At 37.7% G+C, this 60,948-nt stretch overlaps 4 protein-coding genes and 3 long non-coding RNA genes across 18 annotated transcripts in view; 2 read left to right on the top strand and 5 right to left on the bottom strand.

The window, feature by feature from the left end:
- Window positions 1–1,764, top strand: part of LOC114276980 (disease resistance protein RGA2) — a 4,389-nt gene extending 2,625 nt beyond the window's left edge. The window contains 3 exon segments of the mRNA XM_028218812.2: window positions 1–513; window positions 515–1,308; window positions 1,417–1,764. The exon segment at window positions 1–513 is cut by the window's left edge and continues 2,625 nt beyond it. Coding sequence (XP_028074613.2) covers window positions 1–513; window positions 515–1,080 — 1,079 coding nt within the window. The 3' untranslated portion in view covers window positions 1,081–1,308; window positions 1,417–1,764.
- Window positions 1,765–2,229: 465 nt separating this feature from the next.
- On the bottom strand, window positions 2,230–7,113 carry LOC114276982 (uncharacterized). Its single transcript, XR_014329575.1, has 3 exons — window positions 6,773–7,113; window positions 3,067–3,203; window positions 2,230–2,659 (listed from the first exon to the last, which is right to left on the bottom strand). It is a non-coding gene; the product is annotated as an uncharacterized LOC114276982 (long non-coding RNA).
- Window positions 7,114–16,357: 9,244 nt separating this feature from the next.
- Window positions 16,358–21,153, bottom strand: LOC145791451 (uncharacterized). The gene is made up of 8 exons (XM_082871803.1): window positions 21,073–21,153; window positions 20,897–20,974; window positions 18,772–18,891; window positions 18,311–18,421; window positions 17,791–17,979; window positions 17,608–17,691; window positions 16,898–16,957; window positions 16,358–16,758 (listed from the first exon to the last, which is right to left on the bottom strand). Exons 1-8 carry the CDS (start codon window positions 21,151–21,153, stop codon window positions 16,720–16,722), a joined length of 762 nt encoding a protein of 253 aa, XP_082727929.1. The 3' UTR covers window positions 16,358–16,719.
- Window positions 21,154–29,038: 7,885 nt separating this feature from the next.
- LOC145790663 (uncharacterized) lies at window positions 29,039–31,589 on the bottom strand. Its single transcript, XM_082869021.1, has 3 exons — window positions 31,478–31,589; window positions 30,807–31,389; window positions 29,039–30,697 (listed from the first exon to the last, which is right to left on the bottom strand). Exons 1-3 carry the CDS (start codon window positions 31,541–31,543, stop codon window positions 29,724–29,726), a joined length of 1,623 nt encoding a protein of 540 aa, XP_082725147.1. The 5' UTR covers window positions 31,544–31,589; the 3' UTR covers window positions 29,039–29,723.
- Window positions 31,590–33,219: 1,630 nt separating this feature from the next.
- On the bottom strand, window positions 33,220–36,009 carry LOC145790665 (uncharacterized). Of its 2 annotated transcripts, XR_014329577.1 has the most exons (3): window positions 34,561–36,009; window positions 33,947–34,320; window positions 33,220–33,461 (listed from the first exon to the last, which is right to left on the bottom strand). It is a non-coding gene; the product is annotated as an uncharacterized LOC145790665 (long non-coding RNA). The 2 variants fall into 2 exon arrangements; XR_014329576.1 differs by lacking the exon at window positions 33,220–33,461 and having other exon boundaries at window positions 33,874–34,320.
- A 4,328-nt stretch (window positions 36,010–40,337) lies between these two features.
- LOC145790666 (uncharacterized) lies at window positions 40,338–49,749 on the top strand. 11 transcript variants are annotated; one of them, XR_014329579.1, is made up of 6 exons: window positions 40,338–40,491; window positions 43,621–43,685; window positions 44,612–44,709; window positions 44,817–44,875; window positions 44,986–45,063; window positions 49,439–49,749. It is a non-coding gene; the product is annotated as an uncharacterized LOC145790666 (long non-coding RNA). The 11 variants fall into 11 exon arrangements; XR_014329580.1 differs by having other exon boundaries at window positions 43,621–43,671; XR_014329588.1 differs by lacking the exon at window positions 49,439–49,749 and adding an exon at window positions 46,989–47,268 and having other exon boundaries at window positions 43,621–43,671; window positions 44,824–44,875; window positions 45,017–45,063.
- A 4,952-nt stretch (window positions 49,750–54,701) lies between these two features.
- LOC114276943 (UPF0481 protein At3g47200) lies at window positions 54,702–56,087 on the bottom strand. The gene has a single exon (XM_028218776.2). It carries the CDS (start codon window positions 56,085–56,087, stop codon window positions 54,702–54,704), a length of 1,386 nt encoding a protein of 461 aa, XP_028074577.2.
- Between the last annotated feature and the right edge of the window lie 4,861 nt (window positions 56,088–60,948).

A 60,948-nucleotide genomic window follows, 5' to 3' on the forward strand; every position in this document is an offset into this window, starting at 1 on the left:
AAGAAAACATACCAAAGAATGTTGAAGATGTTCTTGAGAGTCTCCAACCTAATTCGAATCTGAAGAAGTTGAGCATAAATTTCTTCCAAGGTGCAAAGTTTCCCAACTGGATGTGGGGTTTGGTTCTTAAAAATCTGGTTGAGATCTCTTTAATAGATTGTGAAAGGTGTGAACATCTTCCTCCTCTTGGCAAACTACAATCCCTAAAAATTCTCAATATCAGTCGCATGGGTTCTCTTAAGTACTTCGACCATGGGGATTATGGAGATGGGGAAAGTTCATTTCCTACATTGAAGACTCTCGAGTTCTATGATATGCCAAGCTTGGAGGAATGGGCAACAGTGGATAGAGGAGAAATTTTCCCCTGCCTAGAGGAGTTGGTGATATCTTTATGCCCCAAATTGACTAAATTGCCTTTTCTAACAGCACTTAAGATTTTGAGAATTGAGGTAGGCAATAAAATGATATTCAGGTCAGCGATTAATCTTACTGGGATTACCAATTTTAGGATAAATGTCTAATTTGAAGATTCTTCCAGATGGACTGCTTCAAAATCTTAAGGCCTTGGAGATCTTAGAGTTATGGTCCATGTACAAGCTGAAGACCCTGTCAAATCAACTGGATTACCTAAACTCTCTCCAGAAACTGTTTATACGCCATTGTAAAAGTCTTACGTCCCTTCCAGTGCAAGGGTTGCAAGGCTTGACTTCCCTTACATCCTTTCAAATTTTCCGCTGTGATAAACTAATATCTTTGTCGGATGGAATGCGATATCTGACAGGACTTCGGTTCTTGAGAATCAATAGATGTCCAGAGATACAATCTTTTCCAGAGGGTATGCAACATTTGAATGCTCTGCAAGATTTGTGTATAGACAAATGCAGCGAATTATTTTTTCTACCAAATTGGCTAGGAGGCCTCCGATCATTATCATGTCCACATTTGGAGAATGTCGGATGGGCTGCAGGATCAGAATACTCTGAAACGGCTGTCAATTGGAGAATGTCCACATTTGGAGCGCCGGTGCAAGAAACAGACTGGGGAGGATTGGCTGAAGATAGCTCATGTTCCTCTGATTGAGATCAATTTTGAAGAAGTACAATCCTTGGATTGTTAATGCACTATTTTGAAGCTGAGATTCACATCCAACAGCGTTTGCAGAAAGCTGATTTGAGGAAGTGTGACAACATAGTCCCAAGTTAATGCAGATTTGAAGACTCGAGTTTTTGATGGAGCGTGCTTGAAGAATTTTGTGGCTGGCCTCAATGGGTTTGCACACTTGTTGAATAATACATCATAGTTTTCAAGGTTCGTTTTCTTTTTCTTGAATAACATCATAGTCAGAATTGAATTTAATTAAGTTGTGAAATTAGAAAATCACTAAATTTTGATTTTTTTCATTTATGTCTTGTATAGGTTGAAGAAATTTGAAATTGTATTTCATCGCAGAGCGGCATGGGTACGAACGCTCTCATTTCTCTAATCACGCTGAAAAGCTTTTGTGTTATTAGATCATAGATGGCTGTGAAGAATTGCAATAATTGATTGTTTAGTTTTCTTTGATTTTATATTTCCAAGCACAGGATGGGGTTTTAGATGGTAGATATTGTGGATTGATTTGTTCCCGGTTGCTTCTAGTTTCATCGTTCTTCTTTGAGGGATATGATTTCCATTTATTTGCTCATTTTTATCGGTTTAGAGCCTTTTAAATGGATATTATTTATTTTTATTTAATTTTTTATCTAAATTTCTTTGGGTTCACCATTGTATGTTTGGTTTGTTTAATCTTAAGTTTGTTTCATGTCTTTGTGCTTCAAAAGATTGTACCCAAGAATAGCGCATCAACAGGTTGGTACTTAGAGCATCTCTAACTTTTTACCTCCTTTTTTTTTTTCATCAAATTTGTTCAATATTTTAGATCAAAAGTTTAATTTGATATAGCTTGGCACAAATCAAAATTTTGATCAAATATTTTTAAAAATACCTAACCTATCACGAAAACCTATCTTTTAATCAATTCAAGTGAAAAAAACTAATTTCCAAACCTTCATCTTTTAACAAATTGTTTAAAAGTAAAAAAACAGTTGTTAGAAATTTGATGAAAATTTGAATGAAATTTAATACCACCCAAACAAGCCGACCCAGTACAAATGCTTTGAGATGTAAAGAAAGTGGAGATAGTTTGCTTAGGGGTCTAAAGTGTTTGTTTGGTCTGTCAACAAGTGAAAGTTGGAACTACCAAACGTGGCCTAAACCACTCAAAAAGTATTTTCTAAATTCATTAAAATTATTTATGTTTTTCACATTAGGCTAACAGTTATCGATCATTTAACTATACCAGTTGGACCCCACGCGCTATGTGTCGCATTATCATTGATGAAAATAATAAAGAAAAGATGCAGTGTTTTTTTTCTTTTTTTTTCTTTTTTTTCTTTTTTGAGAAATTCTCCAATGCAAATACATAATATTTCTTCTTTTCATAACCACATCTTATATTTCACGAAATTGTAAACCAGCAAATAGATTGGCCCCCTGATTTCAAATGAAACTCTGTGGGTTAACCGGTTGGAAGGATTGCTTTATGTTTCTCTTTTTTTCTTCTCTCTCTACCACTCCTTCCAAAGATGGAACTGGGAACAAATCCACCTTTGAGTTTTCTCTGCAAAGTTAATTGGAAAATAACATTAGTAATTTGCATGGGCACAAATGATGTAGTGAGAGTAAAAATGTATAAAGACATCGTGAGAGTGAAAATGTATAAAGATTTGATTAGTTATGTTTAAGAGTGATTATTCAGTATTCTCGGAGTATGGATACGTGCTACTCCATAAGGTTTTAATTAGTAGAGAGGGGTAGGGACCCACAATTTATGTTAGGAATAGGAAAACAACATGAGGCTAAATAATTAGTGATTGTGTTTCGAAATTATTGAATAATTTCCCTATGTTTAAGCAGTTGGAAGGTTATCCAAACACAAATTAGAATAGAAGCTGTGGAATTTGCCTAATAATACTATTTTTTAAGTGAAGAAGTGAATGAGATTAGACTATCATTTGTTCTTCATACCTAGATAGTGTAGGATTTGCATAGGTGGTGGAATGAGATAAGATGGTTGCTGCTAGTGGTGCCTGGTGAGTTGGGTATGCTAGCTAAAATGCTACATGGCCTCTGTTCTGTGTTGATACAGGTTGTATCTTGCGTGGCTATAATGGAAGAAAATAAGAGGGGTAAAAGCGTGAACAAACAGAGAGCAAAATGGCAAACATAAACAAAGAATGAATCTGAAGCAGTAACTAAGGACATATGAGAGCCCATGAAAACCGCTTAAATCAAATCAAAAACATCAACAATCTAACAAAGCAACGAGAAATTAATCAATATATATTATACTTTCATCTATTGTTCCATTATCTTCACTCAATTTTCTCAACAACCAAAATGATTAGATAAGTAGGGTTCCATTTACACTTATCAACTAACCATTGGCACATTGACAATTAGAGTGTCTTCCTTGCAAAGCCTCATCTTCACTAATCCGTTGTTTTGAGAAGTTGGTTAAAAGTTGACTTTTCGTTTTTTTTGAAAAAAAAGTATAAAAAAGTAGAGAGATGATGTGATCCAAAATAGGTTAAAAGTTGGCTTTGGCTTTTAGCCATCTCCCAAAAGAGTTAGCTTCACCTTTGTAATCAATTCTATATATGTCACTAAATCCATTTCTGAACTGCGCACCAAAGTCTGAAGAAAATGCAAAATCAAAGCAAAAACACAACAAAATCTGAAGGAAATGCAAATCAAATGAAGAACATAAGGGTGGAAATTGTGACCAAGGAGATTCCAAATGGAAAAAAATACCAAATCAGAGCAAAATGCATAGCAAGAGAGAGATGCTTGAGAGTGAGACATTCAAATGACGAGAAGGTGAGAAGAGATCAAATACCCAATTTTTAAAAACATGCCATAAATATTAACAAAACACTTCTATATTCATAAATTACTAATACAGTATTGCCATGGGGAACACTGCAATTCTACAAACAACCAAAAATCAAATTCACAAGAAAAAACACCTCAACAAATATTATCTACCATATGAACATGTAAAACTTTGAATGAGAATATGCTACAAGCACTTCATCTTCTGATGCTTGTGGAAAATCATTGTTTAGTTGGCTGCAAGGTTGGCTATAATACCTTTGCCGGATAAGTATAATATCATATATATGTTGCCATTGCAGGTTAGAAAATTACAAGCTTCTTGATAATAAGGCTCCAATGAAAGAACAAATTAATCAATAAATAAAAATAATTCTTTGCAAAGTTCAAATTAAAGAACACTGGCTCTTTTTGGGTTGGTTTGGAAAGTGGGTTGGCTTTTTGGCTTTTTAAGCCTAGGGCTAAAAGGCCTCATTTGGGAAGGGCTTTTCGGATTTTTTGACTTTTTGTAAGAGAAAGAATGTAATGATTATAGGTTGGATGTAATATTTTGTCTTATTGGGCTAAAAAGTCTATTTTGTTTTTTTGTGACTAAAATAGCCTCAAACCCAACCCAATCACTCTTGTTGTCCATGTTTTTTGAGCAACATTGTAATAAAGCACAAATCTTTTTGGATGTTTGGAACTTTTACAGAGCAGAGTTTCTGCTATTTTTTGGCATACAACTCCACAATTATTGACCCATGATATTTCATTGCCCTTTCATTTTATCAGAAATATATCCATATATCAATAGGAAACAACCATAAACCAGCAAGTAGCAACAGGAACAACCAATTGGCTGAATTGGAAATAAAGAAAAGCAAAAAAGCATTGGAAAAAAAGGAATGTGAATAAATTTTTTTGGGGGGGAAAATGCTACAATGTGCACTTGTACATTGTAAGAAAAGTTAACGATTTTTATGGTTAAAGTTCAAATTTTTGTGAAAGAATAATAAGACATGAAAAGTAACAACCCCACCAAACCCTCAATGAAATTGGGAACTTTGGTTGACTTGAATTAGAGAAATGGGTATGCAAAAAAACAGAGATTGCTAACCAAGCAAGGGTTCTGAGTACTAAATCCAAAAGGGTTACAATCTTTTCATCAGACCAACCATTTGTATACCAATCAAAACAGTTCAACAAACTAAGAACCAGGTTAAAAAGTGAAAGACCCAGACAACACAATAGAGTTTGTTTGTAGTAAAATATTCTAGTTTTTCTAGTACTGTGTTTTGAGAACAAATAACAAAAGCAAAGGAATACAAAAACAAACCAGGAATACAAAAACAAACCAGCAGCAAAGAACAAATAACAAAAATGAAGGAATACAAAAATAAATTACAGCAAATAAATTATAAGAGATTTCATTTCTAGTTTACTGGTTATGTTAATAACAGCAAGAAAAATAAATTATATAGGGAACCAAGAGTAAATTTTCAAATAAAAATATAAAAAATAAAAACTATCAACAAACAATCATTTCTAATGTCCCCCAATTCAAAATTCCAGTTATCCAAACCACCGTCATCTCACAAGCAAACTAAAACTCCAAGTCACTCAGAGATTTGGAACTATTTCATTAGCTTATTTGAATTGAAATATTCTGTTGAGAGAAATAAGAGTTCATCAATTGGACAGTTGAAGTTTAATTGATTAAGATATTCAACATGCAGCATGATAAAGTGCAAATAATACATCTAATCTAAGCAAATAATAGAATCCAGGAAAACATAAATTCGCTTTAGATATTGACCATAGGTGTTCATGAACATTAGATTTAGAGACCAATCTAGATACTCTGATTGGCCTACAAATTGGTTGTTTGTTAGTATACATGCATCATAGGTTGGCAGTTAGAATTTACTAACCTCATGTTTGTATGGTCATTTACATTACAATATTTGTGAAAGTACCTCCACGTGTGTTGACACATGCACACAAACTCGCGAATTAGTCACCTTTGAAGTTTGTTGTGGTATTGGCATTTGTCTAGTTATATAATTTTTAGCTTCTCAACTTACTTTCAGTTCTAATTAAAATCCTTCTCTTAATCTGGGGACAAGCCTAAGCAACCAATTGAAGGCCGTCTTCTTGATGCTATAAAGGGTTAGTGTTGTTAACTATGTCCTAGTCACATTATATATATTTATTTCTTAAAGAAAAAAAAAACAAATGAATTTAATTATAAACACCAAATTGTAAAACCCACTTAATTTCTATTCCCCTGATCTTAAAACCCACAGAATTTTCAGAATACACCATCTACTAAATGTAATCAAACATTGATTTCTGGAAAATTAAGCAGATTATCGGTTTAGCCTAAAGTCAATGGAGCAATCCAACATTGCAATATATCTGTTGCGTTCGTGGTCCAAGACAAGACGTGAGCATGTTCCAATTTCGTTTTACAAAATAGGAACAAAGTTACAACCACTTCGTTTTGACCATTTGAGCCACTTTTGAGCCACAAAATTTGAGCTACGAGACATTTTCCAATAATCAAACACTTGGTGAGCATGTTCCAATTGTTTCTGATGAATTTCTCACTTGAACATAGAATCAAACACTTGGTGGGCAGAAATATTAACAAATGTAAAAAAAGAACTTCATCCCAAAACACAAATTCATGAACAGTTTAATTTCAACAAGAAGAAATTAAATTCAATATAGGCACTAACCAAGCTCATAAACAGATATCTAAAAAAAAAAAAATTCAATGAAGCAAACATATGACAATGGAAGAAAGAATTGGATTTCACAGCAACTGACAAATGGAAATTGAAGAATGTCATACCTTTTCTGTTTCAAGGAGGGTGAATTGGCCCTTTCAACTGGGTTAGACACACTGGTGTTAGACACAGATTTTCCTGCTTTTATAGATAGTTATAGATAATGCACAACAAAAATTCTAAACGCGCATAAGCTAGGTCCCGTTTGGTAGAATTGTCATTTTCAAGTTTTCTGTTTGCAAAAAAAAAACGTAACAAAACTTGTTTGATATAAAAATAAATAAAATATGTTTGATGAGTTGCAGAAGATAGTGGTTAACAGGGGAGGGTAGATAGATGTAGGCCGAAGTGTCCTGAAGTGACTAGAGCTCGATGACAATTGGCCGATGGTGGTGGATAAGGGAGGAGAGAGTAAAAAACTTGTTTCAAAAACAATTAAAAATTTCTTTATTTTTAATAAAAAATTTCAAAAATTTAGAATCAATTTCACTATCTTAAAAGAAAAAAGATATATTATAAATATAACCTTTTAAGTTTATTTAAGATACAAATTATTTCTTGTGGTTTTAACAATTACATCACAACTTTTAAAGTTTTTAATTTCATAATAAATGTCCCATTTTTCAAATTAATCATCAGGTTAATTAATTATTTTTAATGATGTCAAAAATTTATTTCAATTAATAATTTAATAATTTTATTATTATATAAGAGAACAGTTAACAATTTTATTTTATTAATTAATTCTGTTAAACAAAAAAAATCTGATAAAAAAAATTAATATTTTAATCAAATGTGTAATTTGCCCAAAACAAAAATAACATAAGAAAATCTATTTCAGGGACTGTCAGTCAAGAGGATGTTAGTAATATCTCCGTTAGCTTTGGAAGTTCATTTGGTCCTTAAAGGTTCCCCCGAAAATCCGTAATTTCTGGTGGCGAGTCTGTTGCAACAGATTAGCAACAAAAGAAAAACTATTTCGGCGGAAGTGTGCTCCCTCTCCTAACTGTACGGTATGTCAAGATAGTGCTGAATCCATTGAGCATATTCTTTTCCATTGCGATTGGGTGAGAGCCGTGTGGTTTGGATGTAATTTGGGACTCCGAATTGGGCACGATCCGATTGTTTCAGCTCTCTAGTGGACGGTGTCTCTGATGCAATCTTGCTCTCAGGTGCTTGACAAAACAGAGATGGTGAGTAGAGTGGCCATTGTTGGTTGGTGTATCTGGAAAAGTAGATGTAAGAAATAAGAGAGTGATATTAAGAGAGCAAGAGAAACTCTTGTATATTGAATATCTGAAGGTGTAAGAAGGGACTCCATTTATAGGAGTTGTGTGATACAACATTATGATGAAAATGGAGCATAAAATAAAATAAAGTAGCCGAAAGCAGCCGAAAGTGAGGCACTGCTCTGGCATCCTATAACTATGTATGATTAATATATGCATTACATTAGTATAATATATACATGTTAATATAATATAATATTATGATACATACATATTAATATAATACATTAACAGCCCCCTCAAACTCAAGGAGGACAAACATCAACCAACTGGAGTTTGGAGACAAGGTCAACGAAGCGGCCAGGAGAATGAGCTTTGGTGAAGATATCAGCAGGTTGATCAACAGAAGAAATCGGATGGAGATGGACTGTACCACGAGCGACGTGTTGACGAATAAAATGGCAGTCAATCTCAATGTGCTTGGTGCGATCATGAAAAACATCATTGTGAGCAATTTGAAGAGCACTGTGATTGTCACAAAAGAGGTCAGTAGCACCAGAGGGGGTAACACCCATGTCAGTGAGGAGCCAACGAAGCCAGAGAAGTTCTTGAGTAGCATTAGCAAGAGCACGGTATTCGGCCTCGGTACTGGAACGAGCAGTAAGAGATTGTTTCTTGCTGCGCCAAGAAATAAGAGAATCACCCAGAAAAAAGCAGAACCCAGTAGTAGAGCGCCGATCAGTAGGATCGCCAGCCCAATCAGCATCTGAGAAAGCACGAAGCTGAAGAGATGAGCGGGCGGAATAATGAAGACCATGAAACAGGGTGCCTTTGCGATACCGAAGGATACGAAACAAGGCAGCATAATGAGGGGTACGAGGAGCTGACATAAACTGGCTGACAATATGAACGGCATACGCAATATCAGGACGAGTAACTGTGAGATAGACAAGACTGGCAACCAGCTGACGATAGAGTGTAGCATCAGAGAGAAGAGTGCCATCAGGAGGTGTAAGACGACTCTGAGGTTCCAGGGGAGTAGAGGCAGTCTTGCAATCCGTAAGACCAGCACGTGCAAGAAGATCAGAGGTATACTTAGCCTGAGAGAGAAAAGAACCCGTAGAATCATGGAAGATTTCAAGACCTAAGAAAAAGCTGAGAGGACCAATATCTTTTATCTCGAAATGATGGCTAAGAAACTGTTTAAGGCGAAGAATACCATCGATATCATCACCGGTGATAATCATGTCATCTACATAAAGTAAAAACAGGGTGGTCCCTTGAGCTGTTTTTCGGATAAAAAGAGTAATATCATAAGAGCTGGAGGTGAAACCACATTTCTGAATAGTGGAGCTGAACTTGGCAAACCAAGCACGGGGAGCTTGTTTGAGACCATATAAAGCACGCCGAAGTTTGCAGACTTGATGCGGGAGATAAGCAGACCCAGGGGGAGGTTGCATGTAGACCTCCTCGAGAAGAACATCATTAAGAAAAGCATTTTTCACGTCCAGTTGATAAAGATCCCATTGGCGAGCGGTAGCAACAGCAATCAAGCTGCGAACAGAGATGAGACGAGCAACAGGAGCAAAGGTCTCCTCATAATCAATACCATATTCTTGATTGAAGCCTTTTGCAACAAGGCGGGCTTTGTAACGCTCAATAGATCCATCAGAACAAGTCTTGATTTTGTATACCCATTTGCAGCCAATGGCAGTCTTGCCAGGAGGAAGATCAACAATGTCCCAAGTATGAGTTTTGTCTAAAGCCTGCAATTCATCAGTCATGGCTTGCTGCCAAAGAGGATTAGAGCGAGCCTCACGATAGGAGGTCGGTTCATAAGTAGAAAAAGCAGTAGAACCAACAATAAAGTCACGAAGACGAGTAGAAGGTTGGGGTTACCCGATGTGGTCGAGCAGAGGGAGGAGGAGCCAGAGGAAGAGACTCAGCAGGAGAGGAGGATCCCGATGGAGCAAGAGCAAGACCATCAGAGGGAGCAGGTGCAGGGGACAAACCGGTAGGCAAGGCGATCTTGAGAGAGGTTGGCAGGGGCGGTGGAGCAAACGAATCAGAAAACTCGAGAGAGGGTGGCAAGGGTGGTGGAGAAAGGTCATCAGAAAAAAGATCTGTGGAAGGGTCAGTAAAAAAAAAGAGAGGGTAAGGGAACGGACAAACGGAAGGGAGAGAGAGAGGAAAACATTTTGTGTTCCCAAAAGACCACATGACGAGAGATACGAAGTCGTTGGGAGAGAGGATCCTAACAACGATACCCCTTATGTTCAATACCATACCCCAAGAAGCAACAAAGGCGGGAACGAGGTTCAAGTTTGGTACGTTCATGAGGTTGGAGAAGAACAAAACAGGCAGAGCCAAAGACTCTAAGGTTGGTGTAGGGAGGACGGGTGCCATGCAGACGCTCATAAGGAGTGTGATTCTGAATGACAGGGGTAGGGATACAATTGATAGTGTAAGCAGCAGTGAGAGCTGCCTCTCCCAAAAAATGTTCCGGACAAGAGGAAGACAAAAGAAGAGCGCGAGTAGTGTCGAGAATATGCCGATGTTTCCGTTCAGCACGTCTATTTTGTTGAGACGTGCCGGGACAGGATCGATGAGGTTGAGTACCATGACTCTGAAGAAAAGAAAGAAAGTCAAAATCTTTATATTCCATGGCATTGTCGGAACGAAAAAGTTTAATAGTTTTAGAAAATTGTGTTTTAACCATTGCAGAAAAATTGTAATAAAGCTGTTTGAGCTCAGATCGATTTTTCATAAGAAACAACCATGTAAAACGAGAAAAATCATCTACAAAAACAACAAAATAGCGGGCGCCGCCCATAGTGGGAGTATGAGAGGGTCCCCAAATATCAGAATGGATGAGATCAAATGGTGCAAGAGAAACAGAGTCACTTTTATTAAACGACAAAGCAGGTTGTTTGGCAAGTTGACAGGACACACAATCTAAAGCATCAAAACTTACAAGACCTAAATGACCACGAGAAATTAAAGATTTTAAACGACTAACAGAAAGATGGCCTAAACGACAGTGCCAAAGTTGAAAAGGAGATAAAGGAGGAGCCGTGGTGGCAGTGGTAGGAGCTGTGATCTGAGAGGAATCCGGAACATGAAGATGGATAAGTTCGTAGAGACGTCCATGCTTACGGCCGATCCCAAGAGTTTGCCCCGTTCGAGGGTCCTGCACCAAACAACCAGAAGGGGAAAAGGTAATAGTTAGACCATGCTCACATAATTGACTAATGGATATAAGATTTAAAGTGAGAGCAGGCATAAGATAGACATGAGATAAAGATAAGTGAGAGGTGGAAACAGAACCAACATGACTTACAGATAGAAGAGACCCATCAGCAGTATGGATAGAAGGAACAGGAGAAGTAGAAGAGAGAGGAGTAAAAATAGTAGGGTCAAAGGTCATGTGATTACAACAAGCGGAGTCAAAGTACCAGGAAGTGTTACCTGCGGTGACAGACAAAGCAGGAGATGGAGGAGTACCGAAATTCTGCCAATTGTGAAACATGGCTTCGACATCTGTGTGAGAGAAGACTGGAGTGGAAGGATCTATAGGGACAGAGGCAGGTAAATCCTCGGAGGCAGCAGCAACAGTGCGTGGAGCAGGCATTGGTTTAGACGGAGGCCCAGAACAGTGAGAGTTGTTGCGGGAAAAATGCCCGGGGGAGGGACCATTGCGAGAGGCACGGGCAGGGTTGCGGAAGCAATCATGCTGGAGATGACCAGGACCAGTCTTGTTGCAAAACCGACAAAGACGAACTGGACAATTAACCAGAAGATGAGTCGATGGAAGACTGCGGTTTTGACAGTAGTTGCAGATAGGTGTCTTCTGTGGGGAAGATGGTAAAGGAGAACTTCGAATCTGGGGAGTAACAAGAACAGAGTCCACAGGGTGTGGATGGAGAGTACCAAACCTGGTTTCCTCTGACAGTAGTTCAGAAATTGCTTGCTCAAGAGTGGGTAAAGGAGTGCGATGAAGGAGAGATGCGCGGACTGGCTCAAAACGGGGAGTGAGAGCCATGAGAAATTGAACCAAGCGTTGTTGGTCACGGTAAGTAGTGAACAAGGCAGCATCCTTAGTACAATCCCAGGGAGGTTCAGAGAGAGCGAGCTGATCCCAAACATAATACATTTGTGAGAGGAAATCATTAATGGTTTGAGTTATGTCTTGGCCCATACGGTGAAGTTGACTCAGAAGCTGATATTGGTGAGCAAGGCCAGTAGTCTGGTAGCGTTCTTGTAAAAAATCCCAGATGGCTTTGGCTGGAGAGGAAGCAGAGTCAAGTTGGAACCGACCAAACTGAAGGCTGATAGAAGTAATAGAAGTATTACGGAGCCAAGTGATGATCTGATAGTTTTTGCTATCCCAATCTTCCAGACGGTCAGCATATTTGGCAACGGAGTCCGTGGTGGCAGCGGATTCTGTGGTGGCTGGGATGGGTTTGCACACATCCCCAGTGATGATGCGCCAAAGTTTCTTTCCTTTGAGGAACCCAGACATAGCTTGTGCCCATAAGACATAGTTAGTTCCGTCAAGAACAACGGAAATAGGGTGGTTGGAGGAGTCCAAGCGATCCATGAGGAAAAAGCAGTACTATCGAAGCCGAATCTGAAAAATCTAAGGTTACCAGTGAATTCAGAGGGTCGAAATTAGTGGGAAATGAGTGAACGGACCAAAAAAAAGATGACCAGAAGGCACTAAATTGGCTGGTCAAAGTTGGTCAACAATTCTGGTCAAAGATGATGTCACAATCTGGTCAAGATGACGTCACTGCTGTGTCACAGGCGCGGCGCACGATAGCAGAGGAAGCAAGCGGCGCACGGAAGCAGCCAGGGCTGACGTCAAAAACAGGCGGCTCACGTTAGCAGATGAGGCTGCGGCGCACGATAGCATAGGGCAAGTGTGAGGCGCGTAGAGCGCGTCTGAGAGGCGGGAGGCGTGTGGATGAAAGTTCTGGCGGCGCGTGGCGGCGCGTGGAACGTCGGATGATGATGAATCTGGTGGCGTTGGATTCGTCGTGAGGAGACGAAGGTTCTGGTGTGGTCCAATCTGTAATTCAGATAAGGACGAGATATGCAACAATCTGCTCAAAATAAAAATGCGATGCAGAAGAGACTATGCAATACACCTGTGCTCTGATACCATGTAAGAAATAAGAGAGTGATATTAAGAGAGTAAGAGAAACTCTTGTATATTGAATATCTGAAGGTGTAAGAAGGGACTCCATTTATAGGAGTTGTGTGATACAACATTATGATGAAAGTGGAGCATAAAATAAAATAAAGTAGCCGAAAGCACCCGAAAGTGAGGCACTGCTCTGGCATCCTATAACTATGTATGATTAATATATGCATTACATTAGTATAATATATACATGTTAATATAATATAATATTATGATACATACATATTAATATAATACATTAACAGTAGAAATGACTATCTGTGGATCCTCATCAGGTTACTCAACAAGCCTGTGCTTATTGGTGGGAATTTGAACAAGCCCATCATCACCGCAGACCTCCCTCACAGCAGAATTATACTCCAGGTTGCCCTCACCCTCGATGGATAGCCCCCTCCCTGGCTTTATGAAAGTTTCCTTTGATGCCAGCTTCTCTTCTTCTGATGGCAGCGCAGCATTGGCTGTGATTCTGAGAGATAGCCACGGTAAACTGATTGATGGTGTGACCTCTATAGTCTACTCTTCCTCAGCTAAACAAGGAGAAGCTCATGCTATTCGTCTTGCTTGTATGTTTCTGCGAGCTCTGGGTCTTTCCCATATTCAAGTGCAGAGTGACAACCAAGCAGTCATCACCCTTTGTGTTTCTGAGATGGTTCCTCCCTGGGACATTTCTGCACTCCTGCATGATATTCAGGTTGTGTCTTCTTCTTCCCATGTTTCCTTTGCTTGGATACCTAGGGAGACAAATGGAGTAGCTCACTCGGTTGGCCGAGCTCATCTTCATGGTGCGCTTCCTTCTAACTGGTTTTCCAACCCCCCTGCTGCTCTTTCGGCTTTGCTTTTGGCGGATGTTTCTCTGTAGCCTTCTGGAATTTCTATGATCAAAAAAAAAAAAATAATCAATAACATAACAACCAAGTTTCATTTTGTGCGGTGGAAGATTGATCTTTGGTCTTGATAGGGAATCACTGTTTTTGTCTACATTCCTAATAAGGGTGCCAGCAATGACATTCTGCATAAAAATACTTGTTTGCTATATCGTCCACCACGTGCTTCTCCATTTGCAACAACTGTGTTGTAGACAGGTTTGATCATCATTGAATGAGTTCGGCCATATTTTCTTGTTATATCCAGTGAATCCCTAAATTGGAATGGTTGCTTCAGTTTTCATTAGACGCTATAACTTGCACCTTAAAGTGCCTATTTTAGCAAGTTAGAAGGCTTTTTGGTTTTTTTAAGTTTCTTTACTTTTTGCACTTTTTTTTTTTAAAAAAAAAAAAAAAAAAAAAAGAAAAAAAACCAAAAATTCAACTTTTAGTCTCACGCACCATGTCTATTCTACTACTAGTTGATGTTTGGATGAGAGGTTGAGCCATAGTTTACCGCATGGAAATATTTCTGACCTGCTAGTGGATATGTGTGTATGTTTGCCAATCTTAGTGTTCATGAGCCATCAATTTAAGAGTATTTCTCAATATCAAATATGTCAAATATGTAAACCATTCATTTTTATAACAAATTGTTTGCAAAAGTATAGAATGACCATGTAGGCTTGTCTTTGTATATTAAAATCGAATGGACCCCAAAAACTAGCTCGATTGATACGGAGCTTGCTAGAGCGTGATCAACAATTTTCAAGGAGGGTTAATTTGCCATTTCAACTGGGTTAGACACATTGTTGTTAGACACAGATTTTCCTGCTTTTATAGATAGGTATAGATAATGCACAACAAAAATTCTAAACACGCATAAGCTAGGTCTTGTTTGGTAGAATTGTCAATTTCAAGTTTTCTGTTTGCAAAAAAACACGTAACAAAACTTGTTTGGTATAAAAATAAATAAAATATGTTTGATGAGTTTGTTTGGTATAAAAATAAATAAAATATGTTTGATGAGTTATAGAAGATAGATGTAGTGGCTGAAGTGTCGTGAAATGGCTAGAGCTCGATGACAATTGGCTGGTGGTGGTGGGAAAGGGAGGAGAGAGTAAAACTTGTTTTGAAAACAATTAAAAATTTCTTTATTTTTTTAATAAAAAATTTCAAAAATTTAGAATCAATTTCACTTTCTTAATAACAAAATGGCAAATTATAAATACAACCCTTTAGGTTTGTTTAAAATACAAATTGTTCTTTGTGATTCTAAAAATTACACCCCTTGAAGTTTTTAATTTCATAACAAATGACCTATTTTTAAAATAAATCATCAAATTAATTAACTATTTTTAATGATGTCAGAAATTTATTTCAATTAATAATTTAATAGTTTTATTATTATGGTGGTTTTTGGGAAGTCCCAAACTTGGGTTTTTTTTTTAATTTTTTTTTACAAAAAAACAAACTTTTTGCAAAACTAAAAAAAACACATCCAAACAAAATATCACATCCAACCCCATAATCATTTCACTTTTTCTCTCACAAGCATCACATCCAACCACATAAAAACCCAACTATTTTCCCAAACACAAAAAAAATTTTCTCTAATAATATCCTACAACTAAAAAAACCTACATAAAAACTCACTTCCCAAACACCCACTATATAAGAGAACAGTTAAAATTTTTATTTTTTTAATTAATTCTATTAAATAAAAAATCTTAACAAAAAAATTATTTATAATTTAAAAAAAAATTAATATTGTAATTTGCCAAAAAAATAAAAATAACATAACAAACAAGTTTCATTTTGTGCGGTGGAAGATTGATCTTTGGTCCTAATGGTGCATCGCTATTTTTATCTACATTCCTAATAAGGGCACCAGCAATGACATTTTGCATAAAATACTTGTTTGCCATATCGTCCACCACATCCCTGCAGGAAATTCAGTTTTTAGCGGCGTTTAAAAATCGCTGCTATAAGTGTCAAAAACGTCGCTAATTCTTTTTGCGACGCTTAACACCAAGCGCCGAGGACGCGGCCGTCGCTATAACTTTATGACGTTTTAAAAACGTCGTTATATTAATATAGGCGGCGTTTTTAAAAACGTCGCCAAATGTCTTACTTGACAGTACTATGACGTCATTATGATATTTAGCGACATTTTTTAAACGCCGTCATATCTTTTTAAAAAAATCTAACCGTTAATATTTAAGGTTTAAAGTGGCGTTTTTTAAAAAACGCCGTGATTTCTCTTTTTTTTTTTTTGAAATTGTGCTAATTTATGTGATTAAACTAAAAAAATACATATAATAAAACTGAATAACACTAATATGAAATAATAACTTACATTCAAATAACAAATGCATCATTAATTCACTTTCCCATTCACCAATCACCATTATCCACAAAATAACATATCCACAAATGATATTTTAATATTACCCCCAAAAATTGTATTCACAATTCTCAACCAAAAAATTAATTACTACTTTGTATACAAAGCCACAAAATAATATTACTCTCTTCTCTCTCTCTGTCTCTCACCACTCCCTCCCCCATTTAACACAAAAAATAAGAAGAAAGTGAACCAAAACACCCAACTCCCCAATCAGATCAAAGGAAAAAAAGAAAAAAGAAAAAAGAAAAAAGAAAAAAGAAGAGAAATAAGAATCCGAAGGAAAGCCCCCATCCATCCTTCATTGTCATTCTGAATCGCTCTCCATGCTGCTTCCCATCATCACCTTCATCATCCAGTTTCATTAAGAAGGTAAGATAAAGTAAACATTAGCTTTTATCTGTTCACTTCACTAGATGATGAAGGTGATGACGAGGATGATAACAAGAATGTCTAATAATATGATTGGAGAAGCTTTAGGATACCTGCCCAAGAAGTATTTCATTCAACTCGCTCATTGAAGAAGTTTTTTCAATAGCATGAACCTGAAATCACATGAACCAACATTTAAAACTCCAAAAATCATTTCCATATTGAATGATGGAAAATTTATAAACAAAAAGGCTACATAATGTTGGGCAAATCTCCTTTGAGAGTAAACAAAAAGACATTTTTAATTCTACAAAAGTTGAAATGTGCACATCCATAGCCATGTACTAGTTACAATAAGAGAAAAGGAAAAGAATTCGGACCCACAAACAGATAATACAATTAAGAACTAGAAAATGCATAACCCTAATTAGCAAAATTATGTGAACATTATCAAATGCCAAAACATTAGAGAATATGATAATATAGCAGATAATTGATAACTAACTTCGTTCAATCATTTTAAGTCTTCAAGTGCTCTGCAAGAAATGATGCATCAAGATGGTCACAATCCTCTAATTATGATGAAATGGAGATATGTAAGTGACATCAAACCTCATCTGTGACTTCAATGTGCCCATCCATGTGTTCACGAGTATCTCTCAGAACTTCCAAGGTTTACTTTCTTGAATTTCAATAATATTAAGCATAATTAAATTCTATGCAGCCAAAATGCCCATGTAACTACAGTACATATCTGGAAATAAATTTCAATTTATTCAGAGTACATGAACTCATTAACAAATAAATCTCATATCCAACTAACCTCCACACCTCCAGGAAAGCAGAATGAAAGAAGATCCTTATACTTAAGTGGCAGTTGTTTTTCAGGAGGATAAACAAATAAGACCTGAAAATAAAAAACTGAGAGGTCATATATCATATCCAAAACATGTCCAATGATCTATAAAATTATTATGTTCAATGTTTAGCATAAAAGAATTAGCACCTGGGGTTCAAGGTTAGGTTCTACACGAGACTGATGCTGACCACTGAATGCACTTCGAAATTTACCCGAACCTTCAGACTTTCTCCCAAAGTACTGCTTCTGAAGTGCCTGAATATCACAATTAGGATGAAGTCCAACAACCACCATGCTCTCAAAAAGCCTTGATGGCTCTTTTAAAGGCCTATGATCCTGCAAATTTGAATAACACACTTAGTAAAACCAATATTGCTATAAAACCTACCATAGAAACACAAAGGACAAAAATTTCATTTTTATTACGACCATCTGTATAAAAAGGAATGGGAACACACAAGAATCGAAGGCATTTGACGTTTTGAGCAGGTTTGAACTCAAATTGCACAACTTCTTATAAGCTTTCCATTCAAAGTAAGCACTACATGGTGAAACTACAAGATATATGCAAGATGACAACAAGTACCAAAGCAAAATGAACAGCTGATTGCTAAAGAGATAAGTAACCTGGACCAAAAATGGTTTTACTTGAGATAAATATAAATACCAGGGACTGCAATTGGACGCTTGCCCATTGACGCTTTTGGCTAGTTAGTACTTCTGGGTTATAAGTTCCACTTTTCACTTCAGGAGGCTGTGAAAAGCCTTTTAGTACACCCTGAGGCTTGAGGTTTGAATCTACTTTGATGATTATTCTTCATATGTATGGTAGGGTAAGGTGCACCTAAGATGAGCGCAGACACAGAAATCCTTCCAAGCTCAACTGATGTTTGAGGACTGCAACTTACATTGTATATTTCATCTCTCTCTCTCTCTTTCTCTCTCTCTCTCTCTCTCATCCAGTTTTGTTACTTGAGGTTTCTATTTAGAACACCCTCCACAAATTCGATTCTCTCAAGGATTCCTCGAAGATTTTCTACACAATACTTGGCCAATTAAAAATCTGAATGGCATATAACAAAAGCTAGTGTTAAGGTAGATGAAGTGAATTGTGCCGGAGTACAACACCTGCATTGTTTCATTCCCTTCAACACACAAACTACATAAGAGTCTGATCTTGGGAGCTTGGAAAGTTAAAATCTGAAGCTCTGTTTTTCCATCCATTGGAATCGAGGAACTGAAATTATCCTGATAATGTAACAATTTAGATACTCATTAATAGCAGGTATTGGAGAGAGAGGGGTTTGTACAGAATTCACAAGTCACAGCAATAGCAAATTGCAAATTATGCCATAGATCATACTTCTATTACATATCCACAAAATTACACATTTTAGTTGATTAAATATAAATCTAAATAATGCTAAAAAAACAATATTAAGTCTAAAAGGAAAGTTCATTAGGAATATCAACTCTACATTCAAATGAACTCTCTGTAAATTAGACTTAACTCGTAACAACTCTATGTTCAAAAGAAAGATGCCCTCATTCGAATGAATGTTACAGAAACATTGTTACAATCTAATGCAAGAAGTTGTGTCCAAATGAACTTAGCCACATGTGTTGGAACAAGCAAGCTTTTGAAGCTACGTTCGTTTCAACCAACTCACAATGATCACATAGAGCACTGCTTTTGAAGCTTTTAAATTGCTTCTTAATTTAAATAGCCAGTTAAATAAATACCAAATAGATTATATGCATCCTTACCTCATTTATAGCAAGACTTTCTCAAGAGCTCATATCAAATTTCAACAAATTTCATTAATCATATTACAAGTGTACACATCCTTACCCTATTTATAGCAAGACTTTCTCAAGAGCTCTCATATGCTTCCACATAATGTGAGAATTTTTAGAACATAGATTCCAAAAAAAAAAAAAGAAGAAAAAAAAAAGGATGAGTTTCCACTTCTTGAATCCTGCAACTTAATAAAATATTTTGTACACCATTTAACAACAAATAAGATCAGGGTGTAATCTCACCTGTTGCGAGTTCACCCACCCCTACCACTTAATGGCTCTCCTTCCCACATAAGTGAGCTAGATATATAAAATTATTCTAGTCCTAAAAAATAAAACAAAATAAAATAATCCTAACTGAAGATATGCAGTACTAGGAAGGGAAACCTATCACCCAATTTTTTTGTTTTTTTGTTCACAGATTCAGACTGAATTCTAAAAACTCAAATTCACAATAAACATAGATAACAAGTTGTTCAAATCATATATCACAATAAACATAGATAGCAGGTAATTTCTCAGAATCCGCACCCAATTAATGCCCCAATAGCTTGCCCAGGTAGCTTATAATTATATATTCAAAAGACTAAAAGCAATATTTATTCCCAAAAAGAATAAAAGATTGACTTGTTTCTTATAATTTTCATAATTTGTTTTCATATTTTGAAGCTAAAATCAACCCATAAATTTTCACTAGCAAAAAGGCATTGCCTATTATCAAGGAAAACTACAATACCCACCAATAGGCGGAGAAGGTACATGCCGCCAGCTTATGCCAAAATACAGTTTATTTGATTCATGTAATTCAAGAAAACACATAAAACGAAATATTTTCCCGAGCAAAGAATCAGATGTGAATGAGCTAAACCTGGCACAGTTGCATTTGCAGTCTCAGATAAAAGAAAGAGAAGAATCAGATGTAAATGAGCTAAACTGCTCCCAAAATTATCATTGGCATCCAAGAGAATGCTATTGATCAAATTCTAACTATTACCATGTAGCGCCAACTAGTCATTCACATAAAAAATGAATATATATATATATCACAAAAAGAATTATGAATGGGAACTATGAACTAAAATGGCATCACTTGCAACACAATTAAAATGGCTTACTGACCAGGCTGAGAGCTGTTGTGCCCAGCAGCAGCAAATACAGCTTACCTACAATGGTTTCAAAATTCAAGTTACATTCTCTAATTGAAATTACACAGGATGAAACCACACACCAAAACTATATGATTGAGGCTTGTAGGTTCATAGATGGAAAAAGGTTGATGCAATAGCATTATTAGAATTGTAATTCATGTAAGCTAATGGTATTTTTATCAGTTTAATAGCTTTGAAATACACATATTGACATTACAAACTTCTGTTTGAAAAAAAAAAGACTTCAGTTTAAGTGGACACAACCATTTAAAAGCGTGCTAACAAATTAAAAATGGAAAATTTACCTCAACTAGATGAACATTGGAAACACGACTTAAGAGAACAAAAGCAAATTCCCCAATTTGTGCCAAAGGCATTCCAACCTACAAATATCGAACAACTAAGGTCCCTCTGTCAACAGAGATGTCAAAGATCAAGGTGCACAAAAGAGTAGTCAAGCAAGTAACTTGTAAATCCTTACAAGTAGTGAGCTCTTGTTATTGTATCGAAATCCTTTAACTACTGTTGCAACCACAAGAGTCTTTATGACAATCACCAACATAACGGCTACTAGTAAAATATCAATGTGATTCCAAAGGAAATGAACATGTATAAGCATCCCAATGTTGGCAAGGAAAAGTGCAGCAAAGAAGTTACGAATGGGTTCAACCTGTTAAAAAAGAACAAACTCCATATTAAAATCAAACATGATTTATGTTGGCAAGGAAAAGTGCAGCAAAGAAGCATATTCGAGGATTATGTTGTAGAGAGGGACGCTGTTGTTGTCGTCGTCATTGCTGATGAAGCTGCCGTAGCAGCGAAGGATGTTGGGACAGTCGTTGAGTTTAGTTAGCAAGTTGGATTCTTTCTGCAGTGAATGGTACTAGAAAGTTTCTACAGATTTCACAGCCATTAGAGATGGAAGATTGAGCTTTGACTCATCGTTTGGCTGTGATATGGCAAAAGAGACTGTAAGAGGGGCTAATTTGAGCCCACTAAATTATTTAGGCCCAATAGCCCAAGATTAGTGGGCCCGAATTTATTGCAAGTCCAAGAATCGGTGGGCCCAGATTTATCGCCATCAAACGGGCTAAATGGCTCTAAGCCTCGAAAGGGTTCGGATCCACGAACCTAGAGACTTACTCGGGCCCGGACTCGAAAGGGTATTAAGCAAGCCTAGAGATCCGAGGCACTCGGACTCGAAAGGGTTCGGATCCACGAACCTAGAGGTCCGAAATACTTGGCTTCGAACGGATTCAAACGCAATCTAGAAGTCGCTCCGTTAATGAGTCCCAGAACACTTGCGGGCTCGGAGCTTTCCGGGATCTACGCACCAGAACCATGGGCGTAATGGAGTTCGAACAAAGGACCCGATCCCGAGGACGGTGAGTGGAGATAAATTCACTCTTCGGTTAAACTAGCCTATACCCGGGTCGAGGTGGCACGACCCCGGGGGGTCCATGAGACTCGGCAATATTTTGCGGCAGGACGTCCTCTGGGACTACCCCTGACCCTTTGGGATGATTGGGGATCATTGGTTAGGTGTGGCTAAGAAGAAGGGTTCGCCGAGGGAGTGATCTCCTCTTCGGGGTTTTCTCATCCTCGGAGAAGTCACCTCCTCGGACAAGGTGGTTAGAGAGAATATCTCCCATGTGCCTTGCACATGGGCTCCATCCTACATCATGAGGTGCCTATAAATAGCACCCACCCATAGCTTTACAAGGGATGGATTTTGGAGATTTTTAACTCTTGGGAAAGAACTAATTTCCCTTCTCCATTATCAACCTTGAGAGTGAAAGTGGGAGATCCATGGGAGAGCCTTGCCATTATTCTATTCTCTAGCCATTTTGCCTTCTTCTTCACCCAATCTCTTATCTCCATCATCTCCTTTGTTGTCGTGTTCCTAAGTTGAGATTATTGAAGAATCTAAGCCTCTCATCATATTCTAGAGAATTCGAAGTTGTTCTTCAAGGATCTTTGAAGATCTTCGAATTTTCCAACTCCTTTCTTGAACCCATTCCTACATTTTGGCGACTCCACTGGGGAGGCGGATTGGTTAATGGTCTCAACGAGATCTGGAATCCACACAACTCCAACAAGGATGGCGGGAGAAGATGAAGTTCACCAACAAGGATCCTCTAATGGTGGTGATGATAGAACCATGGCTCCAGATCAACCACTTTTGCTTGAAGCCATTCAAGGACTTCAAAATACTCAGCAAGAGATTCTTACCACTCTTCAGAATCTCACTCACACCATGTTAGTGATGAGTTCTAGTTTTGCATCGGCGCCAAACGGAAATCAAACGGGTGGTGGAGTTATTCCCGCTGGAGCGCAAAATCAAATCCAAGGAGAAGCAGGCCCCAATCAACCTGTGGCTCATGGCAACACAGCCACAGTAACACATGCTCAAACCACAGTAGGCGGCAGCAGTTTGCCCATGCCCGGGCTCCATGGCGTGCCGAGCCAAGATCCAATGGTGACTAGGGGAGTTTCTGGTGTAATGAACGGCACTCCAACGACTGCTGGTGTCCAGGAAAACATAAGGAGCATGATGGCGCAAAAGGGAGCTATGCCCGTACCTAATCTTGTTACGCCACCAGTGAATGTTACCCAAGCACCAAGCGGGCCTCCTTTGGTGCCAACAACAAATCTGCAAGCACAACCCGGTATAGCGGCGCCGTGCGGTGGACTCTATGGGCCTCAATTCAATATCCCATCACCGACTGGCTTGTCTATAGGCGCTGATGGCCAGTATCGTCAAATGTCCTCACCAATGATGAATTCGCAGCACCAGAATGGCCAAGACGCCCCTAGCTCAGTCTTCGGGTACATAAGCCAAGTCCCGGGAATACCACCATCAAACTCTCTCCCTCAGCAGTTTCTCACTCTTGCCGATGTGCAGGCCATGTTCGATCTCGAACGGGGCAAGAGGACCTTACCCTCTTTGCCTGATCCAGACATCAAGCCGCCTTACCCCATTGAGATGCTGAGTTATCCATATCCTGAAGGGTATACAGTGCCGAAGTTCATCAAGTTCGACGGCAAACAAGGAAATGCCCGAGAACATGTTGTGCGATTCATCGAGACTCTGGGTATTCATGGTTCAAACCACGTCCTCCGACTGAGAGAATTCTCTAAGTCCCTCACCGACCGAGCATATAGTTGGTATGTTAATTTGGCCCCAAACTCTGTCCGAAGTTGGGAGGAAATGGTTAACAAATTCCACTCCAAGTTCTTTCAAGTGGCGGAGAAGGTGACCACACTTACATTGTGTAAAGAGAAGCAACAAGAAAGTGAAGACATCCTTGACTACGTCAAAAGGTTTCAGGACAAGGCCGTAGATTGTCATGAAGCAGTTGAGGAAAGTTATCTGGTTCAAATTTGTCTAGAAGGGGCATTGAGCAGGTACAAAATGTTTCTAGTTAACCACAAACTACCCACCTTCTCGGCATTAATAGAAGCAGCTCGGAACATTAGCATTCCTCAGGCTCAGGAGTCCGGATTTAAAGCCAGTTACAAGACTAGTTTCAAGTCATCTCGTGGACCTATCGTTGCTGCTGCCTCTGCCCCGGATACCCGAAATTCACAAGGGGGAGGTCATAGAGGCCAGAAAAGAAAGCAATATAATGGTGAAAAGGGGAATGTTTCTTATCCATGTGGAATCGAGGAAGTGAAAGCTCTAGTTAAGGAATGGGTGGCTGACGGAGAGCTAAAATTGCCTTATGTTGAAGAAATGCCATCAAAAAAGGACCGTGAGAGCCCTGAATTTTGTGTCTACCATCGTACATTGAAACATCCGACAGAGAAGTGTTGGACTCTCAGGAAAATCTTCAGAGATAAAGTCGAGGCAGACGAATTGAGGTTCAAAAAGCGAGGGACTCAAGACATCCGAGAACAACCATATCCTCAACACCGAGACAAGGGCAAGAACGTTGCTATGATAGCTTATGAAGGCCCAATGATCGAGGCTATCGCTAATCTCGATGACGATGACTGTTATCTGGACGACATCCTCGAGCCAGAGGGTGAGCAAGTTTACTATGGAAGTGCTCTCGATCCAGAGGGCAGAACATTTATGACTCATGGCGAAGATCCCTTTGATCCAGAAGGAGGAGAAGAATACTATGGAAGAGGAGGACACCATGTTTATGTGGCATCTTATTTTGAGGAGACCGAGGAGATGGTTAACTACGAGCCTCCAAGAGTGGAAAAAGATCCGGATCACTATGCCAAAACCCTGCAAGACTGTGTAAAGTTCAAGCAGTTCTTTGACCAGCTTGGACTTTCCAGGGAGGCAAGAACGGAAATCACCAAGTCTATCATTAATATAGCCGAGGCACACCATGAGGAATGCATGTCGACTGAGGGGTCTATCCCGAGGAAGGCAAAAGAGCAATCTAGTGCCATTACTTTCTCCGAGGCTGATCGAAAGTATCCTTTTTCTCACAATCGCCCGCTTTATGTGACTGTTTTTATTAACGGGGTTGAGTTCAAAAGGGCCTTTCTAGATAGTGGAGCCTCTATCAACATTATGACTCGCGCTACTCTAGAAAAAGCCGGAATCTCTGAAGAACGCATTGTGAAGCAGCCGATAGTCATCACCGGCTTCGGTGGAGAAAGGAGAGTTACTATCGGATGCGTAACAGTTGATTTAGCCGTTGGAGAGATTCGCTCGGCCACCAAGTTCCATATTATTGATTCTGAGGCAAATTATCACATCATTCTAGGGAGGACCTGGATGCATAGATATGGGGCTGTACCATCAAGTTATCATCAGTGTGTTAAGGCTAAATGGGGAAAGAAGACGGTGACAATTCAGGCTACAGAAAGGCCGTTCGAGATCCATGAAGCTCATTATTCTGATGCCATCTACTTCACCGAACTGGCTGTCGAAGAAGTTCCCACCACCTCTAAGCCTCGAGGGGTCAAAATTCCTCGTTGGGAGGATATCAAAGATGACAAGGAGCCAATGACAGAATCAAGTAAGCGGGCGATGTCTAGACCAGAAAGTCCGCCTATTCCTCGGAAGGTGATGAAAGTTCGAGAAGGAGGCAAGATGGTGTATTATTTATGAAGGTGCGGGGAGTCGGTTTCTTCAGTCACCGACTCCGAGTCAAAAGAAGAGCCTCCTGACAATGATATAGTAATAAAGCCTGAAGTGGCTCCAGAATGTATGCAAGATGGGCCGAAGCCTCAGCCCGAACAACTTATTGAAATAGATCTGAGTGATGGACAAGATGCACCGAGGCCGGTATTCGTAAGTTCGAGCCTTAGCCCAGAAAAGCGGGAACAGTTGTTAAAGTTGATAAGCCGATACTCAGATGTGTTTGCTTGGTCATATAAGGAAATGCCCGGACTAGATCCTGACCTAGTCTCCCACTATCTTGATGTGTTCCCAAACTCCAAGCCAATTAAGCAAGCTGCTCGAAAATATCATCCAGATCTCGAAGAGAAGATTAAGGAGGAGATTGAAAAACTTCAACAGGCTGGTTTCATCCGGCCAATACAGTACCCCACGTGGTTAGCAAACATCGTGCCAGTAAAGAAGAAGAATGGCCAAATCAGAGTATGTGTAGACTTTCGAGATTTGAACAAATCTTGCCCGAAGGATGAATTCCCTCTTCCTCACATCGACACCCTCGTGGATACTACCTCGGGACACCAGATGTTCTCATTCATGGATGGATTCAGTGGATACAATCAGATTAAGATGGCTGAAGAGGACGCAGAAAAGACTGCTTTTAGAACACCTCTCGGAAACTTCTTCTATACAGTCATGCCTTTCGGACTCAAGAATGCCGGTGCAACTTACCAAAGGGCTATGACTGCAATCTTTCATGACATGATCCATCATGAGATGGAAGATTATGTTGATGATCTAGTGGTGAAATCCAAGAAAGAAGAAGACCATCTCCGAGACCTTGAGAAGGTATTCAAGAGGTGCCAGAAATTCAAAATGAGGATGAATCCTCTCAAATGTGCTTTCGGGGTGACGGCCGGGAAGTTCCTCGGGTTTCTCGTACATAGGCATGGTATCGAGGCAGATGAAGACAAGGTCAAATCTATCAGAGCAATGCCTCCCCCGCATTCTCAGAAGGAGTTAAAGAAGTTCCTCGGGAAGGTGTCTTATATTCGGAGGTTTATCCCAGCACTGGCAGAGATCTCTGCGCCTTTCGGCTCTTTGTTAAAAGGAGATGCCAAGTTCGAGTGGAACCAAGAGCACCAAAAGGCCTTTGAGAGAATCAAGGCGGCCTTGACCTCGCCTCAGACCATGATAGCCCCGCAGCCCGGGGTGCCTCTAATGTTGTACCTAACTTCAACCCCCAAGTCCATAGGGGCATTATTGGTCCAAGATGTAGATGGAGTAGAACGCCCGGTGTATTACATCAGTCGGAAGATTCGAGGAGCAGAAGTCCGATATACTCCAGTAGAGAGACATTGTTTAGCTTTGGTATTCACTGCCCAAAAGCTCAGACATTACTTCCTAGCACATCAGATTCAGATTGTTACTAAAAGTGATCCAATCCGATACCTCCTCAGCAAGCCTGCTCTAACCGGGAAGGTGGCAAGATGGTTGTTAGCACTGGGTGAATTCGAGATCACATGTGTAGCCCCCAAGGCGATCAAAAGCCAAGCCTTAGCTGATCTCCTTGCCCAATTTCCAAGTGGTGACTATGAACCAGTGAATGAAGAATTAAGAGGAGAGGTGCACGCAGCTATGGCTTCCGAGGAAAGCTTCTGGACATTGAGCTTTGACGGAGCAGCAGCCGGAGGGAAGGGAGGAACCGGGATAGTCCTTACAAGCAAAAGTGGGGAAAAGTTATATTTGTCTTATAAACTGGATTTCCATTGTTCGAATAACGAAGCTGAGTATGAGGCTCTTATTTTAGGCTTGATAGCAGCTGAGAAGCACAGTATCAAGAAGATTCGGATCCGGGGGGACTCAAAGCTGATAGTGAAGCAAGTTTCAGGACAGTTCGTCTTAAAGGAGCCTGCCTTGGCCACATATCGAACAACAGTCCAAAGGCTTCTTGACAAATTTCAGAAGGTCGAAATAGAGCATGTGCCTCGCTCCGACAACAAGTTTTCAGATGCCCTCGCAACATTAGGGGCAAGAGTTGACATTCCAGAGGAAGAGGCAACAATTGTTATCAAGAAGAGAACAGAACCTTCAATAATACCCGAAGACAAAGGCCTTCCAGAGGACTGGAGAGGAGAAGTCCTCGAGCAACTCAGAAGCAAAGTTGGAAAACTGACTATGGCCAAGCTTGCCCAATTCACAATTATTCAAGGTGAACTTTACTTCCGGGGAGGTACTGGATTCCTAGCCCGGTGTATTGGCCAACAAGAAGCAAGCTTCTGACTACAACAGATCCATGAAAAGTCTTGCGGGGATGGGGATATCAGTCTGTATAGAAGAATCCAAAGACAAGGTTATTATTGGCCCGAGATGGAGAAGGACTCAAATCAATTACAGAAGGAATGCCCCAAGTGTCAGTCATACATCCGGGAGGATGAGAGTTGCTTTGAAATTGATACCCCTGACTGGAGGCAAGTCTACGTTGACTATCTCAAAGAGGGAACACTACCTGAGAGCCCGAGGGACATTGCACACCTCAAGAGGAGAGCGAGGCGGTACTTTCTTGATCAGGACAAGCTGTATAGAAGAAGTATTGAGGGCACTCCCCTGAGATGTCTCTCCAAGGAGGAGTCAGATCTAGTCCTCGGAAGAGCCCACGAGATTGAACATCAAGGAGGGGCTCGGCTGTTCGAGCAACTTATACACCTTGGGTATTACTGGCCGACCATGGAGTCAGATGCATCCCATCACGTGAAGAGGTGCCAGACTTGTCAGAAACACGGAAATTTGATCCACGCTCCAGCTGTAGACCTGCATAGTATCCGAACGCCATGGCCGTTCCATACCTGGGCTTTTGATCTGATAGGGCCCATCTCCACATCTTCTAAGGGGTACAAGTGGATTCTCGCAGCCACAGAATTGAGTACAAAGTGGGTCGAAGCAATTCCTCTAAAGAACGCTACGGGCCTGCAGTCGCGAACTTCATCAAGGAGAATATCATTTGCCGATTTGGGGTACCAAACACCATCCTCTCGGATAACGGCACTCCCTTCATAAACAAATATGTGAAGAGCCTCCTAGAGACTTACCAAGTGAAGCATCACAAATCCACACCCTACTATCCAAAAGGGAACGGGCAGGCGGAAGCCACAAACAAGACACTGATAAGGATTCTGAGCAAGATGATGGATGAGTTTGGGGGGACTTGGTCCGAACAGTTGATAGTAGCCCTATGGGCGTATCGCACTTCGAAGAGAAAGCCAACTCAAGCAACTCCTTACTCCCTTGTGTATGGGTCCGAGGCAGTGTTACCTATAGAGTTGGAAACGCCATCTGCTCGAATGGCTCTCGCCTCGGGGATGGTATTGGAGCCTCGAACCACCAGATTGGAAGCATTAGAGGAAAAGCATGACAGAGCTGCAAAAGTCATGGAAAGGTATCATGAGTCCATCGCCCGAGCCTATAACCAGACTGTGATACCAAGGAAGTTTGAAGAAGGTGATCTAGTATGGAAGATTGTAGACCCAATCATGCGAGGACAGCCTTTGCCCAAGTTTTCTCCAAAATGGGAAGGGCCCTACAAGGTGGTTCAGGCGAGCTCAAGCGGGTACTACAAACTTGTAAGGGTTGAAGACGGCTTCCGAACTGGCCCGCTCAATGCAAAGTTTATCAAGCATTACTACCCATAGTTGGACTCATCTATGATGAAATTCATTTTCACTTTCTTACTTTGTCTAAAAGTTGTATTTCCCTTACGTTATGAAGAAGCTGGTTTTCTCTATGGTGCATGTTTTATCCCATCACTTACAGTGAATCTATTATACTTTTGTCAAGAAAGTTGAAGAACTAATGAGAATATTTCAGCTTTTATAAACATGTGCATATGATTGTTCTTTCCATTGTATCATTCGAAATAAATATTTTATCAAGTAGAATGAGAAAACAATGCGAAAATATCCAAACAACAAAAATTTTGTCATTTCATTGCATTGTCCTAGATAAAACATTTTTATCGAAAGGGGCAAGAAAGTAATGATAAAAAAAAAAACTCAATCTTTCCTAAAGACACCCTCGAAGAAGCTGCCCGTCATATCTACATCTGGAGGACAAACAGCAGAGTGTGCCTCTAAAGTCTCCAAGGCCAGAGCATAACCCGACTCAAGTTCACGAAGAGTTGCCTTTATCTCATCTATAGAGGTGCGATAAGAGGCAAGCACAGACATAAGTTCCAGCTGATGACTGGCGTTCGAAGCTATATCCAGGCGCTTCCGAAGCCATGATAAGTCCACTTGGTGACGCTCCATGTCAGAGATCCCCTGATACGCCGTCTCGACTACTTTCCCATTAAGGTCACACAACCGTTGCCTGTCCAAGCTATATAAGATAGTGGCAAAAGACTCGAGAAGAGCAGTCTGAATGAGTGGACACTGGCAAGCAAATGAAGCAAAGGTCTCCGGGTAACTTGAATGCACAAGCTGTAGAACTAAAGCAAACTCAGGAGCTACCCAATAATGGAGAAATGATACTTTGCCAGAAGCTGAAGGAGGAATTGGGGTCGGAAAGCTGCTAGTCTCAGGAATCTCCCCAATGTCTATTGGGTTAGATGAACCACCCGGAGGGGTAACTCCCGGCAGAGGTCCCGAGCCTGAGAATGCCGAACGATAAGGGGAAAGACCAAAAGCATCACTATCAATGTGGAAATCACTAAGATTCAGATCCAAAATATTCGAAGGCACTGGCGATGAAGAACCTCTGGCAGTCGTCTCAAAGGCAGGTGTTCCCCCTTGAGAAGGAGAACCGTGAGGAGTTACAAAGAGAGTCGGAGAAGAGCCCGAGGCAGGTGAAGGCAGGACCCCGGTAGCAGCTAACACTGGAGCAGAGTCCGAGGCAGGTGAAGGCAGGACCCCGGTAGCAGCTAACACTGGAGCAGAGTCCGAGGCAGGTGAAGGCAGGACCCCAGTAGCAGCTAACACTGGAGCAGAGTCTGAGGTAGGTGAAGGCAAGACCCCGTTAGCAGCTAACACTGAAGAAAAGATAAGAAGGCCTTATTAGAGGTAGGGAACAGGAAAGTCATTTAAGTAAAGATTTCTCACAGATATAAGTAAATGACAAACTTCAGAAAGAAAGATTACCAGAGGGAGAATCAATATGCAAAGCAGGGGCAACTGAAGGACTCCTAGCATCAACAAAGTCACTTGGTCGTGTAGAGACCACCTGATCGATCTCAATGTCTGACGAAGCTTGAACAGTAGCAGTCATCCCTGAAGAAGGAAGGAGGGCCGGAGGATGAGAATCACCATAAGTGCCAGAGCGAGTCTCAGAGATTTCTAGCACATCCACCTCCACACCATTCCCAGAGGCGCACCTCGTCTCTACATTGCTTCTAGAAGCATGGCCTACGGTATCAATTTCTGTGGCATCAGTCCCTCCAGTAATCTCAACATCAGAACGGTGAGCCCCAATAACCTCGTCACCAAGATAGCGCTCCTCCTCAGCTACAGTAGGGCAGTGACGACGCATGCGTGGAATAAGGTCACAAAAATGGTCGGAGGACTCAGCCTCATCATCGTCATCATCTATAACTGCTATACGAGAGGTGCGCATCTTCACAAGTCTTGCAGACAAAGGGAGGGTGTCGTCCAAGTCTGAGTCCGGCCTGGGGGAGGCAGCACGGCCAGGAGCCACGGTACTGAGAACGTCAACAACCGCAGGATCCTACACAACATGGGCAAATAAAAGTTTTCATTTTAGAAGGTATAGTCGCAAAAAAGGAAAGTAGCTTCAAATCAAAAATTTCGGGTACCTCATGAAGCCTTTTGGAAAGGCGAGGAGTGGAAGGACTGGCATCAGAAGTCCTCTTGTGAGCCATCTTCTTAAGGCGGGTCGTCCGAGGACCAGAGGCCTTATTCAAAGGGACTGGCTCCGAAGAAGTAATCGCCAAGCTAGAAGCAGATGCCCGAGCAGAAGGGTCAGTTGGAGCAGATGAGGTGAAGAAACTCTCGTACATGTGGTCAGATTTTCGGCTCTCGGGTAGCCGAAGAGAAGAATCCTTCTTATAAATCGGCGGAGGCAAACATACGGTCGGTCTGCTCTGGACAAATGCAATAAATGCATCGATATTCTTCTGCCAATACCGCCTGAAAGAGGAGGTGAAACCCCCTACTCGACTCAAGCCCGGCATCGTCAAAGAGCCGGATATGGGAAGCACGGTGTGTACAAGCCCGCGACTGAAGCGCCCGTAGCTCGCTGAAAATGATAATAAAGGAGGTGCTGGCCCCGGGACACATTGATCAAACCCGAATTGATATGCTACGCGGTCAGGCCTATAAACGGCACTATCAACGCCTTCCTCATGCCATACCGGTAATGAACTCGGACGGATCATAATCAGCATATCAACAAAGGGTGCAGGGATGTTCTTCGGCAAAGGAAAGGACGCCGAGCGGGAGGAACCATGATAGATAAGCGGTGTGGCCACACCCACAGGTGGGCATACATACGGCCGTGCCACAAAGCGTCGGGGATCATCCACCAGAGTATTCAAGGATAAGGTGGAAATAGTACGTGACCAACGTGTAATCAACGGCTGGCAAGACTTCGCTTTCTCAAATGTCCGAGACCCATCAGTATCGAGCATGGGGATGCCATCTTTATCCACTATCTCCCGAAGAACCTCTGCCTCGAATACAGTCGGAGCAGGGGCAAATTTTGGGAACCTCTCGAAGAAGAAACAAAGCAGGAACTGGCTGTGAATGAAGGAGACAGGCTCATATCGACCCACGGAGCGAACCATATCTCGATGTAGCAGATCCAGCCGATAATAGAGATTCCCAAGAAATAGGGGAGCCAAAGGGATCCGATCTCCTCTGAAGAGCCTGAATGCCAAGGGGAAGACGAAAGGATTGAGGGAATCCGGAGGTGTGCTCGGAAGAATGAAGAATGAAAGGAAGCAAGCCAGAAATCCCAAGAAATAGAGCCTGGAGCCATACATCGGACCGGCCTCATACTCCCGAGAGTCAGGGTCAGCATCTCTGGCCAAGGGCTGAAGATCCTTGAAGAAGTGACGGATCCATGCAGTATAGGAGGCACGGTCTGTCCTTACTCGACTAGTCCTCCTCGCTGAACCATCGAAAACGGAACTCCACCGACCACAAGTTTGAAGATTTAGTTTCAGAGATTGGATCAAAGAATCATCTTCAGGGGGTGTTTGCTCAGGGTCGAAGGCATCAGGGCCAGTCACTTCCAGACGCAGCAACATGAACACATCCTCGAGGGTGGGCCCTGTCTCGTGCTGGCCAAGTATAAAGGTGTGTGTCTCAGTGCTCCACCGAAGAGCCATGGCTTCCAGGCTAGCATTGTTGCGACGGATGGATAGAGATCTAGATATTTTCACCGGGATCAATAGCCGGGCCTCTTGAAGCCGCTGACAGAAGCTTTTGTCCGAGAGGACATCATCGACCCACTCCTGCCAACCAAAAGGGGGGTTTGAGAAGGCCTTGAACTGAGGATAACAGTATGGAAAGTCCCCCCGCTCAATCAGAAAGCGTAGCACCGAGGAAGGAGAAATGAGGGCCTCATGTCCAGAGTCAGTGTCCTCAGTGAGACATAATGGAGCCCCCTTCGGAGATAGAAGAGAAGTGGTGGAGGTAGCCGCCCGCCAGAAGGGGTCTTTCCGACCAAAATAAGGAGATTTCCTCCACTCAGATGCCGGAGGTACATCCCTCTCTTTCATGAGAGCCGGTTCTGATGACCCCGGAGCTACGGGTTTCTTTTGAGAAGACATATGGCTGAAATAAACAGGTATAAATAGTAAGAAGTTGACCGTATTAAAATTCAGAATATTGGAATTAAAGCAACACATTCGAATGAAATTTCGGCATCAACTATTCGTTTCTCTGAAAGTCCATATTCATAAGCCCAGGATTTTCTCTCTCCATGTCAAAAATGGAGCTCAAATACTAGTCAACAAGTTATATTCGGCCTTTCCTCGGTGATAAAGTTCAACAAATTATGTTCAAGCCAAGCACCTCAATAAGGTTTCAAGTGCTAGTGCATGTTTCCATATGGCCAAAATCACGGTGTTTGAGCTAAAAAAAAATATCATTGGGATTGCCACAAAAATTGAGTCCATATTCAGATTCAGTTTTTTTATTTATTTATTTTATTTTTATTTTCATCAGATTGCTTGAGCCCTCTACATTGCCACAAAAATATATTTATATATATTTAAATATATTTACATTCGGAAGAGGGGGCCGAATTTCATACTTACAAATTTGGGCAGTTAGAGAGGTGAAGTCTGAAGCCGATACTGGAAATTTAAGCTGAAATCAGAGAGGCTTTACAGACTGTAATCAACAAGACTGGGCTAGGCTTGGCAGGACCACACACGTTGCGTTGAGAGGGCGAACGTGTGTGGTGTGCGTTGGAACCGTCGAAGTCAACAGTGATCGGAACTGGAACCAGTGAGTATGCAAAAACCGAGATTCAAACTCCGAAAAAATAGCGCCGGGCTGTGAGACTAACGAGCTGGATGGTGTTAGGCAAAAAACCACATATCGCGTTGAGTGGGCGACGTGTGGTTCGCGTTGAACAGCCGAAGACGAAGGCAAAGCATCGGGCATCCACTATTTATCTTCCGAGCATCTACAAGATCGACAAGACAATAATTAATTATTCAACATCAAACCTGTATGTATGTCAAAATTATTGTCAAAATTATCGGCACAGGTTCAAGGTTCAATAGCATGGATTCAAGACAACAAAGCCAGATTTCTTCAATAAAATTAGCCTCTGGGATTTTGTTTCAGAGTATCAAATATTAGCCATTAATTAAGATGGCCATTTTCCATGGAATTCTGTTGCTCACAGTCCTATTATTCGTACCGATGGCTGCAGCAGCTACAGTTGGGCTCGGAGGAGGAGCAGAAGAACAAGATCTTGAGTGCTTACCAACAAGGTGCAGAGAGCATCACGGCCCTGAAATCCGATTCCCTTTCAGGCTCATAGGGAAACAGCCCGAGCACTGTGGCTTCAAAACTTCAACTTATCTGCCTCTCCCTTCCCAGAATATCACGGCTGGTACTACGACCTTAGCTTCGTCAATTGTTCCCGGACACAGGATCTAATTTTCGATGGTGTGATTCGGATTGCTTGCCTTAGTGACCAGAGTCACCAAGTTTATGCCATTCAATCTCAGATGATGCCGGCTTTATCTTGCACAAAGATGTATAGCATCACACAGCGCAGGCCGTAAATCAAGACAGGGCAGAGATGGCGCAAGCCGCATGCACGAGCAGTGGACGAGCGAGGCCGGAACCAGCAGTGATGTCGCAGCGGAGTTGGTGACCACACACGACGCGTTGAAAGGGCGACGTGTGTGGTTGGCACTGGAGCAAGCAGCGGCGTCGGCGTCGGTGCTGGTCAGTTGAAGAAGACAATGGCAGTAGAACCACGGAAGAGTCTGGTGTGGGCTTGACAACGTTGTCACGACACCGATGATAGCCGAGGGTGTAGCCGCCAATGGTGTGCAAAATAACGATGAACAGACGAAGCAGGAGCTTGGTCGAAGTTGGCGCAAGTTGATGGCTGGGTTGCGACGCCAGGACAAGTCAGTGACGGATCTGTGGTGTCTGTAACAGTCAGAGCTGGGTCTTCAATGACGACGGCGGCGGCGACGGGACTGGAAGTTGCAATGGAGGTCTGTGCAAATGGCAACAGTGTTGGTTTGTTGAAGAAGAAGAACACGGCGGTGACCTCTGGCAGTGCAGAAACGAAGCTTTCTTGAGGATGAAGTTGGGTCTCTCGATATAGAGAGAGAGGGAGAGAGAAGGCTGAAATGGGTGTGGCGGCTGTGCAAAATTTGTAAGGATTAGGGTTTTGGCACTTTCCTTAAATAAAAAAAAAAAAAGAGCATTATCCGTGTGTGCCAAACAACAAAGGCACGTGTGAGCCTAAAAAAAAAAAAAAAAAACAAAAGAGTACAAAAAAATTAAATTTTTGCTTGTCAATTTTTTCTGTAAATTGAAGTGCGTCATCAACTTTATCCATAGGCTCTGTCGTGACAAAATGTTTTTTTTTTTGGGGAACGTGATGCGAAACAGGGCCGAAGAAATGACAGTATGCATGTCTGAGAAATTTAAAATTTCTCATACACGCAAGGGGCAAATGTAAGAGGGGCTAATTTGAGCCCACTAAATTATTTAGGCCCAATAGCCCAAGATTAGTGGGCCCGAATTTATTGCAAGTCCAAGAATCGGTGGGCCCAGATTTATCGCCATCAAACGGGCTAAATGGCTCTAAGCCTCGAAAGGGTTCGGATCCACGAACCTAGAGACTTACTCGGGCCCGGACTCGAAAGGGTATTAAGCAAGCCTAGAGATCCGAGGCACTCGGACTCGAAAGGGTTCGGATCCACGAACCTAGAGGTCCGAAATACTTGGCTTCGAACGGATTCAAACGCAATCTAGAAGTCGCTCCGTTAATGAGTCCCAGAACACTTGCGGGCTCGGAGCTTTCCGGGATCTACGCACCAGAACCATGGGCGTAATGGAGTTCGAACAAAGGACCCGATCCCGAGGACGGTGAGTGGAGATAAATTCACTCTTCGGTTAAACTAGCTTATACCCGGGTCGAGGTGGCACGACCCCGGGGGGTCCATGAGACTCGGCAATATTTTGCGGCAGGACGTCCTCTGGGACTACCCCTGACCCTTTGGGATGATTGGGGATCATTGGTTAGGTGTGGCTAAGAAGAAGGGTTCGCCGAGGGAGTGATCTCCTCTTCGGGGTTTTCTCATCCTCGGAGAAGTCACCTCCTCGGACAAGGTGGTTAGAGAGAATATCTCCCATGTGCCTTGCACATGGGCTCCATCCTACATCATGAGGTGCCTATAAATAGCACCCACCCATAGCTTTACAAGGGATGGATTTTGGAGATTTTTAACTCTTGGGAAAGAACTAATTTCCCTTCTCCATTTATCAACCTTGAGAGTGAAAGTGGGAGATCCATGGGAGAGCCTTGCCATTATTCTATTCTCTAGCCATTTTGCCTTCTTCTTCACCCAATCTCTTATCTCCATCATCTCCTTTGTTGTCGTGTTCCTAAGTTGAGATTATTGAAGAATCTAAGCCTCTCATCATATTCTAGAGAATTCGAAGTTGTTCTTCAAGGATCTTTGAAGATTTTCGAATTTTCCAACTCCTTTCTTGAACCCATTCCTACAGAGACTAACCCGAAACTGCCTCTGCCTAATGTTCTTGCTTTCTTCCACATTCTGCTGCTGTTTTTTCAACTCGAACCTAAGTGTGTCTTTAAATATCAGCTGATAATATGAGAATTTTGTACTTTAAGTGCTGATATTTAAATAATAGAGTGGTCTCAGCAATATTAAAATTTTAAAAATTATTCAAAAAAAAATTAATAATCTATATACATTATAGGAAAATTTACCCATAAGTCCTAGTTTCTGAAAAGTTGAACCATATAGTCCTAAAAGTTTTCTTATGCTCCATTTAGTCCCATTTGCACATCAATCTAATGTTTGAAACATTAATCTGATGTTCGAAATCTAATGTTCAAAACATTAATCTGATGTTTGAAACATTGTAATGGGACCTTTCAGTCTATAAGAAAACTTTTAGGACTAAACAGTGTATAAGTTATTAATTTGAGATTTATTGGTGCATCCCCCTATATTATAAGTGTGACTCATATCTCATTATTTTTATATAAACACCACACATATACTTCTAAAACAAAACTCAAAATAAATTTTAATCCTTAGCATTTTTAGAGTGGCTCCTCGGGGAGAAGAGTCTACCAAAGTGGAACACATTGACTAAATAATTTATTAGATGAGCAAATTCAAAGCATTCTCCAATGTTAGCTGTAACATACCAACATCGCACAACTTGTATTGTCCTCAAAAAGTATGATGTGATGTATTTTTTTTATATGCAAATTTAATTAAATATAAAAACATAAATCATATTAAAATAATTTAAATTCAAACTCTGATTACTATGTTCATTTTCTTTTGATTAGTTTTAATTCAAATAATTATATATTAGACAATTGGCATGTTCAACAAATTCTAAAATTACTATGTCCTTTTCACTCCTCCATAATTCTCCAGATTTCAAAAATTCAAGTACCAAGCCCTTGAAGCTTGTTGTTGATTCGGCAAACTTGAGAAGGACATGTGGAATCAACAAACCCCTGAGGCTAGACCATGTACATCTCCTTTTCGAGTTTTCCATGAAGAAATGCATTTGAGATATCTAACTGTTTTATGGACCAATTATAGCCAAGAGCCATACAGAGGAAAATCTGAATTATGGCTTATTTAGCCATTGGGCTAAATATTTCTTGAAAATTAGCACATTCTTACTGCAAATACCCGTTAGCAACCAACCTAGCTTTGTATCTAATAATACTACTATTAAAGTTCCTCTTAATACGGAAGACCCACTTACAGCCAATAGCCAGTTTAGAAGAGGAATGAGGGACTAAAGTCCAAGTACCTTGAGCTTGAAAAGCTTTAAATTCATCTGTCATGGAAGCAACCTAATAGGAGATTGAAGAGCTTATTTGGCAGTACTTGGCTTAGTATGAAGTAATTTAGAAGAAAGATTAGTGGTGGAAACCAGAGACAAACAAAATTTATGGCTTTGGACCTGGTAGTCATGGAATGAGAGTTAAGTGTAGAGGGAAAACGAGGGGTATGAGAGGTGCTGGAGGTAGATTAGACTGAAAAGGGAGATCAATACTAATGGAGGTAATAAGAATGAAATGAGGTGGAGGAGAGACAGACTCAGGAAGAGATAAAGGCAATGAGCAAGATGATGGAACCTATACAGAAGAAGTAAGGAAAGAAGAAGGAGGAGAAGCCAAGGACTAAAAGAAAGAGCTAAGAGATGGGAAGGGGGAAGAAATGATAGGAGCAGATGAAGTGTTAGAAAAAGGAAAGCATGTTTCATTAAATAGGACATGCTTAGACACATAGACTTTACTAATTTGGGGATCTAAACATCGATTGCCTTTGATGATAGGCTGATAACCAATGAATACACAAAAAAGAGACTTCGGTTGGAGTTTGTAAGAAGTATAAGACTGAAGCCATGGAAAACACTGACACCAAAGATCTTAAAATAGGAAAAATCATAAGACTTGTTAAACAAAGTTTCAAATGGAGACTTATGAGAAAGAATAGAACTAGGCACTCTATTGATGAGAAAAACAACAGTGGCAATAGCATCAAACCAATATTTCATTGGTAAAGAAACATGATGAAGAAAGGAAATAGCTATCTCAGTTACATGTCTATGCTTCCTTTCAGCTATGCCATTTTGAGCTTGAGTGTAAGAACAAATAGTTTGATGGATAATGCCCTGAGATATTAGTAAAGAGTCCATTCTTTTGTTGACAAATTATGTCCCATTATCTATTTTGAAGATTTTAAGAGATGTATGAAATTGATATTTAGCATAAGCCTTAAAATCAAGAAATTTCAAGTAAACCTCACTTTTATAAAGTAAAGGATAGACGCAAGTAAATCTAGAAAATCCATCAATGAACAGTACACAGATTCTTATTTGTGAATTGTTAGAAGCAAAAGGTCCCTATACATCACTATGCACTAGTGCAAAAGGAGAGTTAACAGTGGAATTGGACAATGTAAAAGGTAGTTTGTGCATTTTAGAAATATTACAATCAATGTAAGACAAGGTTTTATTCAAAACAAGTAAAGAAGACAGCTATGAGGCTAAGTGTTGAAACGTTTCATGAGAGATATGTCCTAGTCTTTGATGCCATATCATCAATTCAGAGTTGGAAGCAGTTGGGCAAGTTTTATGAGCTTGAGGAAAGAATGTAGATGAAGAACAATTGACTTGATATAGTCCACCGAGGATGAATACAGATCTTTGGCCAACACTGCTGTTGAACTTACTTGGCTTCAACATTTGTTGATTGATTCTTCTATTTCTTCCTCTTCTGTTCCCATTCTTTGGTGTGATAACCTTTCTACTATGGCTGTTGCCTCTAATCCTGTCTTTCATTCACGGTCCAAGCATAGCAAAATTGATCGCTATTTTTTCAAGGAAAGAGTTCACTACAAGAAAGTACACATTTGGCGACCAAAATTGGTGACCAAAACAAATTTAGTCACCAAAAATATACCTTTTGGTGACTAAAATAAAAATTAGTCGCCAAAGGTTCACAGTTTAGCTACTATTTGAATTTAGTCAAGATATATTGTCTTTTTGGCGACTAAAACAAAATTTAGTCACTAAATATATAGTAATCGACTACTAAATAATAATTAGTCGCCAAAAGTTTATATTTTGCGCTACTAATTGTAGGTTTAGTTGTTGATTAAGATTAATTGCCAACAAAAATATAGTTTAGTCGCCAAATATTATGGACATTTTTTACACCTTTTGGTGACAAAAAAATTTAGTAGCTGTATATTTAATTTTTGCCGACGAAAAAAAAATAGTAGCCAAATGATACTTTTGGCTACCAATATATTAGTCACTATTAATTAATCATTGGCTGCAAAATAGCTTTAGTCATTATTCAGCACTATTTGGTGACAAAAAATAATTTAAAGGTTGAATTTTTTTTAAAATGGAAATCAATTGATTTTGGCGCCCCAATATATATACACTGCATGTTCAGTCTCTCACACACACGATATACATTGTTCTGTCTCAAACACTTTTTGCTCTCACCAAACCTCACCTCCTCTCACCACCGACACTCGCCACCGCCGCACATCGCCACCTACAAATCACCAAAGCCACTTAATCACAGGTATTTTTCTCTTGCTCTGTCGCTCTCAGTCTCTCCCTCTCTGTTGCTTTCAGTCTCGATCCCTCTTTGTCGATCTCGCTCTCTCTCCCCCTCTCTCTCTCTGTCCATCTTGGTCTCTCTCTCTCTCTCTCTCTCCCTTCCTCTATTTTCCCATTTCTCACACGTAGCTCTAGGGTTTTATATGATTTTTGTTGTTTGATTTTGTGTTGATTTCTTAACTCAAAATCCAGATTTTTGTGTTCATTTTGTGTTGATTTCCTACACTTCCTATAGGGTTTGTGTTAATTTCTAGACAAAAGTCCCAAATTCAATCTTATGAGCTTAATTTGATTTCAGAAATATATTAGCTTAATGTGTGAGTTGTAAGAGATTTGGGTTTTGTTTGTACTGGGATGCTCATTGTACTGTTGAAATGTTGATGCTGTACATCTTTTTACTGTAATTCTCTTGAAAATTAGTGAGTAATGTTTGGTTGTTTGTAGGCACTGTTATTGTTGAGTCACACTGCTGGTTGATCTTTTATTTGTTTATAGTTCCCTTCCTTTTATTTTAAAAAATAAAAACATAAATATTCTGAACTTTTATCTAAACAATTTTTTGTTTTTATTTTGCTGGTTTTTAAAGATTTGTTTTTTGTGTCTTCAAGTTATGGTTTCTTGGATGAAGCTGTAAACTGGATGCACATCTCCCTGTTGTTTTTGATAGTTAGCTATGGGATATGGTTTTCGTGATATAGCACCACCACCACCGTACTCGTATGTTACCTGTTTAATTACTTAATCGGTTTCATGGAGAAAGTTTGGAAATACCACTTGGGTTGAATAAGATGCTTACAAATTACCATCTATCTTGTTAATTAAGCACTTAACTTTATTATTAGCCTATGAATAAGATGCGTTTCAGAGGTTTGGTGTGTTTTTGCTTTTGAGGGCATATAAATTGCTTTCATTTGTTCTATTTTGGTCTTGAAATACAGACAAGTTCAGCCATTTGTCTAGTTTAGTTCTCTACTCTGCTGCATTGCACATGGTTTTGTATTATGTGATGTTTCTCTTTATGTACTCTATTTTGTATTGTAATGTTTTGATTTAAATAAAGCTTTTCTTTGCTAATAAAGCAACTTAAATCTTGATTTGCTTTGGCTTTAAAACTTGATCTGAACATTTCTCTAGATTGTTTGCTAAATTTTATTTAGCTTTTGAACCTCGTGTTTGTATGCTGAGAAAATTTAGAAACCAAATGAATTTCAAACTTTTACTATTATGCTTTTATGTTTGTTTGGCTAGAAAACTTTGCTTTCTTGTTCTTCTGGACTACTCATGGAAGAGTTGGATGTTTCTTCAATGGCAGCTTTATCTAACCACCTATGTTTAGGAAGCGTAATAGAAAACAAATTACAAATTTGGTACTCAATAATATGGGTAACTAATTTTGAAGACTAGACGGAGGTGGGAAGAAGGAATGAAAAATTGATTACAAAACATTGGAAATCATCTTTTTTCTAGAATTTTGTAAATTATATATGAATACTAGTTTCCATTTTTAAAACAAAAATAAACTCTACAAACAAGTTTGGTTTCTAGTTTTCAAAACTAGTTTCCATTTTTAATGATTCATTCTGTTTTAATGTATTCACCATATTTAGTCCTAATTTAATCCCAAAAAAGAAATCACAAAAATTCAAGAACTTACTAGGATTGATTAAGACTATATTCTTGATCATAAATCATCTTGTGATGTAGAATTAATATCAAATAAACTACAAATGTCCATCAATATATAGAATCTGTGAATCATAGACAAGAAAGTAGTTCACTCACTCATCACCCTTCATGTCACTCTCTCCATGAACAGCTGTAATTTATTGATCATAGAGAGAGACATATGGTCGATTCATATTTGACAGCAACATTGCATAACTAATCCATTTGTCTAATTACTACATTAGTATTTACAAATTAATCTTTCAAAAGGGTGTTGGTGTTTGATGGTATTATTGTCTCAGTTGTTGAGGTCTTGGGTTTATCCATCTTACAAATGGATTATGTTTGTTGTGCTTTTTCTATATTTTTTAAAATGTATTGTTAGACTATAATATGTTTGGTGTAACTTTTTTTCAAACTGATAGTTCAAAATAAAAAATTAGGATCTAAAAGTCTCCCCATTCTCAGGTTCTAGATTACTAATTTTTTTCTAACTATTTATACTATTTCTATGTCATAAGCTACAAACAAAGTTGCATCAAAACAAAGTTGCATCCAAACAAAGTGATTAAAATATCTATTAATTGGTTAGAACCTCTATACTTTCCGTATATTTGTTGAGATTTCTCTTTTTCACGTTTGCAAGTTTCTTTATATTAATTATGTATTGTATTTAGTTCAAGGACTTCTAAATTATGTCGTCCTTGTTATGATTATTGTGCATATTTGAATATCCAATTCAATAGATTTCTCTAAAATGTCCAAAAAAATAAAATGAGCCAACTAATGAACAAATTAAAGGTACAAATGATACAATGAAGTTGTAACAAATGAACAAATTCAATATATTTCTCTCATGTTTCGGCATAAAGCAATGTTGAAGCATTCAAGTTCGATTTTGATTCAAGAGGGTAGAAGAAGTAACATGCTATCCACCTTGTTGTTTCACCAAACTTTCTTTGAGTTCTTACAATGACTTTATTTTTCATGATCTCACAGTTGGATCTGTACACAAGGGGTGTTTTTTTAACCAAGGGGTGTGATTTAATCATTTTAGGAAACTAATTTTATTATTTAAAACGAAGACCATAAATTAATAGAAGCCATGTTTTTGACATATTGGCATTGAGAAACATGAGTTTAATTTAGACTTGAGTTGTTTAAGTAAGCGCTGTGAAGGAAAATAGAATGTTTACTCACATAACTAAATGATTTGGATTACTTTAAACTTGGGTCTGGTGGAGCAATCCTCTTCCATATGATGTCAGCTGAACTCTTTTGACATGGCTCCGTTGATCTATCAACTCTCTTGAATTGATCTCATAATTAAATGTGTTGTTGTTCTAATTTTGAGGTATGACTAGGGTTTTAGCATGTATAAGGATATATGTATATTTATTCTCATTGGTTTCTTAACAAACTGTAGGGACTTTATAGAAGGGCGATACATTTGCAAAAAGCTCCACCATTGGATGCAGTATGTGTAACAATGTAGTGCCTGTTTCCTTGTCTAATATAAAATCAATTTGTGAACTTGAGGGTTGAGTGATGTGAGAACCAGTTATAATTTGTTTCTAACTGTTGTACCTGCAGGTGACTAAGCTGGTACTTGTGTAAAAGAGATCTACATTCTTGGAGAGCTTTTTTCTTTATTTTTCTTCTTCTCCTATGTGCTTATCTAATCTTTGCTGAGCTTGAGTACTTATAGATGGGTTGAGTTTGTGAGGTTACATAAAATGAGTCATGTTACAGATCTGAGCACAGTTTCTTGTAGGGTCTGTTTATCCTTATTGGTGTTCACAAGTAGTGCTGAGGTGTGTTGGAGTTCGCTTTGTTTGGTGAGAGCTTAAAGGACATCAAGAGGGCCAAGCTGCCAATATGCGCCAGCCCTTTTTGATGTTCTCAAATAGGATTGTTGGTGTCTTTATTATACCAAATTTGTATAGATCTACGTTTGCTATCTGTCTGCTGCAATGCAATGTCTTGCTGCTCTGCTACTCTGCTAATCTGTCTGCTACTCAGCTAACCTATTTGTTGATTCGTTGTTGATCTGTTGTGCTCTTTTGGCTTGGTTTGTTGCTGAGCTAATACACTGCATTATGTTGTGTTGTTGTGTTGTCTAGTTGTGCTCTTTTTCCATATGTATCTTGTTTTTTGTTCAGGGTCCCTATTTTTGTTAGATATGGTTTTTGAACAGAAGTATGGGTTTGAGAGTTTTAGATTGCTCTGTGTCTAGATGCTAGCCTTTTATTTTGGTTTTGCTGTTTGTCTTTTGCTTTGTATAGTTCTGCAGGGCCTAGGGCATTCCCCTTGTAATCTTGTTTTTTTTCTGTTTTTATTTCATGACTTATTCACCCAAAAAAAGAACTCTGAAATCCCACATATTATATTTAAGCATTTTATTTGGTGGTGTGTAGGATATTATAGCAACGGGTGGGGCTGATACAAGTGTTGTACTCTTTGATCGGCCATAATGAGAGATTCTATCTACACTTAATGGTGTCATTCAAAGAAGGTCTAATACTTTCCTTTCATTTGTTTATTGTTTGAGTTTTATCTACTTATGAAAATCTTTTGGCTAAGCACACTTGTTGTTCCTTTTTCCTCTGCTCTTTTTGCAAGTTACTAGTGTTAAATTTGTAGCTGAGGATGACTTGGTTGTTACTGGTTCAGCTGATAAGGTAAACCGTGCTCACTAACAAAGTGATTTGAATTTTTTTAATATATAAATATTTTTATTTAATTCTGCTGCTTTTGTGCTATGCTTGTTTGTTTGGTTTTCTCATTCCAGTTGCTAATGCTGTTGTTATGGGTTGATTTAGGTCAAACCGTTTGGGTCACCCAAAGGGCTTGGCTATCGGATCAGAAGGTATTGTTCATTTTTACCAGCTCACTACGTGTCTTATTTTGATAATTTGAATTATAATTTTTGTAGGATACTTTTTATATATCATTCACAAAAAAATTAAGGTAATATGTACAAAATTTCTGCCAACTTTCATGTTTTTTGAATTATAATGTTAAACTACAAGCTAGGTTTGACATAGATTCATTTAATTTAATTGAAAAATGCCTTGAACTTAGGTTTCACATAAGTTGGGAGTTGGAGTAAAAAAGCCTTTAGTGTCTAATGTCTACTTTATCTTCGTTTCCCTGTAAATTCAAGCTATGAAATCTTGACATCTCGGCTTTTATATGTCCACATCCAAATTATCATAATAAAGAGGATTCCAAGTACAACAAAACAATCACCATAAAACTAAATAGTTTTGTCATATTGTGATCATCAAGAAAAGATCACACATGACTATTACCAAAAACCTACCATTTGGATTAAGATATTTGTAAAATCAAATTTGCAAAGCATGAACCTGAAACCAATAACAAAACAAGAAACCTGAGTGGTCTACAATTTTCCCATTTCGGAAGGCAGGAAAACTATGACAGTTGTTGAAACACAAAGCAAAAGAGAGACATAGAAAAAGAGCAACACAAGTGACTAAATCTAAAACAATAATGCAAACTGTTGCATATTGCAGTTCTTTTCTGTTTACCCCTAAGCTGAGCATCACAAATTGAAGAGCTAATATAAATGGGAAAATATGCAAGGCTACAAATTAGGCCTCGACAGCAACAAATTTTAGACGATCTCAACCATTCTAAGTACAAGAGTCAACTCAAATGATACATCACCTGCCAACATATTCCGGGTCTAGCAATAACGGGAATAACACGTTAGGAAACTTACAACGGTACAAAAGCAAAAGGAGTTCAATCTTCTAAGCATGTCACTCATTCTCTTCCATTGTCGTCTTTAATAGCACCTACTTCTCTGACATCAAGAGCAAAGCTATATTCTTGGTTACAACCCATATAGAAATCACACATGAAATAGAGGGTATAGGTCTTCTTTCCTACTTCTCCAGGGGCAGCAAAATCAAGCTTGACCTTGGCTTTCTTCTGCAAGGAAACTCTTTTGATGGCAAGCTTACTTTTGGTATGACCAACCACAAAGCCACCATCATTCTTCTTTGGTTTTGGGATATGTTGGGGCATCAACGGGTCCCACTTCTGTCCTGCCCTTAAGATCCTATTCAAGGGTCACCTGCAAAACTGACATCATCCGCAGCCCTCACATTGTCACCATCAACCACATCATAGGTCAGATCAATATTCAGGAAACGGTTGCAAATCCGCACAATATCCATCAACTGTGAATCTAACATTTGCAATAGCTCTCGCCTTTCATCATCCTCCACCTCCACCGAATCAAACACTGTCTCTATACTCTTTCCTAGGTTCTCTTAGCCAAATCTTTTGTGAAATTCAAAGCTTCGAGTATTAGCAGTCAAAAGTTCAAGGGGAGAGTGTAATGAAGAACCAATTTTTCAAATAATCCATCACTGGCCCACTAAACAAAGTAATAATAAAATAAAATATACATCTGATACCCAACTTTGTATTGTGTTTAGATTATGACTATTAATTCATATTGTAGTGACTTGGCAATTCTCAAGCCGGACAACCTTTAAGCAAATAACCACTTGCATACATACCTTTGTAAACCCTGCGAAACAGTGAACGTCAAATGATGTTTTGGAGATGGAAGAAATCAGAAGCTACTCTAGCCTTGTTGGTAGAAAAGTAATGAGGCAGTAAATTGTTAAACTAATATCAAATTACGAAGTTAGGATAAAGTTCTATCACAGTTGCAAGGGGTGTGACATTATGCTCAAATGCTATATATGGAACTAATTGGTGTATTTTTTATTAATTAATTTATTTTTTTTGTAGATGGCTTTTGCATGGAGTTGTGGATATTCCATTTTTGTGGACAAATAACAACTTACACTTTTGTAAACTCCTGCATTTTTCTCATCCTCTGCTTTTTATATAAATTTGTATTAATTGTATAGAATACTTTTGGTGGGGTACATAATACTTTTGCCTTCAAATAGATAATTTATGCCGTGATCTATTGATTACCTTTTGTCGTGGTATATATTACCATGGTATTTTGTACCATGCCAAATGGTCATTTGGCATAGTAGTAAATATATTTTTGTATACGGAGGATGAAATTTCCCTATGATCATTTATGTTATGTATGCAATTATTATTTTAAATTGGAATGTATTTAATTTGTATGGAATTATTGACATTTGAAGGTATTAATTTTAAAATGGTTGTCACTGAAATGGATGTAGTTGAATGGGTGATAATATATGTATAAACCAGTTTGTATATATCGTACAAGTTGCATGGAATATATACAGGTTATGGGTGTAGACAAATTTATAAAATAAAAATAAAAAATTGATGTTTTGGCGACTAAAAAATTGATAGCAAAAAATAAAGTCAATATTTTTGCCGACTAAATAGTTAGTAGCTAAAAAAAAGAATTAAATGAAAACAAATCTTTTGGCGACTAAATATTTAGTAGCCATAACAAATAAGACTTTAGGCGACTAATAATTTAGTAGCAAAAAAAAAAAAAGAAGAGGAAAAACACTTTTGGCCACCAAACTATTAGTAGCCAAAACAGAAAATATTAGACCTTAGGTGACGAAGGTGTTAGTAGCTAAGCAATTTAAGCTTTGGCGACAAAAATATTAGTCGCTGAAAAATGCTTTTGGCGACTAAAATATTAGTAGCCAAACAGAAAATTTTAGACCTTAGGCGACTAAAGTTTTAGTAGCTAAACAGTTTAGGTTTTGGCAACCAAAAATATTAGTCACTGAAAATGTCATGTTAAATTTAGTTGAAACATTTTTAGCGACTAAATTATTAGTCGCCAATTGTGTGCTTTTAGCGACTAAAATTTTTTTTAGTCAGCAATTACTTTCCTCGACCATCTTTCAACGAAAAAGTTGGCGACTATAAAGACCCAAAAAAAATAAATAAATTCAGAATTTAAACGATGGGTATTTATTTTCCAAAATTGACGGATTAGCAGAATTTTGGTGAAGTTTTGACTTTCAAGACACAAAACTCTTGATCCACCACATTTAGAGTTAGAATCTCACCCTAGTCCTTTAGGCCAAAATGATGAGCATGTTGAGGACATCGTTTTGACTGGTAGAGATTGAATTTCGGGAAGATTGATGTTTGAGGCTTTTCTCCTCTTCTCTTCTAAAGGTAGGGATTTTTCCTACACTTCTTTATGCACTTTTACGTGATTATATGAAGTTTAGAGTTCTATATAATTTAATTAGAATTTTTGAAAAATTTGTGTTTTATTTGCTTAAAAGAGAAATTTTGAGAAAAATAAAAAGTTGATGCCCAAATTGCGAAAGTGTAAACTTGGAATATGTTTGTAAAGTTATGAAAGAGTTATGTTTTAAATTTGAACAAAAACGGACTTCGATTAAATTGGTTTTGAAATTTTTTTCGGTTTGTGGCCAAAAGAACATTTTTAAAGAAAACAAAGGAATTATATTTAACTTTTAAGGCTTTCGATCAAAATAGGATGTCATAGTTGAATAATGCTTGGAGAATGAGTTTGGAAAGAAAATGATATTTTCTTGGGTATTAATGGTATTATTTTGCTTAATGTATCCGTTGGAACAAAACTGACACAGTTAGAAATGGACCTTGAGAGGTTACCGGACGTGATTGTGATATGAAAACTAGTGTAGTTGTTCATATTTGATGAGATGTGGAATAGATTGTATTTATCAGAACTTTTTTTGGAATTTAATTATTTAAATATTTGTTTAGAAATATCTGTTTTGGGCTATCGGTGGAGGATAGCCATGATTGTTGTAGAAATGCATGAGACTTAGGTAAATTGAACCACATTCCTCATTTGTTGCATTGGACATTGCATTACATTCATTTCATTGGAAATGTATATGCTTTTTAGAAAATGTTTGGAAATGTATCTGTTTGCGAAAAAATGAATATTTGGTGAATTTGGGTAGGGGGTGTAGAACCGCGCGGTTAGGTGTTGAGCCTTCCAGTTTAATGCTAAAAATGACAGTGGTAGTGCATTAGGGCCTACTTTCAGACACTCACCTAGAGATTCACAGAGCCTGTATTCATGTAATATATATGGTTTAAAATGGAAATGATTTTATATCTGTTGTTGCATCTCAACATTGCATGCTTTATAAAAAGAGAGATAAATTGTTTTATCATGAGCATGGCATGAGCATACTCCTCTTTAGTCTTGTCATGGTTCATATATTGTGTAATATATCCCTACTAGGCTGTGGCTCACCTTATAAGGGAAACTATTTCAGGTACAGGTGCTATGCCTTCGCCAAGGCATTGACTTGAGAAGATTCGGAGTGGAGGCTTTATTTCTATTTTACCGTTATTTGTTAAATATAAGCCCAGGGCTGCATTTGCGTTGAGTTGAAACTCCATTTTTGTGTAACCAAGAATGTTCTTGGATAAAATTTGTAAGCTTGTAGGGCACTTATTATCTGCTTGGCTTCCATTTCATACTTGTTGTAAAATGTATGCTTGGGATTGGAACTGGGGCATTGAGATGTGAATAGTATGTATTTGGCATTTAGGATTTAATGAAAATGGATGTATGGAATAGTTAGTTATATATAAACGTCTATTAGGTGGGTTTTGTTGCATAAATAGATATACTCTGCCCAATTTTCGAGGCGTTACAACGACAAAAAATATTAGTTGGCAAAAGGTTTTGGCGACCAAAATTGGACCTTTAGCAACTAAAAAGTTAGTCGCCAAATCTGTCTTGTGTTGTAGTGGTTGTTGCTAAGAAGATTGCTCTTCAATACATCCCTACCACTGATCAAATTGCAGATTTGTTTATCAAGCCTTTATCTGCTTCTAGGTTTCATTATCTGAAGGACAAGCTTATGCTCCTTCCAGCTCCCATAAGCTTGATGGGGGATGATAACATATCAATCAAGAATGAGCTCCATATAGCTAAGTCCAAGTCTAAACCATTAGATCAGTCTCAGCAGCAAAAATTGACAGCACAAGCTCAGCATCAACACAGGGCTAGACTCACTCCTCTAGTGCAGTTGCAGTCTCCTCGAGTAGAGCAATGCAAAGCATCCAAGGCAGCTCATCCCGTGTACTTGATTGTCATGCATAATGTCTCACAGACCTGTAAAGTTAGTATCCCATCAAGTGGAGTTGGTTAAGTTTGTTAGTATGTTAGAGTTAGAGAGTTACTTACATATTATTGTATAAATAGACAATGAATCTTCTTTAATAAGAGTAATCTTAGTTTATCTCTTTCTTCATATACCAATAAATTTAATTATATACATACTAATATGACTGCATCGGGACTTAGCATTTTGAAAGAGTTTCCATCCAAATAACAAAGTAATCACTTGTCATTGCCACATCATTTTTGTGAAAATTATGTGTACTTGTTTTTATGAATGTTATTTTTCTTATACTTGATGCTGTTGACTTTTTTGGGAAAGAAAAAGTGATCTACAAACATAATAATTTAACCCAAATGATGTGACAACAACATTTTTGAAATTATAAATTATAATAAGGCTTCGTTTGTAAAGTGGATTGACTTTTTGATTTTTTTTAATTTTTTTGACTATTTTAGTTTGGGTTAAAAAGTTTGGTTTGGAAAGGATTTTTTGGCTTTTTGACTTTTTTAGATTTTTTTGTGAGAGAAGAGTGTAATGATTATGGGTTGGATGTGATGTTTTGTTTGTTGTGGTTAAAATAGTCTATTTTGTCTTTTGTGGTTAAAATAGCCACAAACAATCTTTCCAAACCTAGCCTAAGTAATGTTTTAGCTTGCAACTAGTATCCTCTATAATAATATATGTATATGTATATATATATATATCAATTGAAAGATATTCTATTGATGAAATCAAATGCATAATGAAATCATTACATCAATGGAGTAGAAAAGAGATGGTGCAACAAGCATAAAAAACTATCTAATGATTGCAATGGTGGTGATGGGCCGCAAATACAATCATTGCCAAGTTAAACCACCTTTAAACTATCTAATGATTGTGTTTTGGTCTCTTAAACCACTATTACCATATTATTGCTAGAGTAGTTATTACTACTCTATAAGATTAACTTAAAAAGTAAGGGAGTGTTGGTGTGATTTGGGTGGTTTAAGAATAAAATTATAAATTTATTATAAATGATGGATTAATAAATAATCAAATTGCAGTTTGAGTGATTTGGGATGGTTTCATTTAGCTAGTTGATAAAAATATTCTAAAAAAATTATTAAATATTTGCATAATATATAATACTATTTTACATAATATTTTTCAAATATATAATACAAACTAATTTTACATAATATTTTTCATATATACAAATACTAATTTGTAATAAATTTTATATTTTAAATTTTTTTCACACTCAGTTTTACTTTGATATTTCATTAGAAGTTAAAAAAAATATATGTATTAATTATAGCGAAGCAGAGTAATTTTGAAAGTGAATTATAAATTTTAAAATTTAATCCACAATTAATGGATGAATCGATATAAATCGAGATGGATTAGACAATTTTAATGAATTTGGTGATATTTTATGCATTTCTATTTAAAAGGGCCTATCATTTGACTATGAATTGTATACGGAATTTCTATTTGTATGTCTTTACTTATTTATTACGAAAGTAATACAAATACTTGCAATAGTGCTTTTTGAATAGTATTATTCATACAGAACGTTGTGAGGAGAGTCTCTAGAACGAGTAGTCAACGACTCTTCCAAGGCAAGATTATGGGTTCAATTTTCTTAGGGGTTGAATTAAGAGGTAAATTATTACGGGTTCAATTTTCTTAGGGATTGAATTAAGAGGTAAATTTTTATTGCTTTGCAAAGGTAAGGAGACTAATTTTCATAAGTGTTAATCTAATTACTAATAAATAATAATTAATTTTCACCTATACAAATAAATAAAAAACTAGAATTGTTAGATTTTTATAATTGACAATCCCGTTTGACAAAAAGTTTTCGAGTTGCAATTTTATTCACTCTTTTGTTTCTGTAAAATTGTGAGTGTTTAAATGCGAATCCAATCCGAATTGTGTTTATGCAGAGGAGTTTGTGATATTTGAGGCTTTCATGTTAGCCACTTCACTGACTATCTACGAGGAATGGTATCATCCAGTACTTTTGCAGAGTGTCTGAACTTCTGGAAAATAAGTTTTATCGCTTGACCGGTGAAGTGTTGCGCTTGAGCGGTCGGCGTATATGTTTTGCACCGTCTGTACTCATATCGCTCGAGCAGTGAAGTGTGCACTCAAGTGGTCTTCACGATTCAATTTACTAGAAAGTGCGTAGTTTGCTATTTTTAGGATTCAAACCGTCCAAAATCTTACAGAGAAAGAAAAGATAAAGTGTTTTCTATTGGAGATTATTTTATATGAGTTTTCTTGGTGTATAGAAGGTAATTGATTAATTAATGAATTATAGATTGTCAAACATCAAGGGTTGTTCTTATTATTTCAGTCACAAAAGAGAAAGGTATTTTTCGGTGGATTTTAGGGAATTTGGGCCTGGAACTTTGGTGGATTCTGAAATAACTCATCGTTATAGATTCGACTTCAGTATTATGGATTCAACGTTGGATAAGAAAATTCCGTAAGGAAGACGGTGGTAGGAGAGACACATCGGAATTGGTTCAATTCGAGCGTGGATTTGTTAGGTAATTGAGGGTACACGTGTGTAATTCTTTTTTATCTTCATAGTAGATTGTTTTGTGACTTTGGTCCATTATTTTTTATCACAATTAGAGGCTCTCTAATTGTAGCTTTTCCACGTTAAATTGTTGTACCGATTTGTCTTAATTATTTGATTGTGATTGTTATTACTGTTTTAAATTAAAATATACTTATGAATCAATATATTAAAATTTTTAAATTTTTCAAGAACATATATAAAGAAGAGAAAGAGAGATAGAGAGAGAGAATTAAACACATGAAATAAGAAGAATTTACATGGTTCGGTGAAACCATCTGTATGAGCAATCCCACGAATAATAGTTTTTACTATCAATCAAAAATGAATGCTCAAAGACATGAATCCCACATATGTGAAATTTTTACTATTAGACACAAAGACATAAATCCTACACATATTAATTAATGTGGAGAAAATTGTTTACAAGCAAAGTCGCCAATTTATTCAAATATAAACTAGTTTAATAAAAATAAATGTCAAAAAATATTTTTAAATTTTTAAAATTTTAAAAATTATTTCTACACACCAAAGATAAAATTATATAAAAATGAAAAATCTTTTACATTTTTTTTTTAATTTTCTTACCAAATTAATTTTTAGTATATATTTAGATGATAATCATATAATGGGTGGTTGTTTTTATTGATATTATTTGAATGTTATTAAGTAATAGATGGTTGTATTTGTTGTTAACATATATTTTTTGATGGTTATTATATAATGGATGGTTATTAGATTTTTAATGTATAATCGATATGTTTAATATATGAAATATTTTTAGTTTTGTATTTTTTGATTTTATGGATTGATTTAATTATTACATTAAAGTTGTCTCCACGTTTAACTTTTGAAAAAATAAAAACTAATTTAATGAAAATAAATATCAAAAAAAATATTTTAAAAAAATTATTTCTACCCTCTCAAAAACTAAAATTATATAAAAATGACGTGTTTTTATTTTTTATTTTTCACCAATTTAAGTTTTAGTTTCTTAAAAAAAAAAATTGGAAAACCAAACCAACGAGAACTTTATAATAAAAAAAATTCCAACATTATTCATTAAAAAAAAAAATCACTATATTTCAAACAAGATATAAGATAAGTTATATGACAACTTTGCCCTTAAAATAGAGTAACAATACCTTCAATTATTTTTATTTGAAAATAGATTCAAAATTTAAAATTAAATATATTACAATTAAAAAGTCATGACTAAAGTGACACAAATCTTAAATTAAAGGAACTCTTAGTGTAATTCATTTAAATATTTTTATTTTTTTAAGAAGATATGCTCTTAGACATATTCTAGCTGGTAGTACAATTCTTGCTGAAACTAGCAAGTAAGGGGTGACTTATTGACTTGACCTGATCTAGATAGCCTCCGTTTGGGAATTGGGTTGGCTTTTTGGCTTTTTGGCTTTTTTGGCTATTTTAGCCTGGGCTAAAAAGTTTGGTTTGGGAAGGGCTTTTTGGCTTTTTGGCTTTTTTGATTTTTTTTTTGAGAGAAGAGTGTAATGATTATGGGTTGGATGTGATGTTTTGTTTGTTGTGGCTAAAATAGCCTGTTTTGTCTTTTGTGGCTATTTTAGCCCCAACCCAACTTGCCAAACACCACCTAGAATACAACATATTATAATGGTGGGAATACAATAGCCACGGATACTGTCTCCTGTCTTCGTATCCTAAATCACTCATAATTATTGAATTAATTCAATAATTATGAGTGATATTCAATAATTATGAGTGATTTAGGACAGAAAGATATGAATTTTTGCAAGCCAAAATCCTTGCTTATACATATACAAGGTAAAATATTCATCGTCATTGGCATTATTTATTTAAGGATATATGACGGAGGAATTGAAACACTGACATGCCAAAAGTGATAAAGCCAGTACAGAAAACTACGAATGACCACGGATTCGAAAAGTACTTGCGTCTGAGACGTGCCATAGTATCTGGCCAGCAACGCTTGCTGTAGTCAGTAGCAGCACTTATTGATTTTTCGAAACAGGACTCCCCGAGAACAACTTCATCGAGGAGGTCTCTGAAGAGCTTGGTGACATCATTACTGGTGCCGAGATAGTTACGTATGATTCCAGCGTTTTCAAGCACTTGGACATCGTTGGGAGTGTTTATGAGTGTGTCCATAAGGAATGCATATGATGTGAAGGAACGAGTAACCCCAGGGCAATTACACTGCTCAAAAGCAATGAGGTTTCTCAAGACTGGTTCAATGGTATCATATATGCACAAACTTGGGATTTGAAAATAAACTCTACCAAGCAACCTGGAAGGACCTCTAGCATCACTAAAGGAGACCTCGGAACCGATTACAAATTTGACTCCTGCATATTCAAGGTCAGATGCACATGGCATGAATTTGCTGAGACCAGTTTGGTTTTCTCCTCCTGCATCATCAGAACGGAAATAGCCCAGGTTCTGTAGAATATGGAGGATATGATATGGAACCTCCCCGTTCCCCCACTTCTTTGGTGCTCTTCTTCCTCTGGCTTCTGAATTCAACATGTCGACAAAAAAATAAACGACATAATCAGTAAGAGCATTACCTGGATTAATACGAGCCACAGTGAGGTCGAACAACTTCTGGAGGACAAAGAAAGGAAGCTGGTTCTCGAGTAGTAGCAAGTCATTTCGGAGGAAGATGGGCATCAGATGTATGTCGAAAATAGGATCGTTGCCTATGTTGAACTTCTTATGTTTAAACTTGTAGAGAAGTTCAAGTATGAAACAACCATCAATCACCAACATCTCTACATCCAGCACAACTTTTTCCGCATAGCATTTCTTGGCACTTTCTAATAACTTGCTCATTTCTTGTACACATTCCTCCAGGGGCGTGGATTTTTTACCGTCTTCCTCTGATTTACCCTCCTTCTTGGGCAATATTTTTCGACCAAAGAGGGAATTTGCATAACTCAGTTTGACACCCTGCACATTCGAATTCTTAATTTGTTCATTTTCACTGTGAAGAGGCCCAATAGAGACGAATTGAGGGGTATATGCACTTTCTTTCTGCTTACGAAGCTGCTCGGGCACCTTGTAAATGCAAGCCGGAGAAGATTTGGATTCAGATTTGTGTGCACCTTCAGCCAATTTTTTTGCAAGCCTCTCAAGTGCTTGCGCATTGATATGGCAATCATCCCTCACACTAGTTCCAGTTGGGACGGAAACTAAACTTTTGTTATCCGGCATCGTATTATCTTTTATATTTATTGATCTTTTGGGTAGTACTTTGGGTGAAAAATGATTTAGGATTTCTGGGTTTGAGGCTGGCAATAAAGACCCTCCCTACTGCCACCTTTTTGTATTGAATAAAGACCCCCCCTACTGCCACCTTTTTGTATTGATCATCATTTTTATTCGTTTCTTTAATCAACAAAAATTGTTCCCGAAGTTTTACGCCGTTACTGGCATATAAACCACTTTGCTTGAAATTTGTGATCAATTTTGATTCTATTAGAAAGACGTACTTGATTCATCACACAGCCAAAGTTTCTTTTTATTTTTTCTTTTTTTATTGATAACTCGATATTCGGTCCATTGGAGCGATTAATTTGGAAGATCAATCCTATCATTCACTTGCGATGGTCTTAATTAAAATTAAGACAAAACCATGTATAGATTAAATCTAAAAAATTATTTACACCTACCAAATTTTAAACCGGAGACAAAGGATCATGCTCCCAAACTCATACTCTAACTATCATACCAATCCTTGAGCTTATTGTACACCCAAAGTTAGGGACATATTTGAATTGGAAGAAAAAACTTTCACACTTTATAACCTTATCATTAAATTTAAAATGTAAATCTAACTTTTGAATTAAAGTAACACTAATTACTCTTTAAAAAAAATCCAAAATAACAAAGATAAAAATAAATAAATAAATAAATAAAACGGAACCTGATTTATTTTTTTCCAACACAATATGCTAGGACCTTATGCCACGTCAGCTTGTAAGTATAGACGATGAAATAAACTGTAATTAAGTAATATTTTGGACAACCAAGGGTTACTTAATGGGTTAGTTTGGGACTTGGGGGTGTATTCTTTTTAAATTTTGGATTCAATTCTCCCTAGTTGTTATTAACTCATTGGGGCCATAGTTCACCTACGAGATTAATTGAAGTATACATAAACTGATTCAGACCCGATTATAAATAAAATAAAAAAGGTAGCATTTTGGACCAGAAGTCGATAGTGAATGAATGACTATATGGAAAAATAGTACAATGAAAATACTGCTAAAAATTGCTTTTTTCCAAGGAAAGAAATTAGGATATCAGAAAAGTTATTCAAGAGTAAGAATGTAATCGTTTCATTACGATCGGTATTTAAATAAAAATTTTCACAGAATTAATAATGTTGATTTTATTATTTTGAATACCGATACAGATCAATTCTCTCATCAAATTGCACAAAACTGTACCAATTGAAATGATTCGAGTCGGTGTGGTTTAATTGAATTTGGGGATGCTGCTGCGCAGGGTGTGCAGCAGCATCTGCTGTGCAGCGATTATGGGCCCATTTCGGGGCCTATTTTTATAATCCGAACCGTTCACATTTTAGAATACATCAAGTAGAACATCTCTGCAAAAAATCAAGTTAATCGGATATCGTTTACCTATTCATCCACTCACATTTGTATTTATTTTAATACTTTAAATCACAATTATTATTTATTTTTTAGATAGAAATATGAGTAGATGAATGAGTAAACGATATCCGATTAACTTGATTTTTTGCAGGCATGTTCTACTTGATATATTCTAAAATGTGAACGGTTCGGATTATCAAAACACTACAGGAAAATACACCTTTGGCGACTAAATTTTTAGTCGCCAAAAGTCCCCTTTTAGTCGCCAAATGTCAAATTTCCACTTTCCCCGACAAAATCTTTTAGTCGCCGGGTTTGTCGCAAATAGACGGTCGGCAATACCTTTGGCGACAAAAAAAACTTTTAGTCGGCAATAAACAGGTTTTCAGCGACTAAGGTTTTAGTCGCCAATAGTCAATTCCATTTTTGGAAATTATACCTTTGGCGACTAAACTATTAGTCGCTAATAGTGAATTATTATTTTTATTATTTATACATTTGGCGACTATTTTTTTTTTAGTCGCCAAAAGCATTTTTGAAAAAAAAACAAATTTTTCCTTTGTGCGTCACAGCTCCCACGGAGCGAACCTAGGACCTCCAAGTTCCAAACCTCCAAACCTTAACCATACACTCCACCCCACTATGCCACTGAGTCATCTCATGACTATAATTGCAACTTATATTATTTATATATTACTTTCATCAGTATTAATACACAACTATATATATAAATGTAATTATATAATATTCAAATATAATTTATGTAAAAAATAAATTATTTATTAAAAAAATTTTAGATCACTTTTGGCGACTAAAAATATTATTTAGTCGCCAATTGTATTATTTTTGGGCTACTAATTAATTTTCCGTCGCTAAAGAAAACCATTCCGCCTAAAAACCTACCCTTTTGGCGACTAAACTTGTTTTTGGTCGCCAAAAACCTCCCCCTTTGGCTACTAAAGTGAATTTAAGTCGCCATAAACCTGTTTTTAGCTACTAATTTTTTTTTAGTAGCCAAAAAGCTTGACCTTCAGCGACGAAACTGTTTTTAGTCGCCAAAACAGGTACAATCAGCGACCAAAGTGGTTTTTAGTCGCCAAAACCTTAACGTTTGGCTACCAAATGGTTTTAGTCGCCAAAAACCCTAACCTTTGGCTACTAAAAATATGTTTGTCGCTAAAACCCCTATATTTGGCGACTAAACTGCCTTTTAGTCGCTAAAACCATTACATTCGGCGACTAAAGTCTTTTAGTCGGCAAAAGTGACCAATTTTGGCGACTAATTCCATTTTAGTCGCCAATTCCATGACTTTCAGCGACGAAAATTCCCATTTTAGTCGCCAATAGTGTTTTTTGTTGTAGTGAAATGGTCCCCAAAATAGGCCAATTTCCGTGCACAGCAGATGCTGCTACGCACCCCGCGCAGTAGCGTCCCCAATCCCGGTTTAATTGGTTTAAGACCTTTCAAATTGAACAATTATTAGTCACTAATTTATGTAAAAATATTAGATTGGCTATTTGTCCACCACTTCAAGCATATCCAATCTATCTATTTAATAAATACTTTTTAATTCCTAAATTAATAAAAATACAAACAAAAAATAATGAGTAAGAGTTAAAATTATATAGTAAGGATTTATTAATATAGGGATGATAATTTTAATTAATTGAGGTTAATTTATTATACTCATTAATATCATTGTATTATTATATTATGTTATATATATACATATACAATATATGTTGAAGTGTTTAGTTCGGTGCACAAGGTGCTTAAATCGGTATCAAATAAAAAATTGAAAAAAATTAAATGAAAAAACTATACGGACCAACTCTTGTTAATAAAAAGACCAAATATGATCGGTTCGATCCGTTTCAATCGATTTGATTGATTTTTCTTACATTCCTACTCAAAAGTTTTAGGGACTAAATTTTTGTCTAAAAAAATCAAAAATTGGTTGCAAAAAAATATTAGAGGACTAATTCCTATCGTTACAAGGATGGTCGCTAAAGGGTCATTTGAAAAATCAACAATAGGTCTTTTAGAGACAAAATTTTGAAAATGTTGCAAATAAACACAAAATAATTTGACCCCAAATTATATTCATCACTAATGTCCAAATTTTGACTCTAAAAATATAATAATGAAACTTTTAGCAACAAAAATATTTGGCTCATAAAAAATGATTTTGTCCCCAAAAACTTTTGTGGCTAAAACCTTAATTAATTATTACTCAAAACTTCAAATCACACTTGCTTTAAAACTTTTAACTTTGTTCTTCTTGTTTGACAATCTTCCAGTATTTAAAGAAAAGATTAAAGAGAGGAGAGAGACTGTTTGATTACAAAAATCAAAACAGTATATATAAATAATAATAATAAAAAAAAAACAGATTGCTATTTTGTTACAAAAACAAAATTAGAATTTGAAAAAGAAAAATTAATAAAACAGAAAAGTAAACTAATTACTTACGTTATTATTTTATCAAATAAAATTTTGATTAAGTCCAGTGTTTAACACTGTGTCATTAAGACAGATTCGTCTTCTCTAGGGTGCTCATAGAATATAGGCGTCTATCTCCCAGGATAAAATGATTTAAAACGAACAGTAGCAGCACTACAAACTATTCGCACAACGAACAGTAGAACAGGTAAAAACCTGTTCGGAATAGTGTTGAACAGATAGAAAACCTATTCGGATTTGAACTCAATAGGTATGAACTTGTTTGGGTTTGAATTAAACAGATATGAACCTGTTCAGATAGGTATGGAACCTGTACAAAAAGATTTGAAGAGGTGCAAGCCAAATTTTGAATTTTTCCAACCGAAATTTGAATTTAAAAGGTTAGAATTTATTTTGCAAAATAAAAAATAAATAAATTCAAATGTTTTTGGCCCAGACAAGCCCAACCTAACCTCACACCTACCTAACCGACCGGTGGTGGCGGCGCACGTGTGTTTGTTTTGAGTCCAATGGGTTTAGCTCATTTTGCCCATAACATCTCCCTCTACAAAACTTGAGTGCCCATTGGGGCCTATCCTAAGTTCCAAACTCAAAGCTTATAAATCTACACCCAGTTTGCCCACCAAAACAATGTGAGACAAATCTTAACCCATTTTTTATGGAAACTTCACCAACATAGAATTTCCATAGAGCTCACTTTAGCTTCAATTTTTTATTTACCCGATAATAGTTTTGAGCAATCAAATATACGACGTGAATCGTTACACGACAAAGAACGCGTTGCCACACGAACCCGCCAACTTTGGCGCATCTTAAAAATTAGACCAAAATTTAGAAAAAAATCTATTTTTTTCCAAACCATTTTTCAAACCATTTCTTACGCTTCCATCGTCTAGCTTTTAATTTTCAAATTCAAGCAGTCCCTCAATAATCTTTTCAAGGACTAGAAGGCCATTATGAAATAGGATTTCAAACACGACAATTCCTCCAA

This window comes from Camellia sinensis, chromosome 5 (genome assembly GCF_055761805.1).
Source record: "Camellia sinensis isolate YWXY chromosome 5, ASM5576180v1, whole genome shotgun sequence".
Taxonomy (NCBI): Eukaryota; Viridiplantae; Streptophyta; class Magnoliopsida; order Ericales; family Theaceae; genus Camellia; species Camellia sinensis.

Bases quoted from the DNA above. Each gene is read 5' to 3' on its own strand.
- LOC145791451 (XM_082871803.1), bottom strand. From the start codon at position 21,153: ATGTTGGTGATTGTCATAAAGACTCTTGTGGTTGCAACAGTAGTTAAA. The intron at 16,958-17,607 runs GTTAGTTGGATA...ATGTGATTTCAG, and splicing joins GCTTTCCTGGAGGTGTGGAG to GTTCATGCTATTGAAAAAAC. The intron at 16,759-16,897 runs GTATCCTAAAGC...TGGATGATGAAG, and splicing joins ATGAAATACTTCTTGGGCAG to GTGATGATGGGAAGCAGCAT.
- LOC145790663 (XM_082869021.1), bottom strand. From the start codon at position 31,543: ATGGCTCACAAGAGGACTTCTGATGCCAGTCCTTCCACTCCTCGCCTT. The intron at 31,390-31,477 runs GTACCCGAAATT...CATGTTGTGTAG, and splicing joins TTTCCAAAAGGCTTCATGAG to GATCCTGCGGTTGTTGACGT. The intron at 30,698-30,806 runs GTAATCTTTCTT...TCTTTTCTTCAG, and splicing joins GCATATTGATTCTCCCTCTG to TGTTAGCTGCTAACGGGGTC.
- LOC114276943 (XM_028218776.2), bottom strand. From the start codon at position 56,087: ATGCCGGATAACAAAAGTTTAGTTTCCGTCCCAACTGGAACTAGTGTG.